The sequence below is a fragment of the Coptis chinensis genome, chromosome 6, assembly GCF_015680905.1.
Source record: "Coptis chinensis isolate HL-2020 chromosome 6, ASM1568090v1, whole genome shotgun sequence".
Lineage (NCBI taxonomy): Eukaryota > Viridiplantae > Streptophyta > Magnoliopsida > Ranunculales > Ranunculaceae > Coptis > Coptis chinensis.
Window position 1 is genome coordinate 30,398,901 of NC_141461.1, and position 72,089 is coordinate 30,470,989.

A 72,089-nucleotide genomic window follows, 5' to 3' on the forward strand; every position below is an offset into this window, starting at 1 on the left:
TATTGCCCATAAGCAAATTTGGAAGCGGACTAAATGGGGAAAAAAACATACTGCTAGACTGCAACTACATTTATAATCCATAAGGTAAGAAATTGTGTACTTGTGCACATATGGATATCGAAATGCGAGGTTTACAAGCAAACTATCTTAGGTTTGGAGATCATTTTGAAGTATATGTACTTAGGGGTGTGCAAAAATCCGTCGGAACCGACGGAACCAACCGACCCGACTCGAACCGTGTAAAACGAGTCGGTTATCCATTAAGTTCAGTTGGGATTAGTATAACCGAGTAGATCGGTTCGGTGCTCAATTTATATATATGAGAACCGAAAAAAACAGACCTGACCCGTCTATATTAATATGCAGAACATAACGTGTACTTGTGAATGAAATATCACGTACGTTTTTCTGAAATCACATGCTAATGGGAAGCATCTTTAGTTTTGTTACTTTGTGTTGGTTTTCCAGTGTTAATGGGAAGCATCTTTAAAGTTATAGATCTGTACTTTTTTTATTAAAAGTCTTTTTAGTGACATGTATTTCACTATTTCTTCCTTCTCTCATCTATGTTTTCCTTGTTTACAGCAAATAATATATAGAAATGATGAGAGAGAAAAAGATGAAACCACCCATACTTCATTGTTTTCCAAACTTGGTTGACCGACAACTCTTCAAAGAGGCAATCTAATAATCCTAGATCTACCAGCACGATGAAATGAGTTTCTTTGTTGTGAAAAATGCATGTCTAAAAATGAATAACAAGGTGTTGTTGCAGATCTAACTGCAACGAGTTTCTTTTCTTATCCCTCTCTCTCTAAATCTTTTTGGGAAGCTTTATATATTCTCTTTTGTAGAAATTGATCACTGAGTTTGTTCAAAAAAACTTTCTTGTTGGTATTTGAGTGCTTTGAATATGATTTCTTTGCTGAATTGAGCGAGTTTAGAACTTTTTGGTATAAAATTCGGATTTTTAGACAGTTAAACAGTCGGTTTGCATCGGCTATCGGTTTTGTGGGTAATTGGTCAGATCGGTTTCGGGTCGGGTAAGTCCAAGACTTCGGTTCGGATTGGTTACTATGACACATAAACCGACAGGGTCGGTTCGGTGATCGGTTTTAATCCAAACCCGACCCGAACCGACTCATGCACACCCCTACATGTACTTCACTGTTTAGTATTAGCTCCTTTGTATTTCCTTCACTTTATTTGTAATTTTTTTTAAAATTCAAGAGAAAATAGAATATCATTAGTGCCTTCCATTGCAAATGTAGTTGAATGAAATGAGATATTACTAGAGTATTATCTCTTAAGAAGTATTATATTCAGTATTATCTCTTAAGAAGTATTATATTCCTTCCTTTTTATGTTTTCCTCTTTTGGTAATAGTTCCTGAGTATTGTTTCTAAAAAAAAAATCCTTCAATGCAGGTCTCCCAAAGGATGTGCTGATTACACGAGTGCAATGCAAGGCTTTGTGGAGGCAGTTCAAGGCTTAAATTGTATATACAAAACATATGGTGCACACCACTTTTTTTGTTCGGAAAAAAAAAATGAAATGATAATCGTTTATTGAACATTTGATTCTCAATGGTACTTTCACTCTATAAATCAATTTCAAGGAGGAAGTAGATTTTCAGGTAGCAACGATAGTACCAGCCCCAACACCAACACTACTTCCAATGCTGATTCCAATACCTCCATCACCAAACTTGACGGCAATGTGAGAGGTGTAACAGTCCAGTGAATATATTTGATAATAGTATGCCAAAGTACCGAAGTCAGAACCAGCCACCACCAAAATCAAAATAGACAACTCCTAAACATACACAATAAATGCATCATTTTAGACTGTTAGATGAAAACAATATATGCACTAAGTAGTAGTCAAAGGTCTAAACATATATTAATTTATTAACTGTGCCTATATTCCTAGCATAACTATATTGAACTAACTTCAAAGAATAACTAACTGGAAATTAGAAAGTTAATGCAAATGCATTGAATTAACCTCGAATAATAATTAACGATAAATTCTTAATGTAACTGTATAGAACAAATCTCAAAAAATAATTAACGAGAAATCGGAAAATAAATGCAAATGTATCGAACTAATGTAAAATAATAATTAACAGGATTTGGAAACAGGATGCAAATGCAACAAACTAATCTCTAAGAATAATTAACGGGAAATCGAAAATTGGGTGCAACAACATCGAACTAACTTCAAAGAATAATTAACTGGAAATCGAAAACTGAATGCAAAAACATCGAACTAACCTCAAAGAATAATTAAGGGAAAATCAGCAGCTGGAAACAGATGCATTAAACTAACATCAATGAATAATTAACGGGGAATCGACAATTGGATGCAAATGCATCAAACTAGCCACAAAGAATAATTAATTAGAAATTGAAAACTGGGTGCAACTACATTGAACTAACATCAAAGAAATAAAGTGGGTTTGGGTCGGATTCTCACCATATCCGGATTCGGATATCCATACCCATTAGAAAACACCAAAAAATATATTATTTTAATAATTTTCATATATAAATGTAAGATATAAATTAATTTTTAAATTTCAAAATATGAATTTTATTAAAATTGGGTTTCTAGATGTTCGGGTCAGATAAATTGGATTCAGATATGGTCGATTCGGATTAAATGAATGCGAATATGGGTTTTGCCGCAATTTTTGTGTCATAGCATTTTGCTTGCAAAGCACTTAATTTGACATTGAAAATTCTTATATGCAGCCTTCCATCAGCCATTTGTCAATGAACAAGACTCTTATGCTATAAAAAGGTTTTGAAAGTAACCCGGCCTAAAACAGCAAGTGCAACAACAAATTCAAAACAATTAACAATATCTTTGACAAAAATAAGACATACTATTCTTTTTGCAAGCAGCCAACAAACTAATTCTAAAGCCTAATACACTTGATAATACACTTAAACCAATATATTTTTTTTTAAACATTTGTCATCAACTATTAATGTAGCAGAATAGCTATGCCGAGCTAATTAGGCTAGTATTCTATATTCTACTAAAGACTAATCCTCTTCGTTTATCACTTCCGCACTCTTCTTTTTGGCGCCAATGAAATTCTTAATTCAATTCGCACCTCCGGTTTTAGACAACTCTATTGATTTCCCCTGTCGATTTAACCTCTTCATTAGCAAGGTTTCAATCCCTCACTCTCTCCAATATTTTTCAAACTGAAAACATATATTCCTGCGCAACCGCCATTGGAAGAATTCATTTTCTCTTACAGTTTATAATTTCAAATTTATTACTTTTTTCTTCTTACAATTTCAGTAGTTTTGTTACTTCTGCTATTCACTCTTACTTTGATCTTTTCCACTATTTTCCAATTTTTTATGTTTACCTTCGTTCTTCCCAGTTTCACTTTTTATGGTTATACAAAATCGGTCACTGGTTTATAGTTTTCGGAATTAAATTGCAACCGAGATTGTGGTTTGTAGTTTATACACATGAAGTCTGTTACAACCTATTTTGTTCAGAAGGGATTCTCTTCCCCTTACCCACTACTCTCTCCTTGAACTTTCTTTTCTTTTCTTTCCTCTCCCTTTAGTTCCTCCCCCTCTCTACGTTCATGAATCCTCCCCTTCTCTCTCACCCACTATTCCTCTTTATACCTTTCTTTCCCTCCATCATGGCCCTCCACCTGTCCCTCCATCTCGCGGTCCTAATAGCTCCATGTGTAGGGTTTCCGTACCGCGACCCCATGCTTTCAGCCTGATCCATCTGGTGGATCGCGGACTCTGACTTCTGGCTTGCCGACCCAACTCCCTACTCCTATTCAGGTTGATATATACCTGTCACTACAGATGCCCCCTCTCGAGTCCAGCGGACGGTATGTTGGTCGGGAGTCGAGAGCCCCTCCATTAATCTTTTCTGTGGCCTTCCATCTACCTTTCACCGGCTGGATTCACGAGTTCCCATGTGACTCACCGCTGCCTTCGATTCTTGTGCATCCACGCGTCCTTCATTGGCTGGTTCTTTTTCGTGTCCCCTCGATTTCAGCTCCCTCAAATTACCTTTTACCCTCTCCTCTTATAAAAGCCCGCTCGATTCTTCTTCTCTCACTTTGCCTTTCTCTTGCCTTTCGGTTTCTTTCCACTTCCCCCCTTTTACCCCTCTCCTTATTTTTCAACCTGGTAGCTCTGATGGATCGCGTCGTTTCTCCGGTCTCCACTGTGGGAATTCTTACTCCGGCTGCTTTTCTCCTACCTCAGGTTGGTTTTCTCTTCTCTCTAGCTCCCTTTACTTGCTATATTGCGCATTTCTCCTTGGTTCTTGGCGTTAGAGTCTGTTCATTTCCCTTCCTTCTCTGCCTTGTTGTAACTGTGTGTCTTCCACTCCGACCGCGATGTCGACAGCGAGATCCGCCACCTCTTCCTCTTCCCAATCCCATAGCCGTGCTTCCCCCCCTCTCCCCGACCAGACCGAGGCTCCTTCCACCTCTGGTCAAGCCTTTGCACTCCCGCCGCCTCCGCCGCGCGGCCGTAGACCTAACCTAGAAGCTGTTAAAGCGGCTTATGGAATACCCGCTGACGTCATCCTAGAGCATGTGCCTGACCTAACTCACTTCCCACACCTAGTTCCCTATAGGCCGGGGTGCCTTGTGGCCACGGTAGGCCAAATCGTTGCCGGCCTGCGATTGCCCCTCACCCGCCTCGATGTCGAGATGTGTAATCATTTTAACATCCCCCCTTGTCAAGGCATCGGCAATTTCTGGAGGGTCATGTATGCCGCGAACTACTACAACCGTTCCGAAGTACCCAAGATAACGGTTCGCGACATGACCGCTCACTTTTTCATCAAAAAGAGCACCAAGGAGGTCGGTGTCGGCTATCACTATTTCTGCGTCCGTCCGGGGAAGCGCCACTTTATTCTTCGTATCACTTCCTCTGACAAACTGTGGCACCACTACCCTCTTTATATCTCAGGCAACTTTCTCTCCGCAGATCTTCCCTCTGAACTGAACCTTAACCACTTGGCTTTTCTTCCCAGTGGTGAGTCTCTCTCTTTATCTTCACCCCCTAGATGTATATCTTTTGTCTTATCGACTGACTTGGCAGCTCTCTTTTTCAGGTTGGCGCCCCGACTCAAAGTCGCGACCTTACCACAGCATTTCTTCCACCACCTTCCAGAAGCTCCGCGACTTGGGACCTGCTCAGGCCGTGATACTTGGGGTTGACCCTGCCACCGCCACCCTTTATTGGCTGATCCCGACTGCGATCCATTGGGAAATACTGCGCCCCCTTTTTCCGTCCCCCTCCTCCCAAAGAAAGAAAACCACGTATCAACCCACTCCCCAAGGGAAAACGCCGTACCACGAAACCCCCACTCCGCCCCAAATCTGCTCCTAAGAACCCTTCTCCCGCCGCCGCCCCTACTCCTTATCGATCCCTGACCACCTAGGAAGACCAATACTCATCCTCTCATTCCTTCCAAAGCACCTCTCAAGACTTCGGAGATATGGGTGCCCACAAACACAAGCTTTTTTGATAAATGACTTCGGATGGCGATGTCGTCCCCATTCTTGCCCCCTTGCTGCTGCTCCTCCTCTCCTTCCACCGCCCCCAAATGTTCCACGGCCCTCGGCTCACGAAGAGGGTCCCCACTACCCATGCCCCCTCCCTACCGCTGCTGCTTCCTCGGCAGGCGCCGAGGAAAGAAGCGGTAGCTTCGGTTGAAGGGTGCCGCAGGCCCGTTCCCCATACGTCCCCACTTTCAAACTCCATGAACCGCCACCTAACCATCAACGACTCGCCTTGGAAAATCCTGCGGTGGCCTCCTCCCCTATTCTTTGGGTCTCATCTCCCCAAAGACATGGCATCTGTTGACGGTGGCAACCGAGTCTCATCGGACCTCATTCTACGCGCTGGGGAAAAGGTGATCCTCTCTTTTCATTCTAGTGTCTCCCTTCTCCTTGAGTATTCTAACTTCTATTCTCTTCCCACGGATGAGTTTGGACATCTCCTACATGATCCAGCGTTTCCTCTTGGCCGGGCGCGGATTGATGAACCTGGACAAGGAGGTCGCCTATTGGAGAAGGATAAAGGCTGCCGCGGAGATGGACACACCGAGGGGCCGGGACGAGCTGAAAGGTGTAGAAACCGCCCACCTTGCTTACATGGACGGGTTAATGACGCTTGAGTAATCGGTAGAGAGACCTCCAAGCGACGCGGCGCCGCCGCTTTCTGGCTGCCCTCTCCTGAAGCATCAAGAGGAGGTGTCGGTTCTACGAATCAACACGGCCGATATGGGACGAGCTCGGGACGACTTTAGGGCCCAGGCCGAAAAGAGGGTGGCCAAGAAGGTCAAGGAGGAATTTGACCGGCTTACCCGAGAGGGCCGTCTCCTTCCTGAAGCCCCTGCCGCGGCTCCTCTACCCGATGTCTCCGTGCCCATCCCGGACTCCCCTCCTGCCATGTCTGATGTCGCCGCGCTGGTCTCTGAGGCGATAAATGAGGCTCGCGGATGTAGTCATAGCGAGGCCGCCGAAGTCCGTGGTGGTCAGAAAGCACCCTTGAAGGAAATTAGCTTGTTTTTGCCCCGGCTAGGCTTTCCTCGACGCTTATTTTGTAACACTCCTTTTGCTACAATTTTTTCGTCTTTCCATCCCTCTTTGTCGGGATGTTTATATTATGTTATGTTTGATTGCGGGGTGTTTCTTCTCGCTACTCTTACTCATGATTGAACAATAGCCAGGCCCTATTAGTGTACTTGACCCCACTGGTAGGGAATGTTTGATTTGCTTGCCCCACGCTCAGACCAGGCCTCCTCTACTTTCTCTAACTCTGGCGGGCTCCTCTGCTGCGGCGATGTGGAAGCCTCTTTGCTTCCCCGCCTTTGTCCCCTATAGGTCGGGCAACTCCTCTCACCCGACGCTGCGGGACTTCGTTTCAGCGAGGCACCTAATTGTGCCTCACTAACATTGGGACCTCTCGTCCTTGGAGGGCTCAACCCCTCCCTTCCCTTCACTCTGAGGGGCAAAGAGAACTCAAGCAACAATATTTAACTCAAAAAGTACTACGGTTTTATATATGTACAAATAGCTCAAACCATTCCCCATTACATCTACTCGTAAATTTTTTCAGCAACCTTACATTCGGCCTATCCACATCGTACCTCCACGGTTTGTAATCGTAAGTGTGTACCCCTACCTCGATCACCACATATGGCCCTTCCTGTGTCGGACCTAATTTTCCTCCATTTGGCCTTCTTGGTCTTTGGGTGTCACTTTCGCCTAAGCACCTTGTCTCCCACCACAAATTTCCCTCAATCTCAAGTTCTTGTTGTATTGCCTTTGCAAGCGGCGCTGATACTCTTCCAGCTTAACTCGAGCAGTGTCTCTCCTCTCTTCCGCTAGATTCATGTCTCTGGCCAGGATGCCCCAGTTTGATCCATCATTTACAGCCGCGGTCCTAGTTGTGGCTGCCACCATTTCCGTCGGTGTCACAGCCTCTACTCCATACGCCAACGCAAAAGGGGTCTCCTTGGTCGAGGTCCGCGGGGTTGTCCGATCACGCCCAAAGCACCCGATTTACCCGCCCGGGCCCCTTCTTGCCTTCCAGTTTTCTCTTAAGATTGTTGAGTATGGTTTTGTTAGAGGATTCCGCTTGCCCGTTTCCCTCGGGGTTGTAGGGGGCCGAGAACCCTTGTTTGATATGATACGTTTGCAGAAAATTCCTAACCCTTGATCCCGTGAACTGGGTTCCATTATCCGCAATGATAGTGTAGGGCACCCCAAAACGGCATATGATGTTTTCCCCACAAGAACTTGATCACTTGCACCTCTTTCACTGCTGCAACGGCACCGCCGATCTGCCGTAAAGTAATCCGTCGCGATCTACCGCCGACCTCCACGGTCCCTTCATGCAACTCACTTTGAGCACCTCGAGCCATTTCGCCCCAAGCATCTTAACAAAGGTCCACGAAGTTCCTCCGATACAATTCCCCTCCCACCGATGCGTATCTCACGAGAGATGCGATTTCGGCTTTTTCGTCTTTCTCTGGGGGCAAATCCCTCACCCCTGTCATCAAAACCATTTGATTGGCATTATCCACCCATCGTCACCCTCCGCGGTGTTCATCACTCCCCCATGCCTCCTCGAAACTTCGACTGTCCGCCTTCTTCACTTGGAGGGTCCTTTCCTCGGATCCGGCATGCCGCCGCCCACGCCCGGGCGCGTGATGCATGGCGATTCTCCCTCGATTCAAATGTGCGGCGGATTCACGGTGAACCTCGGCGCCCGCCTTCGCCAAGAGACTCCCAAATACCTCGCCATCCCCGGGCACCTCATTTGTGAACCCTCCATTCGCTGGCATACTACCAAATTAGAGTCGGATTATACAACGAGTTCCTTCACCCCCTGGCCCTCGGCCATTTCATGCCGGCGATTACGCCTCATACTCCGCCGTTGTTGGATCTTTGCGAAACCCAATTTCATTGTCGGCTCTAGCCTGTTGTTGTTATGCGGCGTGACCAATATCGCCAATCCGGCTGCCGCATCCGTCGCGGAGCCATCCATAAACACTCTCCAACCGTTTCGTTCATCCCATGGGTTAAAGCTATCCGGCTCCTCTTCCCTCTCGATTCGGAACCATCTCCTCCCCCATGCCGGATCCTCTGCGGGGAAACTCGCCAAGATCTCCGCCCTTGCCTAAGCGCTTCTCATTTGTTCTCACCGATATTGGATGTCATACGAACTTAGCATCACGTACCCATTTTAGCATTCTTCCCGACTTCTCTGCTCTCAAAGCGCTTCGGCGGCAAGTTCGTGACCCGCGATCACTGCGTGGGCTTCAAAGTAGGGCCGGACTTCGACGAGCTGAAAATACCAAAGGCGAGGTGTACTTCTCCCTCGGCGTATCTGGTTTTGCGTCCAACAGCGTCTTACTCGGAAGTATATCGGCCTTTCTATCTTATCCACTATTGAGCGAGGACCGGCTGATTGCATAATTGGAGACCCCCAGGTATAAATACAATTTTTCTCCCTCTTCGGGCCGCGACAACAGCGGCATACCTTCTAAATACCTTTTAAGATCCTGAAATGCTTGCTCACACTCCGCCGTCCATCTGAAATCTGTGGTGTTTCTCAACAATCTGTACAGCGGCCTACACTTGTCGGATGATTTTGATATGAACCTGTTGAGAGCCGCGACCCTTCCAGCCAACCGCTGCACCTCCTTCACTGTCTTGGGCGATGGCATCTCCACCAACGCTCTTATACGCTCGGGTTGGCCTCTATACCTCATTTGTGTCACAATATACCCCAGAAATTTCCCTATGGTGACTCAGCATTACACTTTCGGGGTTGAGTTTCAAATTGTCGCGTTGAATTATCGAAATGTCTCCTCCAACCCTTCCAAGTGCTCTGTTGGACATACTCTTCTCCACCATATCATCAATATATACCTCCGGGCCCTTTCGGATCTTGCCCTCAAACATCTTCTCCCCAATGCCTGGAAGGTGGCCCCGCATTTTTTTAACCCAAGCGGCATTACGGTATAGCGATGCGTGCCCCCCCTCCCTTCTGAAGGCATTTTTTTCTGGTCGGGGCCCATACATTGCCCACTGGTTGTACCCCATGGATGCATCCATAAGCGAAGAAGAAACTAAACCCGCCGTCTGTCTACACCAACTCATCCACTTTCGCGGCATTGGATAACTATCCCCGGACATTCGAATTCGTCCGTGAAGTCCACACACATCCATTACCTTTCCATTTTTCTTCGACACAGCGACTACATTAGACAACCAGTCTGTGAACTCCACCTCCCCTTATTATCCCCACCTTTTAGCCTCGCCACCTCTTCTCCAGTTCTACGCATATTTGGGCCTCATGCTTCTCATCTTACGTCTCCTTGGTTTTCGCATCCTCCCCTCATTGCAAGCGATGACGCAAATTCGGATCGACCCGGTGACATCCTCTATTCCCCACGCAAAGGCGTCTATTCCTTCTCAAGCATTGAACCAACCTATCCTTCCATTCTCTGTAAGACTTCGACCCTATCGATGTGAACTTTTCCTCTTCACCCTCTCCCAAGTTTACTATCTCTATCTCATCTAAAGTCTTGGGATACTCCTCCTCTCCCTCCCTCCTCCTCCGCGGACCCGCCTTGTAATTGCTATCTTTGGCCTCTTTCTAGAGCCGTCGACTCCTCTTCCGGTCCGCGGGCCATCCTCTTGATTATTGATACGATGAAATTTGTTCTTGGATGCCACGATCTCCGCGGACCTCATATATTCCGTTGGGGTGGGGAACCGGATAACTTGATAGTAGGTCGCACGCACCGCCCTCATCTCATGTATCCATCTCCTTCCCAAGATTGCGTTGTATTGAGGTGGAGTCGACTACCATGAACCTTGAGAATCATCAGCGCCCCGTTGTCACCCGGCGGCGAAGTTCTCCCATAGGCTCATCACACTCCCATTGAATCCATAAATTTTGTCGCGGAGGCCTAAGTTGCCCGGGTTGATCCCCATCTCCTCAAGAGCTCCACCGAATAACGGATCCACGGCCAGCTACCGCCGTCTATCGGGACCCTTTTGACCACATAATTGCCCATGCATGCTTTGTAATGACCAACGATCCTCGTGTGGCGATCCATCCCTTCGGAGGTGCGCCTTGGAGAGCGTGATTGCCTCCTCCCCGCCTCATTGAACCCGCTCAGTATCTCTGTCGCTATGGGTCTCGTTGACTGCTTTGGATACTTTCGCCGTCCTTCTAACCTTATCTCGGTGGGCATTGTGACTCGGTGGCTTCCCTTTGAAGATAACATTTATGGTCCCCAATATCCGTCCCTGTGCAGGGGCGGGCTCCGGTTTAGGTTTTCCCCCGAATTCCCTCAACATCCCTTCTCTACTAACCTCGGACCAACCATCTCGGGCATAACAATCATTGGTTTAAGTGATTGCACACTTGGTGATATTCGCGGTAAGGCTTGTTTGGCATCTCATTTGGAATTGTTCGCGACCGCTTCATATCCTGCACATTCTTAATCGGTAATATCTCACTCGATGGTTTCACCGGTGGGCGTGCTCACACCTCAGCGGTATGGCTTCGCTCCCTTTGCTCTCTCCGCGCTATCTCCGCTTCCTCTTTCGGCCGAGGGGTGTCGCGGTATCTGTCCCCGCCCGGCTATTTCCCGGCTTTTCGGCTCACCCCCTTTCTCTACCGCCGCATCTTGTTTGCTTTCTTCGACTCATCGCATGGTGTCTTCGTACCTTATATACTTCTCTACCCCGGATATAACTTCATGCGATTTGTCGCTATCTCGTTCTTTACTTCTGGTGGTGAAGCTGCCGTTGTGTCGCGACCCCTTTTCGAATGCTATTACCGCCGTCCTCTCATCCGGATTCTCTACCTTTAGGGTCTCGCGCTTGAAGCGGCCGGTATTATTCGATCTCTAACCGATTCAGCGGATCTAAATCGGCGTTGAATAGGCGCGATATCCACAACCCTCGCTTTTCGATGTATAAAGTGGTCCACAAACGCGCGCTTCTAACTCTTGGAAATTGGTTATGCTCTTGAAGGCAACCGGTAGTACCGGTCGGAAGCTCCACCCTTAAAGGCTGGCCGGGAACATCATGCATCGCGAGACCATCATACCTCGACTCTTGCCAAAGAGGCATCTGCTATCACGAAATGGTGGATGTGATCCGCGGGTCCCCGTTCCATCATATCTCGAATCTTGGTTTGGGTAAAAGCGTTTTGGTACCTCCGAAGCCCATATCGCATGATCTGCAAGTGGGTTCGCGGTTCGACCCGCCACCACTTGACGGCGGCGCTTTGTTTGGACCCTAGTCGATGAAGATTAAGCCACTTTCGGTCCTTTGTTGATCATTTGTTGCACTTGTTCAATTTGTTAACCCGGTCACCGGATTATCCACCAAGGTTGGTCCTTGTTCCCCGCCGTCCTCCACCTTTTCATTCCCTATTTCTTCCCTGTTTCTTCCTCTGTCCCCTCCTCCGGCCTCTCCTTCTCCCTTCTCAGCTCCTCATTTTCCTCCCTCAACCTTTCAATCTCTTCCCCGCATAAGCCGGCGTCTCCTCTTACGCTCTTCCCTCCTCCGATCCTTCTCCTTTCTTCTATCTCCGCTTTTCGGCATGCTCTCGGGACCCTTATCTTCGTGGCCTACCATTTGCCTTCTTTGGTGCCATTTCTTCTTTTCCCCACAGGCGAGCCAAATGTTACAACCTATTTTGTTGAAGGGATTCTCTTCCCCCTTACCCATTACTCTCTCCTTGAACTTTCTTTTCTTTTCTTTCCTCTCCCTTTAGTTCCTCCCCTCTCTACGTTCATGAATCCTCCCCTTCTCTCTCACCCACTATTCCTCTTTTATACCTTTCTTTCCCTCCATCATGGCCCTCCACTGTCCCCTCCATCTCGCGGTCCTAATAGCTCCATGTGTAGGGTTTAAATACCAGCGACCCATGCTTTCGGCTGATCGGTGGATCGCGGACTCTGACGCTTCTGTTGCCCAACTCCCTACTCCTATTCAGTTGATATATACTGTCACTACAAAGTCCTATCACAAGAATTAAATTAAATTGTGACAGAATGGATTGCTGGATGAACAAATGAGAGAACAAGCCCGTGAAAGATACAGTAAGAAAGCTTCGGGGAGTAACCTAGATTCTGGATTTAAAGTTGTTGTTTCCATTGTCACTACATTAATATCTCATTGATTTTAACTCGATTCTGAGCAATTTTTCTCTTATTGATTCACCCAGAAAACACAACGAGAAAAATGCAGAATGCAAGCATACCTAAGCGGTTTTATGTCTTGACTATGGACTCTGCCAATACCTATCAGAACATGTAAGTTCTCTTTTTATTCATCATCATTGTATCCAATCTTTCCCATGTCAGACTTCTCCTATTATTATTTTTTCAATAAGGTTACTCATTCCAGGCCATTTTTTCCTTTATTGGGGATGTTGTGTCTGTTATATGTCTCTTACTTTTCCCTGCATCTTTATATATACTTTTCACCAAGTCAATACGTACTTTGCTTAAAAACACTTCGAGGCATTGGAATGTTTCTCGTGAGTTTTAACGAGGAATGTTATGTAATTTAGTGTGTCAAATATAACACGTTGTCTTCGACGTTCACAATCACATACATGTAAAACAAGAATGATGTTTTTAAACTAATTAATTGCACAATCATCTATGTGTGGAACTTGAAAATTATGGTAGCCTTTGTTTATCTGCTCTCAGTCGGTGTAGCAGACCTGAGTATGGAAGTATGAATAGTTGTCTGGCTCACTGATGTTTGGTTATTAAAGCCCCTAAGTGTGTATAATGCTGATAAAAGTTTACAGCTTTAGTTGGACCTGATTACTAACCGATCAATTGCGCTGTAAGTAAACAAATGTTTTACTCATCGATCCATTACGTAATATACATCACTTAAATCTGAATTTTTAAAAGGTTATGTTACGTACACCTATTAATGTGGATTTTTTTTAACCAAAAGTTACTTCACATACTCTGCTTGCAGTTTGATTGTATGGTTCTCTTGGTAGAGGAAATATGTCTGACTAAACTAATGTTATGTGGCAGAGTGAATTAACATCAGGCATCCACTCAACTCCTCAATCATCATTGTTGGTGATTGAGTGGTACTATTTAAGCATGAAAACAAAACTCATCAGTTTTTTTAGGGTATCTAGCGTTTAAGTCGGTACTTCCATACTTCATTTTCTTAGTGTAGAATCTTGGTTTTTGGTGATAACATGGTGACATTTCTGCTTTTGATGACCTAGGTAACGACACTCAGACTGCAAGAGTTAATACCCTGCCTTCCACTACAGGAGTTTATTGTTTTAATTGTGCCAAATAGTTTACAAGTTGAATTAATTGATTGAGTTTTGTTAAGATGTTACTCTTCCCTCGGTGATCAGTGACATTTGACCTATCAACAGAAGACATCAAGGTTTTTTTTCTCTTCATGAATACATACTGTAAGCATAATGTAATGTCACAATTTACAATTGAAAAGATTTTGTTTGGCCTTTTATTTATAATATATGTTAGTTCATCTTCCTCTTTTGTATTTATTTTAAATACTTGATATCGTATATACATATATCTGTCACGTGACACTAAAGACCATGTTCTCTGGCCGAATGTCGCTCTATCTCACTCTTAAACGTTTCTCCCTGTTAATTATGACCACAAGACATGGGTTATCTGTGCATTGCCACTCTGAAGTTTGAACAGATTCCAAAAGACTCATCTATCTTGAATTAGTTATTTTCATATATATCTATATTCCCTAGCCAGTAAAAAAACGTCTTAACTGTTACTCTCTGTGCGCATCCTTTTTTTTTTTTTTACATCATATTTTTTTTTTCAATTACAACGTATCTCTTTGCAACAACAAATTTATTGCACGCAGTCTGTCTTTCTATGTACTTAAAAATTACTTCGTTTTGCAGGCGCATCGTGCGTGCAATTTTGCTAGTTATTAGAATGTCACACGATGTAATGTGTTCTAAGCAATCTTATCTCTCTGACCAGTGCAAACATCCACATGATTGTTACATTCTCCAGCATGATTACAATTATGGAAGGACTTAGAAATGCACAATCTATTACGTTGTCATCTGCCTCCATGTTTGTAAGTCTGTTTATACATTTACACCTATTCCGTATATATTATGTTTCGACTAGAAAAAATTCAATTATTTCATCAATTTTTCTTTTGAGATTCTCAGGCATCTACATTAACGAAAAAAGCATCAAACCTTCGCAAATGTTTTCAATTGCCTTTCAATAATCTGAAGCGGCTCAGGTTACCGACTAGGTATTCTGTTGATGAGATTCTTGTTATCAAAAATTTGCTAAAGTAGTCACCAATGATACAAACTCTTCTCCTGGAGAATTGCATGGTAATCGATTAGCACATAAAAATAAAAGTTGATTTTAATTACACTTTTACCAGATAATTTTATTATATTAATGTTCTAACATTTACTTATGTGGTCGTTGCAAAGAGGAAATATGTTCCAAGGACAAATGAAGAACATGATATAAAAGAACTGTGGTCCAACTGCAGCCTGCCTCACCTCAAGTTAGTCAGGATTAGACACTTTGGAGGACTTGAGAACGAAGTCAAATTTGTACAATTTCTGCTTAAGAGTGCATCAGTTTTGGAGAAAATGATTATCAATGTTGCTGCTTCTTCACCAGAGAATGTTTCTTCCATAGATAAAACAGAGGTTATGAAAATTGGGGAGATGCTACTAACATCTCCACGAGCTTCTTCGGGGGAGTCTTCGAGCGTGGGAATATTGTTCATGTAGGATGAGCTTGAACTTATAATAATTTACTGTCTGATGATAGTTTATACTTTGCTTTAGTACTTATTGTCTACTTCTTTTCTTTATGGATCACTGAAACATCTTGCATTTCCATATTACCTGCGATCCTATTAAGTATTACCTGCCATACAAATTCCCTACATACTAAATGACTAGTCACGGACTTATAATAACGCATAAGTTTCCGCATTGTAGCGTTCAGATCGATCACCTTATGTAATTATAACTTTACCCAAGTAGTCAAGTGGCCTAAAGATCTCAAACCGAATATATATATATATATATATTGAACTATATTCATCAGGAGTATGTAGAGAGTACGTAGAAAGTGATACAAACTTCAACGTCGATTTGCCATGAGTCCATCCAAGGAACTCTTATCAATCGAGATAATCTAATCTAAACACCTTTAAAAGAGCTTACCCGAGTTAGCCGATGTGGCTTGAGCCGCCAGCAGTGGCGGAGCCAGGAATGTAAGTGAGGGTGAGCCACCCAGAAACAAAGTATAAAAAAAAACAATACACTAATTTTGTTTTAACTAAAAATTCAAACCCGATCACAAAACAAGTATATTTCGAACATAAAAAAATCATATAAAATAATTGCAATAAGTGTAATATAAAAAAAAAAATAATAAATAATAAAAAAAATAAACAATAATTCAATCTAAACAAATACTTATTTATAGTTGTCCCCGGTGGCCTTCTTTTTTGTCATTTTTCTTCATCGTTTGGAAGCGTTGCAAGATCAACTCGGTATTAATGTTATCAAAAACTTCTTTTTCAATATATGTTATTAAACAATCATTCAACCATTCATCCGCAATCCGATTGTTGTTGTTTTGGTAGAAGAGTAGAAGACTTAAATTTTAATATAGAGTAATAGAGAGTGGAAGAGAGGAGAAGTAGAATATGTTAGGAGTTTTTTTTTTAATAGATACAAGATAATTTCTGTTTGGGCTTATATATGGATTGATAAATACGAGATAAATAGGAGCACAAATACTATTGGGTTTTCTATTAGCTGTTTTGGTACCGTTGTTTTTTTCGCATACCAGATAAACAAGTCAAATCTGTACATCAAGTACAACACCCATCACATGACATCTAACACATCCTTTTTGTTCCACTCAGCACATGCCACCTTTTTTTTTTTGCTCCGTTATCACTTGGTTTATCACTTCAGATAGCTCCTTTGTACAATTGCTTTTAGATTCTTCCTTGAGATTTCTAATTTGTGATGATTTCTCTTTGAAAAATCAAAGAGGAATCTGAGACTCTTCACAAGCAACTTCTTGAGAAGGAGATTGACCTGAATGTGTTTCTACAAAAGCACAAGAAGCTGCGAACGGCGTATCACAGGGAAGCACTCGTTCATCTTGCTGCGAAATCATCTTCTGGTTGAGGCTATCAAGTGTCAACTGTATGATATATGAAAAATACCCTTCTCAAACAGTAATTAACATTCTTGTCTCATCCATATCGCACCACCCAACTTCTTGACATTTGAGCTGATAAAATTAGAACAATTTACAGTTCTTTTTGTATTTTTTCTTTGTTGTTTATATATTTTTTTTGTCTTTTCATTTTTCACTCCGATTTGTTAGTCGTCATAAACCTGTTGCTTTATGCGCCCCTTGGAACTTCGGATGGTGGCGACTTTATGAATATATCGGATATATATATATATATATATATATATATATATATATATATATATATATATATATTTTTTTTGGGTGAAGTTGAGGGTACGCCAAGGTGTACCCTGGGCCCCCCTGGCTCCGCCACTGGCCGCCAGTACATAGAGGCTTGGGCGAGCTAGCCATGCACATCCCTTTTTCTCCTCAACCCATTCGTCATCTGTCCTTTTTAGCTGCCTAACTCTATCCGGCATCCATCCGGGTTTTTCCTCCAAACAGCATTCAACACCTACGTTCTCCTAGCTGCCTAACTCCGAGCCACCATCCTCAGCTTCCACCGCCTGCTTCACCCAATCAAAAGAAGACTCTGTCAAACAAATTCGTTCTTATCGAATGAAATCAATTCAATTAGTAGTTTTGTTTTCTCAACAGAAAAAATAAACCCCCCAATCATTTGCTTAACGTCTTCTTCCCATCCAACCAATTTCTCCTTTTTGAATTGCTAACAAGAAGAAGAAAAAAACAGTTAATAAGAGGTAAGAAGACTTCTTCTTTAATTACTTTTTTCTTATTTGATTGATTCTTTCATGTTTGTCAATTGGGATTGTCATTTTTTTTCGTGGATTTTTTTTTAATTGAGTTGGGGTTCGAAAATTGGATCAAACCAGTGTTTTGATTTTGTTAGCTAACTTGATGAATTTGGCAAAGAAACTGAACACCTTTACCCCCATGCCGGTCGACCAGTACATGTGGTACCCTCACTTTGCTTCCAATATACATCAACACATTAGTGTTGTATTAATGTTCAACAGATTGGTTGATGACTTCACGTGCAGAATATGTTCAGCATGCAAGGTAGGCAATTAGACATTCAAGAGAAACTGGGCCGAAGGCCGCCAGTTGGAGTGAAGAAGTTAAATGTAGATTTTTCTTAAATGAAGATTTTTGTCCCTTTCAATGAGTGTTCTAACTTCTCACCATTCATGCTTGAAAATTCTCATTCACAATGTAAGTCCTTCTAAAGAAAGAATTTGGGATTCTTATGTAAACCACAGAAAACCAGCAGTGGTTGGTTGGGCCAAGGCCGCAAGGAGTTTGTGAAAGTAGAAAGAACTTTCTTTGAGTCAGTCAATGAAGCAACGTAGTGGTGAAATAATAATGATACCAACTTTCTTTATTTCTAGAATTCTACTTTTGACTGTTCAAACATGTCAACTACTTTCTTCTTTCTTTTTCATTGGTGGCCATAAGAATTGAGACTCTACCATGATTATACCAAAGGGGCAAACTCTTTTTTTATTTATCAACTACCAATCTTCTTTGAGTAATGAGAAGTCTTTGTCTCTTTGATCATTGGTAAGTCCGTACCACTCCTATTCTTTTAGCTATTATCAATCATCCTGATTCCGAGCACAAAAATAAGCAATATTGTGTATTTTATAATACAAATAAATGATAAGTAGTCGGAATAGTGAGTAGGTTTCTCAATGTTGGCTACTTGGCATATACATTTTCTTCTGTCTAACCCCACATTTGTGAGAGGTTAGTGTATGAACACAAGTTCTAGCCTATAATGTCCTATGTCCTAATCCTCTCACTCCTCTCTCCTTTCTCTCTTTCTTTTTTCTTTTTCCCCCTTTTCTTCTACCCATACTATTCCTACTTATATCCCTCCCCCTCTTTTCTCATCCGTTGATCGCCCCTTATCCTCTGGTCCACACTGAGGCACCTGTCCTCTTAGGGTTCCGCGGCTTTGCTACTGTACCCCCGTCTCTTTTCTACTAAGTTGCCTCCTCTTTGACTCTGACCGTCCTTTTCATTATGCTCCTATGGCCTGTCCCCCTTTAGGGTGCCGCGGACATGATCTGGTGCTTCGCGCCTCCGCTCCCTTATCTTACTTTCGGCCCGCGAGCATGCCACCTCGGTCGTCCTAAATAGGCTAATACAGATGCCCCCTCTTGGCCCTTGGATCCGCGGGCTGAGATTCGCTAGCTGACTACTTGAGGTGTTGTCCCATCTAAGGTCCTATCGCTCACCTCTGAGGAATCATTGCATCTGACATCCCTGCTTCCATGCTTGCTTCGAGCCCTGTGTCACCGAACACGTGTCTCATAGCACGTGCCTCTCCTTGCACGCGCCACCGCCTTTGGTCCCTTGAGCTTCGTGTGGACACGCGTCTCACCCGGTGTGGTTCCCTTTTTTCCCTGTTTTTTCTTTTCCACTTCCAACCCTGCCTCTTCGAATCCCGCCTAAAACAAAACTTTTTGCTCCCCCTTTGTCTTCCTTACTTCCCACCTTTTCCTTTCCACTACTTGCGACTGCCTCACCTGTTCTCGATCTAGCCCCTACGCCATCCACCTCCCTCTTTCCTTCTCTTCCGACAAGCTGTACATCCTTCTTGCTCTTGTTTCACCGTATAGCATCATTAGGTTCAGCTTCTCCTTCATCAAGTTTGTGTTTTCACCTTCTTTCTTTTCATTTGTAAGTGCTCTCTTTCTTTTTTCATTTACTACACGCATTTATTTTCCTCCTCCTCTGTTCACTTCCTTCACCCTTGTGCGTTCTTTGTGATCCCAAACCCAACTCACCATTACCCACTGGTCACCCCCATGTCGGACTCTCATTCTGGGGGTTCCTCTGCTACCTGATCCGGCGGCTCTAGGGCTTCTCCCCCAAATATGCTGACTCCCGTACCCAATCTGAACCGTCTGTATCCACCGCGAACCGGTCGGAGTCCCCTACTCTCTCCTCCGCAGCCCCCCTCTACCTCGGGGAGACCCTCAACGCTACCTCCCCCGCCTTCTCATTACCGGAGGGCTAACTTGGCCATCGTCTAAGCCGCATATGGCATCCCGGGAGACGTGGTGTTAGAGCATGTACCAGGCGTCACCCACTTTCCCCACCTTGTTCCTCCACGGCCCGGATGCTTAGTGGCCGTGGGGCAAATCGCCACCGGGCTCTGCTTCCCCCTATCCTTACTGGACGTTGAAGTTTGCAATCACTTCAACATCCCGCCGTGCCAAGGCATTGGCAACTTCTGGCGCATCATGTATGCCGCCAACTATTACAATAGGATGAATACTCCGCAGATTGGCGTGCATGATATCATGGCTCATTACTTTATAAAAAAGAGCACTAAACTGGGGAGTGTAGGATATCAATCGTTCTGCGTGCGCTCGTAGAAGAAGTCCTTTGTTATTCGGGTCACCACCTCGGACAAGGTGTGGCACCACTACCCCCTCTTTGTGTCGGGAATTTCCTTTCCGCAGATCTCCTCCCAAGCTGTCCCTTAGACACTCCAATTTCATTGATCACAGTGAGTTTAGTTAGCTACTGAGTTTGCCCTCAATGTGATACCCTTCTTACCTAGTTTGTTTCTCTGTGTTTCAGGTTGGTCCCCGGACTCACAATCCCACGTGTACGCTGGCGTTAACTCCGAAGTTCTCAACAGACTCCGTGGCTTAGGCGAAGCCCAGTGTAACGTCCTCGGCATCGACCCAGACAAGGGCGGCCCGCTTCTGCTAGATCCTTCCCTTAAAGATATCAGGATATACTGCGGTCCTTTGTACCTTCTTCTACCGCCCAAGGAGAGGAGACCCAAACTCTCTCCCCCTAAAAGCCGGCGACGCAAGCGCCCGGTCTATCAGTCTTTTGGGTTTACCACCAAAATCTCCCACAATCAAGCCCTTGCCCAAAATGCCACGACTGCCATGACTCGGAAGGCCCCTGCTGGTTCCTTAGTGCCCATTCCTGCCCTGGTTCCTCGCTCCTACTCTTCCATAGCCAATTGGGAGGACGACTTTGCTCCTACTGCCAACATGGATGTCTCCAAACTAAAGCTCTGGGAGAGTGACTCCGAGGGCGAGGCTCCCTCTAACACCACAGCCAAAGGTCCTCCCTCTAAGAAGGCCAAGACAACCGCTTCCACCTCGAAGCCTGCTACTTCTCGGTCTGAGTCCCCGCGGCCAATAGCTCCCCTCCGCCATCCTAGGAAAGAGGTTGCTCCCATCGGTCCCCTGCCTCCAAGGCCAGTCGAACTCTGGCACCCTCAATTCAAGGCTAGGGACCGCGACATCACAACAAGGGACTCCGCGCTAGACAATCCTGCGGTAGCTGCCTCTCTATTCTTCAGCTCCCATCTCCCACGGGACCAGGCTTACGGGAACTCCGACTCCTTTGCCTCCCACCGAGTTGCAATTTATACTGGCTGGGAGAGGGTATGCCTCTGCGCCCCCCTTTTCTCCTTTATTATTCTCTACTACTTAAGCTCTTCCTAATTTTGTCCCCTTTTTTAGATGAGCCTTGATATAGGCTATGTTATCCGCGGTCTTACCAACACCTTGGATGCCATTGAGACGGTGAAGGCGGAAATCCACGGCCCGAGGGATGGAAGGCCAAATATGTTAAAATGGAAGCCGAGAGAGATGATGCCCGCCTTTCAGCCCTCAAACACCACAAGGAACTCTAGCGTGCAGAACAGGCGCATCAAGACTATGCGGCCGACATCACTTCCCAGTTGGAGCGGCAGAGGGAGTCGGATAGGGCCGCAGCTAAGAGGGACCTGGAACAATCATTGAAGGATGCCGCCGAACATTTCAAAACCTTGACCTCCAAAAGATCTCCGAGGGAGGCAGCAGACTAGAAGACCATTAACCACCGCCCGGGCGGCTCGCTTTCGACCAACCACCGCTCTTGCCCCTCGAATCCGTGGTCGCCTCTCCTGCTTTGGACCACCGGGCAGATGTCCCATTTGGTTTGTCGGCTGGCTTGTCATCCTCCCCTATAGATGTGGATGAAGTCACTGAGGCCGCGAAGGAGGATCGACTGCCAGTGGATGCCTCGAAGGACCCTAAGTGACGCTTGCTTGTATTCAGCTTTTAAATGTTTGTTTGTCTGGCCATGTACTTCTATGAACTCGATTTCTTTTTTTTTTGCAACTTGCGGGCTTGGATTTTAGGGTAGTCCCAACAAGCTGCGGATGAATGCGCCTCTAGCATAACACTTTGCCCCCACTTAACTGGGTGATAGACATGTCTCTTTTTGCGTATTGAACGCCCTTATTTCCGCACTTGTTGACTCATTTGCATTATATTGCAGCTTGCCTGACCTAGCCTTTTATCCAACGCTCCCCCTAGGCATTGGCGCCACTGACTGTGCCTAGTCCACTCGGAGAGCCCCAAATTGAGCTTGGAGATGTTGAGGGGGCATTTGAGTATGCCGGGCCACTCGGCGTGCCTTTATTTGGTTTAAAGGTGACCGTGGAGATGTTGGGGGGGACATGAGCCCAACATCACCAGATCCCCGGCCACTCGGCGTGGCCCCAAGTTGACTTTTGGAGATCTTTGAGGGCCACCTGAATATGCCGGGCAACTTCGGCATGCCCTATGAAATGCGTGGACAAGATCCCTCGCGGTTACCTGGTGGAGGTTCTGAGCCGCGACCTGATCACCCCTTATCTCGTACATTCCCCCATTCGTCGGAAAATGGATCACTTAGTAATAAGTAGAGGGGATTGCCATCATCTCATGAATCTACTTTCTCCCCAGGATTGCGTTATATTGCAAGTTAGTGTCCACTATCATGAACTTGGTGAAAACGGTCACCAGCCCCGCGGTCACTAGCAGTACTAGTTCCCCCAATGGCTCAGTCATACTGCCGTTGAACCCGAACAAATTAGTCCGTGGAGGCTTCATCTGCTCCCTTTCTATGCCTATTTCTTCCATCGCACCTCGAAACAGCAAATCCACTGAACTTCCGCAGTCTATCAGTACCCTCTTCACCATGTAATTCCCCATCGCTATGGTAATTACCGGCCACATCTTTATTGTGGCGAACTCGACTCGGATCTTTGGAGTGAACTCTATCCTGTCATTACCTTTGCTACCCCCTGGGACCGGTCGCGGGCTACTCACCACTTCGTTTATCTACCGTAGACTGGCTGTCTTCCTCACCTTATCCCTGTGGGTATTCCTTCCCAGCGTTTCTCCACTGAATATGACATTTATAGTGCCCAAGATTCTGGCCGAAACCGGAACCTTTTCGATTGGCTGAACTTCCTTGACATGTTCCTTCATCAATCCTCTCCCAATCATCCTCTCTACCAACCACTGTAAAGCAAAGCACTCATTGTTAGCATGGTTTCTGACCTGGTGTACGCACAAAATGGCTTTCCCTCTATCTCCTTGGGTGAACTCCGCGGTTCCTCGTAATGCCACTGTCCCTTGATCAGTGGCAGGATTTCCTCTAACGGCTTGTTCAGCGGAGTTACGCCCACTTCGCGGTAAGGCTTTCTCTCCCTGTATTCCCTTCGGATGTGTTCCCTGCCCTTTTCTGCTCTTTGTGCCTCCCCTCTGTAATTTCCTCTATCTCTGGCTGCGGCCCTGTCCTTGTCTCTATGTACCTCCGCAGCCACTACATGTACTGACCTTTCAAGTTTCTTGTGTTCCTTACTGTTTCTCCATAAAATGTCCTTATATCTTATGTATCTTTCTACCTTCAAGTACAAAGCATGCAGGGTGGTAACTGATAGGGTTATATACTAAAAGCATTACTTTTGTATTAACTCTAATTCTTCTTTTTGAATGAGAATCATATGGGCAAATGTTATGCATATTAGTTATATGCATGTGTCTAATACTTTATGTTGTAGATGATATGGTGTGAACACACAGAAGATCATATCATCAGTACCTTATAAAGTATAAGTTATCATTCACAACCTAGATGGATTTGGACAAACCATTGGTACGGTTTTAGTATAATCTGGTATTAGTCTATCTTGACTATAGGATTACACTAGTACACTTTGTGTGTATTGAACAGGACCAAGTGAGGTTGTTTTTTCTTTATACTGACTATATAAGAGAACAAACGCCTCTGTTATTATGGATGTTTGTCCTCCTAATCCGGATATAATAACGGGCACTTACATGCATTGTACATTGCTTTAAATCATCAATGAGTGAGATTCATTTGTGAATCAACAAACTCGATGGATTGGGTAATGACATTGTATGTAAGGTGTGTTGTTGATTATAGAAGGAATCCGTGCCACGCAAGAAGTCGGGTTGATGATGTCCCCTTGAGGAGCTCAAAAAGATTGTCATGTAAACCCTGCAGGTGAATTTATTCCAACATAACAATAAGGTTGAGTGGTACTACTCAAGGACATAAGAAGTTGATTAATGTAGTTGTCAGTAACTTGACTTAATCAACGGACATTCGATATCTTAAACACGGGGAGATCAACGAGCATATAATATGGAGCCCATAAATGCTGAAACGTAATTTGGGATTAGGGCGGTAGTGCAACAATGGCCTTTAGTGGAATAAGCCATTTGTTGACAGACTTGGGCCATGTGTTCTGGGCGAACATGGGAAGCCCAAGCCCGCCGGGAGGCCCAACCCTAATTTCTCCTCATGGTCCCTGTTGTAGCCTATAAATAGAATACTCTCTCTCTGGCCAAAATTAAGCTATTCATTGGATTAGAAAAATAGGCAAGGAAAGATAGATCCAAAATTGGATCTAGCTTTGTGAGAAAGAAGGGGATTGGTAGATCGTTGCCCACACAACGTCCAATCTGTTCTAAAGGAATACAACAGAAGATCAAGGGGTTGATTTTGGATTTGATAAAGCTTTGATTCTCAGAGATTACATCTAAGTCGATTCTCAAAAGGTATGTTCTCTATTCAAAATCGTGAGAACCCATTGATTCCGCTGCGCGTGGGTTCTCGCGGTTTGTAGCAATATTCATTCTGAAATAACGGTTCCTAAAGTAACCTCAATTTTAGACACTGACTCATGCACCCGGGTCCCCTATTTCAGCCCATGCTGGAATGCTATGACAGCGGTGTGCTCATCCAAACTCTCCACCCTCAGCGTCTCCTCCTTGAATCGGCATAGGAAATCTCTAAGTGTCTCTATGAACTTTTGCTTAACATTAAAGAGATCCGCTACGTCCACTACCCTCTTCTTCTGATGGATGAAGTGACCAATGAAAGCTTGCTCCAACTCCTCGAACCTTTGAATGCTCCGCGATGCCAACCGATAGTACCAGTCAGATACTCCCCCTTTCAGACTGGCATGAAACATCATGCAACGGAGGCCATCATACTTCTCCTCTTGCCACAGCGGCATCTGCTGTCGGAAGTGATGCAAATGGTCTGCCGGATCTCCTTTTCCGTCATACCTTTTGAAGCGTGGTTGTGTAAACCTCTTGGGTACCTCTGAATTCCAAACTGAGTCAGCAAGGGGATTCTGATTCAGGCTGTCCACCACCTTCTTGGACGCCCCGTGTTTCTCCTTTTCCATAGCGTGGTTAGCCTCTCTATCTCTTTCGATCATCGCCTGCACCATTTCCATAGTAATGCATCCTGCATGGTTCCCTCCGGTTTCCTGACAAAGGTCCTCACTCTGTACTCCCATTTCACTACCCGCAGGTACGGCAGTTTCCGCCTTTTCCTGAGTGCCTTCCCTTTCTCTCCTCAACTCCTCATTTTCTTCTCTAAGTCTACCTGCTTTCTCCTGGAGCAACGTAGTTGTCTCAGCCACTGAATCTTCGACTTCCTCTTCCCCCACCTCTATGTTTTCCACACTAGCTGTCTCGTTCTGTACGGCCTCCTCCCTCGCCAGCCTTCCTCTCCCTCGTCCTCTACCTCTTCCTAGACTTCTTCCCCTCTTAGCTGGGGCCATGCTTTACAACTTCCCAAATCGTGGACCTACTTCGTCCCCACAGACGGTGCCAAATGTATGAACACAAGTTCTAGCCTATAATGTCCTATGTCCTAATCCTCTCACTCCTCTCTCCTTTCTCTATTTCTTTTTTTCTTTTTCCCCCCTTTCTTCTACCCATACTGTTCCTACTTATATCCCTCCCCCTCTTTTCTCATCCGTTGATCGCCCCTTATCCTCTGGTCCACACTGAGGCACCTGTCCTCTTAGGGTTCCGCGGCCTTGCTGCTGTACCCCCATCTCTTTTCTACTAAGTTGCCTCCTCTTTGACTCTGACCATCCTTTTCCTTCTGCTCCTGTACGGCTTGTCCCCCTTTAGGGTGCCGCGGACATGATCTGGTGCTTCGTGCCTCCGCTCCCTTATCTTACTTTCAGCCCGCGAGCATGCCACCTCGGTCGTACTAAAATAGGCTAATACAGTTAGCTTATCAAAAGATTGATATAAAATGGTCGTACCATCATAGGTGTTGCATCTCAAAGGAGTATGGATGGACGGGGAATGGTTCTATCAACTTTTTTTATCATGAAGCAACCCAATTACTGTATCAACTACGGTTTAATGATCGCCATAAATCACGGTGTTGTTGTACAATTTTTTCACCGTCGAAACTATTAGCAAGTAGAACTAGAATCAATCTCGTGTAGAAGAGAGGACTCCATTTACAAGTCCACTTAACTGTCTGGGAATGCAGGAGCCACAACAATCTCCAAACTTTTTAAGTAGCGCATACAATTCTAAATGTTGTGTATTGGGTTCTTAATTCTTATTACCAGTTAGAGTAGTCATAGCACCACATCAGATTCAAAAAGTTGTGGGTTTTATATTTCTCTGTACACATCTTTCGATTCTTGACTGGCCTTGGGAACTTTAGATTTTGCAATAGGAATTTGACTAGGTGATTTCTCACCGGCCTAAATTCCAAGCATATGTTTATTAGTAGGCAGTTATACAATAATCCGATGTTTTCATTACTTAAATTGTTTATTAGTAAGTCTAAACATGCTATCAATGTTTGATAATGTCTCTGCGCCTTTATATAACTTGCGAATTTTATTAACATTGTAGTGGTTTGTTGTCTATAGTACTTGCAATTAGTTACTCATCAATTTCACTTCAATTTCACTTCATCTTTGTCCCCTGCATTTCGCCCATTTAGCTTTATTAAGATCACTAATAGCAGCTTAATGAAAATTCATGCGATGAATGACCTATTTTATAAATATGGGGTTATATTGACCTCCTCAACATCTACTTCATCTACAATGTATTCGTTTATAGTTCAGTCTTTACAATAGGATTCTATCTTACTAATGTACTCATATTTAACTCTTTTAGGTGGTTCCACATAAAGCCTACGATTGGTTATCCACTGTGATTGGGAGTTTCATAACAAAGTATGAAACACTGATCACGCTTTGCTAGTATTCCATAGGTATTTGTTTTTTTTAAAATGTTAATATATCTTAAATTATTTGTGCAATTAATTTTTGGTACATAGAAGAATTAAATCATTGTTACATTGTTAAGGTTGCCATAAGATTGGAAAAACTATTCGTGTTTTAAATCTGTATAACCTAATATTATCTATTTTTATATAGTTTAATACAGCTACAACAAGGGGTTATATTGACCTCCTCAACATCTTTTTCATCTACAATGTATTCGTTTATAGTTCAATCTTTACAATAAGATTCTATCTTACTAATGTACTCATATTTAACTCCTTTAGGTGGTTCCACATGAAGCCTACAATTGGTTATCCACTGTGATTGGGAGTTTTCTAACAAAGTACCAAACACTGATCACGCTTTGCTGGTATTCCATAGGTTTTTTTTTAAATGTTAATATATCATAAATTATTTGTGCAATTAATTTTTGGTACATAGAATAATTAAATCATTGTTATATCGTTAAGGTTGCCATAAGATTGGAAAAACTATTCGTGTTTTAAATCTGTATAACCTAATATTATCTATTTTTATATATATAGTTTAATACAGCTACAACAACCTACTCTCTCAAACCAACATAGATTAACCTTATTCTCAAACCAACATTGATTAACTATTCTTATTACCTTATAATGTCAGTTTGCCCCCCCTTTTATTTTTTTTTTATTGGTTTATTAACTATTCATAAGGCTATACCATGATCAATCTATTGATTTAAGTTATAGAATGACAATAATTTTGGATTGGCGTTGCAATTGTAAATATGTTATTCTGTATTTAATTTCAATGGGTAACCTACCTGTTAGCTTAGCACAAAATTCACTCCTTTGGACCTTTACTCCTAATCATATTAATATTTTTAAGAAAAATATATTGGTTGGAGTTAGATGCATTACATGGTAATTTCTTACTTCAACTTCTGTGGTGCTCTCTGTCTTGCTTCAATCTTAACTTCATAGTCTCTATAACTATTTTTTTTAATCAGTTAACAATAGGAGCTTCGTACATAGGCTGGATATGTCATAATTGTACTGATGGTATAGTATTGACTTTAACTATATTAGAAGATAGCTCATTATATCCTGTTAGGACAACAATAATTTCTTAAAGTTGGTCAACATGGTGATAAAGGAGAGGTGTTTGATGGTGATGGACGTGCTTTGGTGTTTACTGTTGTATTCTCCGGTTGTAATCATCTTTCTCTCATTAGCTCAAGTGTTACTTCCATCTGGTCTGATGATCATTACCTTCTCTATGTGTTTTCCCAAATGCTTATGTGCTTCATATTGAAGTGGTTATTGTCAATAAGTTTCAATTCATCCTTCATTCTCTATAATTTCTCCATTCCGATGGATTGATCGCCAATTGTTGTTTTTTGTGTTTAAGTTTTTTTGGTTCTATCTCTTGGTGAACTATAGCTAAGTAAAGTGTGTTTCTGCTATTTCAGTCTTTATTCGATTTCTTAAAACAAACGATTTTGAAAATGAACTCAGTTTATACTTTACAACTGGGATCATTTACTCTTTTATTGCCGACTGATTATCTATAAATGCCTTTAAAAGGTCCACCCGAGTTGACAAATTTAGCTTCAGCTGCTAGCACATAGAGGCGTGGACGAGCTAGTTGTGCACCGCGTTGTTATCCTAACCCCATCCCCCATCTGTCCTTTTTAGCTTGGTAAGCCTATCCGGCGTACGTCAGGGCTTTTTCTACAACCACGATGCAACACCTACGTTCGCTGAACATCAAGAGCTTCTAGAACTTCTAGCTGATGAAAAACACTCCTGCCCTATATTAACTCAATTTCTCCTAAACCCTAAACCATATACCCTGAACCCTAAACAACCCTAAACTCTAACCCCTCAACCAAACATCTTGCACAACCTCACCATCTACACAACACACATCTCTGTCATATCGTCAAAGGAAGGATTATGGCATTCTGCACTGAGACTTTATGCTCCATCTCTGTGTTTAGGGTTTAGGGTTTAGGGTTACCTTTTTTTCCCCCTCACTCATCGCATTTAAGTCCGATACATAACCAAATTCTCTCAGAGTTAAAACTTAGTGAGTTCAAGCTAACATATGAACCCTCTTATTGAAGCGTTAATGAACCTGTGAGTGAATACCTATTGTGTTTCATTTTGATCCATCTATTTAGTAATTTAAGTGGTGGATTTACATAAACACTATACATTCTGCAAGGTGTTAAGTACATAAACCTATCTAAACAAATTCTACATATCACCTCAAGTCACTTTACCAGAAGTTGCTAAGAACTCATGTGGTGTGCCTTAGTGTTCTATCAATTGTTGTGTGTAGGGTATGATGTGTGAACCAATAATATAGAATGAAATTGTCTAATTTAATTGTGCTCAGTCTAATATAATATTATTCCAACTTTCTTGATCTCTCTCTCATGTTCGTTTATATCGTTTTGAATATGTGGTGCCAAAGTGCATGTTAAGGACTTAGTGTTGTGCCTATATCTATCAATTGTTCTGTCCAAGGTCTAAAGTAGTGTGTGTGACAAGCACATCCTCAAATTCTATGAACTACTATAGCTATAAGTTACCTTTCAGATATAGATCCCATTTATTTTGTTCCATTCCATCACCTCTGGTTACTTTGATTAGTTCTTCCCTTTGACTTAGTTCAACATCTTTAAAGGAAGTGAACTCGAGGGAGAGTTAATACTCCATTTCAAACTAAAGTGACCTTCGAATATAACCGGAAGCCACCATGTTGCAGTACTTGCAATGTTTTTGGGCATACCAACCAAACATGGCTGAAGGAACCTAAGTTAGAGAGGGGGGTTAAAAAAGTTTGGTTGAAAAGAGAAACTATAACTGAAGAGGTCAATGTTCCTATAAAGTATCTTCTCTTTTGTAATAAGGTGAATGGTTTACTAATATTTAAGGGAAAACAAGTAATGGTTTCCGCTGCCTAAACTTAGTTTTGTTGTCAAAGTTCATTAAAATATTTGAGACTCAATTCTCCTCTAAATGGCGGAAATTTGGTTATTGAAGAAAACAAATGATTCAACTATAGTCATAGGCCCATAAACGGAGAATAATGAGTACCTAATCATGGCTTAGCATTTAGTCAATACGAATGGTAGTAGCCTAGAATTTAAGGAGAACATCGGGCTGGTGTTTTATTTGTTCAATGTAGGGGCAGATAAGTAATGGGGTTCTTTGTTTGCTATATGATCCCGTAGGTTGCTTTTTCAAGTTGTAGTAATCTTAGAATGTATTATTACTCATTTGATAATAAATTTGGAATTTTTGTGGTAGTGTTTGCAAGGTCACAATTAATTTAGTTTTCATGTTTGTAGACAATACCAAACTGATATTCAAGGAATCAATGCTTATATGATCGTCATACGAAGTTCTTGAATCATACGGTAAGATCACGGTCCCGTTCAATGTGTTCCCTTAATCGCCACTTTAATATCATTAAATTGCTACATTGCTTCACATGTTTATGTAGGTTGGATTTTCTTTTTTGGATATAGAAATTAATACTTATTGCTTTCTAGATGATTTTGCTAATAATTTTGTACTATGGTATACTGGTATTCTAACTCAATCTCGATCTATATAGAAATAAGTAGATGTTATGTGCTTATGACCATTGGAGCCAGTACAGGGGAATCAAGTTTGTGTAGTGTCTTTTTTAGATAGCACTCACCTACAGATTACATGAAGGTTAAATGCCCGTGCCTTATGTGAAAATTTCAATCAGTAGAGAGACAAATTAAGTCATCATTGTCAATTTGAAATGTGAACTTCATTGAATTTGCCCAGTTTTGTTGTCTATTACGTTAGATAACCGAAAGGTTTAAAAGTTCAAAGTAGGGACTTACTTTCAGACTAATAACCTAGGATAGCCACTTGACTATCTTCTGCTCCCAAGATCACGAGTACTGATAGATATTGGGTCTACCAAATGGCCTTCTCTCATAAACCACTCAATCAATCCACTTTCATATTGATTTTCATTGACGGACTGAGAAGAACGCTACAAGAGAATTCTATTTACTTATATTGTACACCTTAAGGAGAAGCTTCTTAAAGAAATCTCGCTTGACTGGGCAGCAAAGTAGGCGCTTGCTTTCAGCCTAATAAGCTAGGATAACCACTTGGTTCTTTTCTGCTAAATTGAAACCTATTTTTAAAGCGAGCCTGACATGCACTACCCTTACTCAACTACCAGTAGTTACATTAGAGTTTCTGCATTCTATGACACCCATAATTTGTATCCTCCGGAGTTTCTGCATTCTATGTCTCCTGGTGAATTACCACCCCATGAATTAACTTTGAGGTTGGGGTCTTCAATAATACTCCTCAGAAACCTTGATTCGAAAAATGGATTATGCAACGACACAAGGATGTTGTGTCGTAGATTCTATCAAAATCTTATTTATGCATAAATTATCACTGGAAGTTTCTCTGGCACGACTGCATTATTAAATAGGATTCCCCTCAAATCTTCTGATGATGTTAGGGTCCTATTTTTGGTTATCAAAAAATAGTTTCTGGTAAAATTAAGTTTTGCACTTACTACAAACAAATCACAGGGCCAGACCTTACCTCACGTCGGTGTATACTTGCTGGATCATGTCTTCAACCATGGACAACTATATGTTGCGCTGTTTCAAGGGAAACAACAAGGATTTTAGTAAAAAACGGTTCTCTCAATGATCACTCGGGTGTTCATACAAGGAACATGGTATATAAAGAAGTACTACAAGTATCTTGCTGAAAATCACTATGTTTGTTTTTATATGTAAATGGTAATCTCTAAGTCCTACCTATTGCTGTTATTATTAAAAAAAAAAAATTACCACCTGATTGATGTCTTATTCTCTGTTCAGCAGCTAATCTTTCTTGGGTCAAATTGCTCATTATATTCAAGTATTTCGGAATATCTACTGCATACAAGTCTCCCAAACATCAACTACAAAATTGGTAGTCCTCTATTCTCTGACTTCAGCAGGTAAACTCATCTGTATTCTATGTAATCAGTTTTGGCACTTTGCAAGATTTGAATGTATAATTCCATATATGTTGTTGAAAGCTAAAAATAATATATTTAGTAACATTAATTTCCCAATAGAAGATGATATTTGTACTGTCAATCTGTTTCTATATCCGAGTCTACCCAAAATGTTTGGTATGTTGCCTGTAATAAGGTTATCTGCAACACCAAAATATTTCAAACCTATGAGGTTGCCTGAATATTGTATTATTTTCTATGTCAATATTTTCAACTGTAGAGAAAAACATTCCCATGGACTTGGGTATTGAACCTCTAGGAACATTTCCTCATAAACTTAAGACTTCTAAGTTGATACAGTTACTCAATTAAGATAGAAATTCCATATTACTTCCAGCTCTACTTCCCAATCTATTAGAACCAGCACGTATTCAGTAAGGGTGTTGCAGCCTTCCTAAATCTTCAGGCACTGGTCCACTTAACTAGGTACCTGAAACTAACATAGTAGTGAGTGTAATATCTAATAAAGCAAAACAGAAATAAGATCATATTACAAACTTATCACTTAGGATTGTGCTTGGCACAATTTCCTTAAGACGAAAAACGCCGCCGGTAAGTTAGTGCGCGGACTTCAGCGTCGCCTCGAGGATACAATGAGTGGAAGAGTCGGTCGTGACAAATGACAAACTCTCTAGAACTCTCAGTACTCCAGACATGGTTTTCCTTATTTTTTGGAAGAGAAAGAATCGGATCTCCTTTGAAACAAGAAAATGTTTTGTTTTATAGAAGCTCGAAGTCGCAACTGAAAGCAAGAATCACGCTTCGATCCTAGGGCAAGAAAGGCGTGATTTTGTTTTCTGGAAACAGCTATTTTGAAACCAACCAAAAGAGAAAGAGATTTTTTATTTGTAAAAACAAGCCCAGTACTCGCACCCATGCGAAGCCCAAATGGGTGGATTTGCAACGCGCAACGTGTGTGGGCACACGCGCATTAAAGTTTTCTGGAGCTCCGACCTCTCGAGAGCCCCCAAACCAAGGCAGCCTTGTGTGCGCACGAGCACCTTCTTATATCTCTCTACACTATCCCTCCATAAGGACACAAAGCAATATAAACTTAAAAGACTTAAGTTTAGTAACCAATATGGGACTAAAGCCCCCCACATTAGAGAGTAGTAGAGACATAAGGTCATGGGTTCAAACCCATGAGGACACAATTTCATTCAAAATTCCAACAATCCCCCACATGAATGAAATTATAAAGAAACAGAAGAAAAAACAAGAATGTCTGGAGTATGAAGAAGTTATGAATGGGCTGAAAGTGTCATTCGACTTGAACCTTCGCTTGGTGTTTGTCTGTCGGGATTACTAGTTGACCAGTGACCTTAGTCTTGAACTGTTCAACATATATGTAAGCCAAGTCAACAGGTAACACACATAACTTCAAAAATCATCATAGAGTTCCCTCAGATGTGCTCCTATAGCCATGAGCTTCCCAGGTTTCATGAGTGCTCTAGAGAACAAGCCTATAAGTTCTCATATAGGAAGCGGCTTTACTTCCTTACTCATATAGGTGCCTCTATCAAGAGTGTATTGTATCTTACACCCCACTAGAAAAACCAGCTATAGGAAGCATTAAGAGTATTCACTCATCCTTGAAAAGATACAGAAGGTACTACTACATCATAGGGATGGGTACAGAGTTTTCACTCTAGGTGTAGTACCCCCACAAATCACGTAGATAACTTGTTTCCCCATTGAACCTTGATCCTGGGATCTCCATTCACAAAGGTTGGGTGTCAGTTATCGATGATTTATATAAATAGGCTTAGTCTTTAATAGACTTTAGCCCAATCCCCCTCGATGTACTAAAAACCAGCTCTCTAGCCAGGCCTTTAGTTAAAGGATCAGCTAAATTTTCTTTTGACCTCACAAAATCAATAGCTATGATCCCATCTCTTAACAACTGTCACACAGTGTTCTGTCTTTGACGAATATGTCGAGATTTCCCATTATAGGAAGTATTTTTGGCCCTCAAAATAGCAGCTTGGCTATCACAGTGAATAGAGACAGGTGGAATAGGTTTAGACCAAAGCGGGATATCCATCAAAAAATTCCTGATATACTCTGCTTCCTCACTAGCTTTATCTAAAGCTATAAACTCAAATTCCATAGTGGAACGGGCAATGCAAGTTTTCTTAGAAGATTTCCAAGACACTGCACCCCCTACCATAGTGAACACGTACATAGCCACTAGTGGATTTAGATTCATGAGAATTAGCAATCCAATTGGCATCACTATACCCCTCAAGCACAGCTTGATATCTGCCATAATGAACACCATAATTTGAAGTATATTTCAAATATCTCAATACTCTGATAAGAGCATCCCAATGCTCATTGCTGGGATTAATGGTGTATCTGCTTAGTTTGCTTACGGCGTAAGCAATGTCTGGTCTAGTATAGTTCATAAGATACATGAGACTGCTTATAACTCTAGAAAACTCTAAAGGAGATACACTGATCCAATATTTTTTGTCAAATGTATACTAGGATCATATGGTGTTAAGTAGGTACGATCAAATTGATTAAATCTTTTAAGCATTTTCTCTACATAATGGGATTGAGTCAAAGTAATTCCATCAGAATTATACACAATCTTAATGCCTAGAATGACATCAGCAATACCCAAATCTTTCATGTCAAAATGCTTACTCAAAAAAGATTTAGTCTTATTGACCGTCTCTAAACTGATTCCGATGATCAACATGTCATCCACATATAAACAGATAATTATACCAGACTGTTTCTCAAATTTACAATAAATGCATTTATCTGCCTTATTAATATTAAAACTGTTAGAGATTAGCACACTGTCAAATTTCTCATGCCACTATTTCGGAGCTTGTTTGAGACCGTAAAGAGATTTCTTTAGTCTACAAACTTTTCTCTCAAGGCCTTCTAATACAAAACCTTTTGGTTGATCCATATATATCTCATCTCATAATTCACCATTTAGAAATGTCATTTTAACATCCATTTGGTGAATTACGAGATTATGAGTAGAAGCAAAAGCTATTAACATTATGATAAATGTGATCCTTGTCATAGGAGAGTAGGTATCAAAGAAATCAAACCCTTCTCTCTATTTATAGCCTTTTGCTACTAATCTCACTTTATATTTATCAATGGATCCATCTGCCTTAAGTTTCTTTCTAAATAACCATTTATTTCCAATAGTTTTACAACTAGGGGGCAACTCAACCAGCTCCCAAGTGTTATTGGTTATAATGGACTCATATTCACTTAGAATGGCCTCCCTCCAAAAAATAGCATCAGAAGATGACATGGCCTCTGAATAGGTCTGAGGATCATCCTCTACCAAGAAGGTAAGAAAATCAGGTCCAAAATAGGTGTTAGTCCTAGGTCTCTTGCTCCTCCTGAGTTCAATTTCATCTTCAGTAAAAGAATCTTCTCAAACTCTAGGAGCAAGTCTTGGAGAACTTGGAGTCCCTCCAGATCTCTCAATAAATGGGAATTTATCCTCAAAAAAGACAGCATCCCTAGACTCAATAATGATATTATCACCAACAAATTAATTTTTAGATTTGAAAACTAAAAACCTGTAGGCGCTACTATTTTGTGCATACCCAATAAAGACACAATCTACAGTTTTAGGGCCAAGTTTAGTCCTCTTGGGTGTCGGTATAGACACCTTAGCCAAACACCCCCATACTTTAAAGAATTTATAAGACGGTGTCCTATTTTTCCACATCTCATATAGAGTTTTATCTGTGTCTTTAAAAGGTATCTTATTCAAAATATAACAGGTCGTTAGCAAGGCCTCCCCCCATAGGTTCATAGAAGCCCCAGAGCTATTGATCATTGAATTGATCATATCTTTGAGAGTCCTATTTTTCCTCTCTGCTATATCACATTGGATTGGGGAGCATAAGGGGCAGTGGTCTCATGTACAATACCATTATCTTCACAAAATTTATTGAAAGGACCAGAATATTCACCTCCTCTATCAGACCTAACTATTTTTATTTTCTTGTCTAACTGGTTCTCAACTTCAGTTTTAAAGGAAATAAATCTAGCTGTGCTATCATCCTTACTCTTAAGAAAATAAACATGGCAGAAACGTAAAGCATCATCAATGAATGTAACAAAATATTTATTACCTCCTCTAGTCATGTAACATTTAAGATTACATAAGTCAGTGTGAATCAATACCAACAACTCAGTGTTTCTTTCTACCTTTTTAAAAGGTTTCCTAGCATATTTAGATTCTACACATACTTCACATCTCTTGTTTTCAGAAATAGTATTCTTGGATATGTTACCTAGATTCATCAGTTTTTTAATCAAAACATTATTAATGTGCCCAAGTCTACTATGCCACAGATCAAACGACTCAACCATATAAGAAGAAGTAAATGCTTTATTAAATTCAAAATCAATTACATTGAGCTTAAACAAGCCTTCATCTAAATAACCTTTACCCACAAAGGTTCCCCCCTTAGTCAGAACATATTTGTCTGACACAAAGACACTGAACCCCTTCTTACTTAAAAGGGAACCAGAAACCAGATTTTTCCTAATATCAGGAACATAAAGAACATCCTTCAAATTAAGTAGAAGTGAACTTCAAATTAACAATCCCTTTTCCTTCAACTCTAGAAGCGGATGAGTTACCCATGAACAGACTTTCTCCTTCTCCCAGAGGAGTGAAGGACGCAAATGCACTTTTAGTGCCACAGATGTGTTTGGTAGCCCCAGTGTCTACCCACCAGTCAGTCATGTTACTCACCAAGTTAACCTCAGTAACCACAGCAGAAAAGTTACCATCCTGAACTACATTTGCTTGTGCCTTGTCTTTCTTCCCATCATTTGGACCTTTTTTGAATTTACAGTCCGGGGCTATATGACCTCGTGATCCGCACACATAGCAATGAATTTCAGGATTGTAAGGTTTCTTTTTGAAGTGAGGTTGGGACTGTTTATTTTTGTTCACATATGGTTTCTTTTTGGCTTGGAATTTAGATGATTTAGACTTAGAAGAACTAGCAGTGTTACCTTCAACCAGGTTAGCCTTAGCCTTCATTTCTAAAGTCTCCACATTGAGTTCAGTCTTCCTGTTATCCTCCTCGATCCGAAGGTTGACGATCAGATCTTCTAGGGCCATCTCTTTCTTCTTATGTTTCAGACTGTTTTTGTACTCCTTCCACGAAGAAGGGAGTTTCTCAATGATAGAAGCAACCTGGAAACCTTTACAAATTTTATAGCCTTCTTGCATAATCTCATGAATAATGATTTGCAACTCCTCCACTTGAGAAACAACAGATTTCCCATCTTCCATCTTGAATTCCATAAACTTTCCTACAAGAAATTTTTTCGAACCTACATCTTCAGTAGCATACTTTTTATCAAGTAAATTCCACAACTCTGCCGCAGTCGTACACACAGCATAGACATCATATAATTCAAGAGAAAGACAGTCAAGTATGTAATTTCTACATAAATAATCTTTCTTTTCCCATCTTTCCACTCCACCAGAACGACCAGGTTTTTCTTCATTGTCATTTGAAATGGGTTTCTCAGTAGAAATCCATTCAACCAGTTTCAGAGTAGTAAGATAAAAATGCATTTTCATCTGCCACCACTTGAAATTCTTGCCATAAAAAATCTCAGGTTTGACAAACTTACCACTGGGTTTCTCCATTTCAGCAGTATAAACAATTAAAAGAGCACAAATTGCGATACTAAATAAAAGATCAGAAAGTAAAAAATTTTCATCTTAAGATTGTAATATCTAATAAAGCAAAATAGAATATACTAAATAAAATATCAGAAAGTAAATTTTTTCGTCTTAAGATTGTAATATCTAATAAAGCAAAACAGAAATAAGATTGTATTAGAAACTTATCACTGAGGATTGTGCTCGGCACAATTTCCTTAAGATGAAAAACATCGCTGGTAAGTTAGCTTCGAAACCTCAAAGCGCATCGCCTCGAGGGGGATACAACGATTGGAAGAGTCGGTCGGTGACAAATGACAAACTCTCTGGAACTCTCAGTACTCCAAACATGGTTTTCTTATTTTTTGGAAGATAAAGAATCGGATCTCCTTTAAAACGTTTTGTTTTATAGAAACTCGAAGTCGCAACTGAAGGCAAGAATCACGCTCGATCCTAGGGCAAGAAAGGCATGATTTTGTTTCAGCTGTAACCAAAAGCAAAAGAGAAAGAGATTTGCAAAAACAAGCCCAGTACCCAAATGGGTGGATTTGCACCCCCTCCCCCTACGCACGACGTGTGTGGGCACACGCTCACTAAGGTTTTCTGGAGCTCCCAAACCAAGGCGGCCTTGTGTGCGCGCGAGCACCTCCTTATATTTCTCTACACTATCCCTCCATAAGGACACAAAGCAATATAAACTTAAAAGACTTAAGTTTATAACCAATGTGGGACTAAAGTCCCCCACATTAGAGAGTAGTAGAGACATAAGGTCATGGGTTCAAACCCATGAAGACACATACAATTTCATTCAAGATTCCAACAGTAAGTTAGTCCCTTCTTCAGATGTTTTATGACCTCTGTTCTACTGAGTTTTTTATCCTCTTGGGACTATTTATATTTCTATAATATAAAGGGAGAGGAGTTATGAAATGGAGACATAAGGCCATTATAGACTGGGGGTGAGATTTAAAGCTTTCTTTTGCATTTGCTACATTTTCTCTTCTCTGTGTTTCACTTAAATTTTAGAAGACTCTCAGGTGAAATTGTCATATGTTCTGTATAGGCTGCTATCAGTAAGGATATAAGAAAATATTTGTTAGAAAGATTTTATTGGATTTTAAATATTTGTTGTCATAACGTCAAAGTAAGAGTTTTGATTCTATGACGACCAAATAGAGTTGCAATTAGTCGATACATTGCTTATCATTACCAGCATGTCATCTCATGTTCCATGATAACTATAGTATATACCGAACCCTAAAACAAATAAAAATAAAAATAAAAAAAAAAATAAAAGCTTTAGTCTATTGCCAAGCATGGAGAAATTAATCATGTCTTGATAGTAAGCATCAAACTTGGTCTGGGAATTAAAGCTTTGACAGCATGTCAATAGGGTCATATTGTCGTTAATTGTCACAAAAATCCACTAGTTTAGCAATCAAATCTTTCAATAAATCAAATTTGGCTTATATGTTAATGCATCTCATTCATCCGTACGTTACGTTCTTTTAGGAAATTTTTTGTTTATAAATGTAATATTTATACTAACTTTATTGGATTGTTGCAATAGAACGGATGTAGCTATATTAAGGGTTCTAATACTGCAGACAAATGATGGGTGAGAAGGTACTTTTGAAACTGAATACCTAAGAGGCTAGGTGCAGATATAGTTGTAGTTCTTTTGAAAATTTGCAGCTAGACAAAGTAATTATCATGTGAGATAACTTGGAAGTGATAAGAAAGCTAAAAAATAAAGGCAAGGAGCTGGATTGGTGACAAGAAAATAGAGTCCATATCATTGGACCTCCCTTATCAAATTTTTGTTCAGAGTTATATATTTAATAAGTTTTTGGAGTAACCTTGGCGGCAACCTCGGAGTCTCAATACAACAAGACTTGGGTCAATACTATGTGACTGTTTTGTATCTGTAAATGTATGTGCATAGACTTTAGTCTTTTCTTAGACGTTCTTTTCTGACTTTTGTCTCTCTAACTTAATAACTTCTGTATTATGGTTCAAAAGTTCAATACAATTCTGCTATGATGGAGATGTACAGTTCTAAGAATACTCACTGTCTTATACAAATAGTTTAGCATAAAAACACATGCGTATGCACGTGCATCTTACTAGTTAGCTTAATGTAAATAATCATTCTAGACAAGTAACATTTATCTGTGCTTGATTTGCCTTATCTACCTCCTATCGCAGATATTAGACTATCAAACAAAGTTCAGTTAGGAGAATGATGTTTGCTGCATTAAGGGGTGCCTTTCTCACAAATCATCCTGTCGCGACCCATTACCGCGACATCTCAATTTACTCGTATTTCCGCTCTCTTTTGGATCGGCTGCACCAATTTGGTTGCCTACGCACCCATCACGGGATCAAGCCACCATAGTTCACCTCTCTCTCCTCACCCCTCTATGCCTCCATCGTTAGCCCCCACTCCTCTTCCCTCTTATATCCCTCCCTTAGGTTTACCTCATGGGGCCTATCTCTTGGCTCAATACATATTGTGGTCTGGGCCTTATCTCTTGGCCCAGTACCTACGTGATACCTCCCTGAATATGGCTACTACATTTGCCCCCTCTCGGGTTCGGCGGTGATAACGACGGCGGACCCAAGAAGTCCTCAAACTTCCTTGTCTCTCTCTTTGAACTCTAGATATCCACAGTATCCTGTGACTGTACATAGTCTTCTTCTCCTCAGGACATTTCATATCCATGTACTCTGCTACTAGACCGTATGTCTGTGAAGTACTCAATCCATCGGTTCTCGTTCATATACCCCATTAACGTATCCACGAAGGATCTCATCCCCTTTGCTCTCTCCCTTCAACTCAATTCAATGCCCACGATGTGTCTCAACCCAGCCAGCACCTCTCACATAGAACTCACTACCATGTCAGTGGAACGCCTCCCCCAGCCACCTGCTCTCCTTCTCGAAACTCACTGCCCTGTCCGCAGAGTATATCACCTCAGCCATCATCTCTCCCTCAGAGAACTCACCACTATGTCCGCAGTGTGTCTCAGCCCAGCCGTAAGCTCTCCTTCATAGAACTCACTACTATGTCCGCGGAGTGTCTCACCTCAGCCCACATCTCTCATTCCGAAAACTTGTCACTATGTCCGCAGAGTGTCTCAGCCCCGTCATAAGCTCTCATTCACATAACTCACTACTATATCCGCAGCGTGTCTCACCCTTTCATTTCCCTTTCGTAGAACTCAACTGTCTCATCCCCTTTGCTCTCTCTCTTCAACTCAATACAATCCCCACGATGTGTCTCAACCCAGCCAACACCTCTCACATAGAACTCACTACCATATCAGCAGAACGCCTCCCCCAGCCACCTGCTCTCCTTCTCGGAACTCACTACCCTATCTGCGGAGTGTATCCCCTCAGCCAACATCTCTCCTTCAGAGAACTCACCACTATGTCCGCGGAGTGTCTCACCCTTTCATTTCCCTTTTGTATAACTCAACCTTATCTCCGCCAAAGGTCTCATCCCCTTTGCACTTACTCATGGAACTCGATATCCCGTCCGTAAAGGGCCTTGTCCCCTCTAATTCTCTTTTGTCGAACTTAATAGTATTGTTTCTTCTGGATATGATGTTTGCTCCCAATTGCAATTTGGAACTCCGGCTCGCCAAAGGCTCATCCCCCCTGCTGTCTCTGCTCAGGAATGGAGTCTGATGAGGGACAACTTAGCTTACCCCCAAGCTTGATTCGAATCTCATGTCCGTGGAAGGCTCATCCCCCCGCTGTCTCTTCTCAGGAGTCGGATCTCATCTCTACGGAAGGCTCATTCCCCCCCGCTGTCTCTGCTCTGGAGTGGAGTTTGATGAGGGGCAACTCAGCTTACCCCCATGTTTGATTCGGATCTCATCTCTGCGGAGGACTCATCCCCCGTTGTCTTTACTCAGGAATGGAGTCTGATGAGGGGCAACTCAGCTTGCCCCCTTGTTTGATTCGGATCTAATCTCTGCGGAGGATTCATCCCACCCGCCGTCTCTGCTCAGGAATGGAGCCTGATGAGGGGCAACTCAACTTGCCCCCTTGTTTGATTCGGATCTCATCTCTGCGGAGGACTCATCCCACCCGCCGTCTCTGCTCAGGAGTGGAGTCTGATGAGGGGCAACTCCGCTTGTCCCCAGGCTCGACTCGGATCTCATGTCCGCATTTCCTATCCCGCTTGAGGCTTCGGACACGAGGGTCCGGGACAGCTCTGCTTGCCCCACACGCGATGTTTGGACACGAGGGTCCGCGGATCCTATCCCGCTCGAGGCTTCGGACACGCCGGTCCGGGACAGCTCTGCCTGCCCCACACGCGCTATTTGGGCATAAGGGTCCGCAGAGGGCTCATCCCCCCCGCACTCATTCGGATAGCCCCACGACATATCCGCGAAGGGTCTTCTCGAACCCCTCCGCTCTCCTTCGGAATGCTTATCCTAGAATAGCTCAGCCTGCCCCATGTTTGATTTGGACACGAGGGTCCGCGGAGGGCTTATCCCCCCCGCACTCATTCGGATAGCCCCACGACCTATCCGCGAAGGGTCTTCTCAAACCCCTCCGCTCTCCTTTGGAATGCACACCCAGGAACAGCTCCGCCTGCCCCATGTATCTCTAGCATTTCGGATCCGTGGAGGGCTCATCCCACTCCGCGGGCTCAACCAGGCTTTAGGGGCCACTCTCCTTGCCCCATGTATCTTTAGCATCTCTAACCCGTGGAGGGCTCATCCCACTCCGTAGGCTCGATCGGGCTCTCACCTGTTGGGGATCTCTCATTGCCTCATGTATCTCTTGCATCTTGGATTCGTGGAGGGCTCATCCCACTCCGCGGGCTCAACCAGGCTTTGGGGCCACTCTCCTTACCGCATGTAGCACTAGCATCTTTGATCCGCGGAGGGCTCATCCCACTCCGCGGGCTTGATCGGGCTCCTGCTTGTTGGGGCTCTCTCATAGCCCCATGTATCACTAGCATCTCTGATCCGCGGAGGACTCATCCCACTCCGTGGGCTCGATCGGGCTCCCGCCTGTTGGGGCTCTCTCATTGACCCCCCATGTATCTCTTGCATCTTGGATCCATGGAGGGCTTATCCCACTCCGCGGGCTCAACCAGGCTTTGGGGCCACTCTCCTTGCCCCATATATATCAAGAAATCATCTCGATCCGGGGGCTCATCCCCTCTCGGCCGGGCTCGATCGGGCTCCCGAACCTATTGGGGCACTCTCATTGCCCCATGTATCTCGTGCGTCTTGGGTCTGCGGAGGGCTCATCCCACTCCACGGGCTCGACCAGGCCTTGGGGCCACTCTCTTCGACCCGCTTGTCTCTTGCATTTCTGATCCTCAAAGGGCTCTCCCAGCTGTTTTGTCAAACACTTATTGTTCCCATCTTGCTAATCGCGAGAACCCCCTTTTGAATACTCTGCAAAAATTATCTTGCTGAAAAGAAGTGGATTATGTTATTGACCCACTCCATTCCTCGGACTCGAGGTATGACAGTCCAACCCATTTCTCAATCTACACAACAGCCATATCATACAGTGACAAGCCAAAATACTACAATGAGAGCACACAACGGCTAGAAACTGCTAAATCTTCTGATGTAGCCTATTCGACGTTGTCTCTAAGCTAGCGGCATAATTACAAGACAAGCACATCAAAGTGAAAACAAAACAGGCCTAAATGGACTAAGAAGAAGTCCTCGAAAACCGGAATGGGCAAGAAGATCTGATCGATGCATGACTCACTGAAAACATAACCTCGAATGGCGTTGGGATCTTTTTCTGCGGTTGGCGATAATGTAAGGATCTGCATCAGCGAGCATCTTGACAACATCCCGCATATTAGGACGCAGAGATGGAAGCTTAGTGGTGCAGACCACCATCAAAACCATACTCATGTTTACTGGTAGTCTGATCTTGAGTTCTCAATTTAGCGTTTTTAGATAGCGCTTCTTCATCATTATAAGAAACCAGCGGTTCATGCTCAATCACTTGCTGGGGTTAATTCCTTTCTCCTGGTATCAAATTGTTGTCATTTTCCTCCAGCAACACTCCATAGACATAAAATTCAGGCAGTCGAGCATAGCCCTTCAAACGGTAGAAAGCCAACAGTTGAGCCTGAGCTATCTTAAGTTCCAGTCTATCACTTCCTTTGCATGGCTTTGGAGCTAATGCTTTGATATATTCGAGAAGCTTACCAGACTCAAAAGCCGTCACACATTGATAGTTGTTCAGACCATCCCTTACTCTTGCCTGTTCCCTAATCCCGGCATTTTCAATGCGCTGAGACTCTACCTTCGCATAAGCTGCTTTTGGTGTGCACGAGCAAACCATCCCCAGTTCTACTCTTCTACAGAACTCGTCTAAAGCATAATTAACAGCAGTATGGAAAGATTCTGAATTGCTTTGCTTCTCCATTAGGGAGAAATGTGTTCGGAAGTGCTTCAGTGATGATGCTTCATTCCATGCAAAAGTTTGGTCCCCAAGATAAGCTACCAAAAAGTTGTCTTTCTTTCTATACTTCATTGCCTGTTTCGATGCATCTGGAGAGTCAAAAATCTGTCTAGGACACCAAGGATGGCTCTTGACTTTACCCTAGACTAAATCAGAAACTGAAAATTCGCCTTCTTTCTCTGCACACATGGTGTAATTAGCTGCACGCTCAATTCCATGGGATGTTTCGGGCTTCAAGGTATCTACATATACTGACTGTTCTTCTAAACTATTCGGCGAGTAATTTCTCTGACCCTTTTATGATATATGAACATTTTGCCTTATCTCGTAATCATACTCTCTAACATTTAATGCGCTAATGAATCATCCAACAAACAAGACTTCACAGAATCACCCATCTCTTTAACCTCATCTCCATTATTTCGTTTGCCATCTGCTTAAAGGAAATTTATCTAAACTTTCAACAACTTTGGGTTCGACAACCCATCTACAATATCTGTTTCACCTCCGCATCACTAGTCCGATTCCACTCTTCACTAGTATAAATTTCAGATAAATGAGTGCCTATGTTCTGGTCCTCATGTAGAACATTTACCAAAGGCACAGAAGATTCAGTAGCTTGACCAAAAACAGTCTCAACCTCACCACATTGAAATGCACATGCATCGGTAGCTTGAGATTTATTGATGACCTTAACAGATGAGTTTGAATCTGCAATAACACAAACTCTCCCATTCATATTATCTGCAACGAGTTGAGAGTCCATTGTCTCATTCCCCACTACCTCATTAAGAACTTCCTCAGTTGATTCAGCAACCATCGGTTGCTCTCTATTTTGAGCAGAAATTTCGTCTTTGTGACTAAGAATCTCATTTGAAAGAGATTCAGGGAAGCCACTCACTGCCTCGGGTTCTAAGATTTGCTCTTCTTCGACATAAGACGGTTTCTCATCCCCGGCATCAATCCCCTCTTCAACCTTTTCCTTCATTCCAAATCCATTTCCCACGACAACTTGGAGTTGCTCAACCAACACTTCATGAGTAACCACTACATGCCCCACCTTTACGACTTCAACACCACAGAGGTCAGAGATCGGTGGGGTAAAGTGAGATGAAAAGTAAGAACTGGGCATCGGAGTCAAAGAGACCACAAACAATTTTCATACAGATATAGAGTTACTCAATCTGAAGGACCGATGCAGAGTTCAAAATTACACTTGTGGGCGTCGTGCGTTGTAACAACAGTCGACACCGATATCGATATCAACCAATAACGTTTAGAACCAACAATAACCCATTTTCCATTCCTCCTTGATCTAAATCTCCAGTTCACTTCACTAAATTAAAGATAATACCTGAAGCTCAAAGTTAAGATGGAGATTTTCTTCAAATATCCACTGCCCAACAAAATGTTACCCGAACTGAATCAATCTCTCTCCGATGGTGTTCTGATGTCAGCTTGCAGTTTGAAGACTTAGAAGATTCCATTACTCCAAATCTTGAGTTTGATGAATATGCAAACCTCCAGCTCTCCTTTCCGCGATCCATAGCTCCACTTTTAATAACCAAACTTTTAATCAGATCTGACGGCATACAATTTTACTAATTGTCCCCACAAACGGCGCCATTTGTCGCGACCCATTACCCAACATCTCAATTTACTCGTATTTCCGCTCTCTTTTGGATCGGCTGCACCAATTCGGTTGCCTACGTACCCATCACGGGATCAAGCCAGCCGTAGTTCACCTCTCTCTCCTCACCCCTCTATGCCTCCATCGTTAGCCCCCACTCCTCTTCCCTCTTATATCCCTCCCTTAGGTTTACCTCATGGGGCCTAGTATCTCTTGGGCCTATCTCTTGGCTCAATACATACTGTGGTCTGGGCTTTATCTCTTGGCCCAGTACCTATGTGATATCTCCCTGAATATGGCTACTACACATCCCCTGCTAGCTACATCTATTTGCTTATTTGCTGAGTCGATGATATTCATCTTCTTTGTACACAACTTTTGTTTTTACAAGCAAAAACTGAGGTATACTCAATTTTAATGCTGACAAAGTGCTTCAATATATCCTCTGGTCATTTTAACTAATATTTGCAATGTAAAACCTTATTTTAGATAAAGTAATGAAAAGCAAAATACAGATTTAAATTTGCAGATCGAACAAACAAACAAACAGAATAACTTCTTCAGAATGTTATGCAGCATGAGTGATCACTCCTCTCACATTATTTTAATTAGATGATATGATGTTTTTGGGATAAGCTGACCCGTGTTCATTTTCTGAACTCTATAATCCAATAATTGAAAGCATAACAACCAACATCAACAGAAGAGAATCCTGCTTCCTTTGCCAACGCTTCAAACTCTTGTTCTGTTCTTTCCTTTGAATCACCAAAATTTATCATCATAACAAGGTCACAAAGAAAGAAGCATTTGGCAGCATCACTGACTTCATTAGTTGTAGGACTAATCAACTCTATTACTATCACCTTTCCATGCTTGGGCAATGCTTTATAACAATTTTTCAATAACCTCAAGCAGCATTCATCGTTCCAGTTATGCAACACCCACTACATGTTAAATTGTTAATATATATGAGATTTTCAAAATACTATATAGACCACCAAAATGAACATTAGCTTCAAAATAAACCTTGATAAATTAATGAATTCAGACTCACTTTCAGCAATATAGCTTCACTTTTTGGAATGCTTTCAAACATATCTCCTCCAACATGTTGAACGCCTGCACACGATATGAGCATCACTGTTGAAGTTCATAAGTACAAAAATAGAATTGAGTAGAATTAAGTGTATATGTGTGCTATACACACGTTTTACTATGGTAGTTGGAGCATTATCTTTAACTTCTAATTAGTAACCTATAACTGGAGGAAGTGTTTGCTTAATCAAAATCAGATGGAGCATAAGAATTGGAATAAGCTAGGATTGATGACGGGCCAACATGCAACCCTTACAACGCGCCTTTAGGCTTGGGCTGCTTGCCTGCCAGACACTCACCTACATATTGAGGCACGTCGGGCTGGGTCACCACGAAAGAAGCCAAGTTTATAAAAGTTGAGGATCAGGTTGAAGGGCCCGGCCAGATGAGGGGTATATTGTTTTTTACAAACTTGTCCAAAAGTACGATACACGCATTTATTCAAACAAGTACACTAGGTTGGAGTCCATGTACTAATTCATATATCATTATGGGAAATTTCTTGAAAAATGCATGATAATGTCAATTTGTTCTCAATTTAGAAATTGTCAGCAACTTAGTGCAAACAATTGCTGACATAACCCACTAGTTGATGATGAAGTGCAGTGTGGTGCTGACAGAGATCTAATTGGGAACAAATTAGCATTATCATGCCTTGTTCAAGAAATTTCCTTATCGTTATACTACGGAAGTAGAATATGTTGTTTAGTTGCATATATATATATATACACACTACCATGAGGCTTACCTTTAACCCTCTATGGTTATATAAATGGGAGGCTTCAACTAGTACCTACTTTAGATTTCACTAAGGGGAGGAGGCCTACCTACTAGGGTTGCAAGCACACTTCATCATTGTACTAAGCCTAGATTTTTGCATTTTCTTTATGTTTCTTTTATATTTTTTTTTGTAAGAGGGCGACTATACTTCAGAAAATTCACAGCTCACTTGGCAAAAAATATATATATATATATATAATCACAAGTTTAACTTTGTCCAGCTTGTAAAATGGGTGAGACTAACTTCCAATGAGATATAGTGAACAATAACAAGATTTATAGAAGTTGAACTGCGAGGGTACGTACCATGATAGGGTGGTGCATGTTCGATGACATGGGGCAAGTCAAAATTAATACCCTTTACAGAAGGATACTTTGAAGTAATGATGCTAAGTGAAGCACCAGTTCCACCACCGACATCAGTTACTTCTTTAAAAAATTTGAAACCCTTATATTTACTGAGAAGATCCTTCATCATTAGAGATGTAAGGTGAAAAAATGCTTCGTTGAAGACATGATTGAACCTGGGGTTTACTTTTGCATACTGGAATGGGGTCATGCCATGTGCCTTGTTAAATACAATACCACCATCAAGAACAGCATCTTTCAAGTGGTTCCTATATAAAACATATTTAACGTTGAATTACAAATAACAACATGAAAATATCTGAATGAAAAATGCACATTCTATGTACTCTCTTTTGTATAACCTTGTGTCGCCTTTTCCAAAATTGACTCATATATAAGTGGCATTATGCATCTGATGAAATTTTGCCTTTTATGGACTAGACTAACATGCAGCTCACTTAGTGTCTTCCTATTTATCCCAAAAATTGGATCCAAATTTACTGCCATGTTCGTTTCCTAAACAAATAAATAAAAAAGATGTATAAGACCACAAACCAGGTTTCGTGGTAAATGTCATAATTCATCATCATGAAAGGAGAAATTGATATTCCATCTTGGTCCTTCACAAAGTACTTGCTTATAGGTGCCAAACCGTACAACCATTCAACCTGGCCATTTTCAAGTGTGGTTGTGGTGCATGTTAGCATAGAGTAGCTAGCAAGAAGGCGCAATATACGATCCAACATCATAGAGGTCATTGTTGGGTTCTTAGTGGGAAGTTTAGAAGAAATCTGCGATGGTGAAAGTTGTGCATTTGAACCAGCTTTTGATATGATTTCCAACAAATCCAACTCAATCACTGTTCTCAACACCATGGGAAAAATTGACATAGTTGCTAAAGAAAAGGCGGATGAACCAACATCGTCTTCCATTTTCACTGTTTTCTGCACGATGACCAAATAGAAGAATCCTTGAAGGGTGTTTGTTAAAACTTAAACAAAGAGCAAAAGTATTAGGGGGTGTTTGGATCCTATTTATTTATTGCCAAAAAGTGTTTATTAGTGAAAAAATATTTTTTGAAAAAATAAATGTGTTTGGTTTCTATTTAAAAAAAAAATAGTTTTTATCCAAAAAACTTTTTGGTCCCAAAAACTTGTTTTATGATAATTAGATAAAACTTGTTTTTCAAGGTAAAAAACTATTTTTCTTTGAAGGAAACACTTTGGGTGCTAAAGGCAAATGAACTTCCCGGATGTTTTAGACTTTATTGATTTATGCCACAATATGCCAAAATATATCGAGAAATATAATGTGAAATCTGATTTTATAAAATAGCTTTTAAGAAAAATCACAGTCAAACATGTTTATTGAAAAACTGTTTTTAGAATAAATACTTTTTCATAAAAATGTTTTTTAAGAAAAAAATTAATTTTTTGAAAAAATGAGAACCAAACGCCCACTTAAGTTTAAGAGTTTAAGATTTTGATCGTGTTAATTAGTTTGATATATAGATAACCCGGCCACCAACGAACGTAAGTTGCTGCAATTAACAATAACCTAAAATTAGATAGAGAAATTTATGAGTATGGTGACATTATTTGGAGCGTTCACTATATTTATTGACGTGGATGAACTTTAATTATTCGGATTGTTTCCTAAGCATTTCAATCAATATTGTTGTTCGATCGATCAATGTCGAAAAAGTGGTATTACAGTTGTTCTTGATATGATGTTACTTGTAGGCTTGTAGCTTAATCAATGATCAACTATATGAAAAGGGCTTAGAGTAGAGTGGAGCTCATCAGTCCGTTGAAATGCGCGCGAGAAATGAGAGGAATTGAAATAGGTCTGTTGCAGTGTGTAAAGAAGACTTCTATTGAATCTTGCTTACTCACAGATGGTAGCTAATATCATCATGGGTACTGAAGAGAGTCGTTGGTATATATGGTTTGAGCATCACTGCCTCCATTAGGAATCTTTTAGGATTGTATATCCTCCTGGTCATATTTTTATTGTAGAAATTTATGTATTGTAATTAATATTTGCAATGTAAAAACTTAATTGAGATAAAGTAATGAAAAGTAGAGTTAAATAAACTTGCAGGTAGAACAAACAAATCTTTATATATATATATTATAGCTCTCCCCTTATCAATTGAGGGAGAGTTTTGAGAGTGTCCACGTGTTCATAAGTAATTACGATAAAATAGGAACCAAAGCTAATTACGACTTACGAAAATACAGGCCAAAATTTAGGAAATTATACCGACAAACAGGTATGCTAATTATAGCTCTCCCCTCATCAATTGAGGGAGAGTTTTGAGAGTCCACGTGTCTATAAGTAATTATGATAAAATAGGGAACCAGAGCTAATTACGACTTATGAAAATACAGGCCAAAATTTAGGAAATTATACCGACAAAACAGGTATGCTAATTCGATTGTAGTGTCCACGTGTCATTACTAATTACGAGAAAAAAGGAGACAAAAAAGGAAAGCTACCTATAGGCTCTTCAATTCAAATTCAAGTAGGAAATAAAATCTTAAGGGTGCTATTACGGTGGACATAAAATAAAAGATTCTCTTGACGGCTTAATCCAACAATCGTTTCATCTTCAACCAAAACCCGCCAAACCCCTTTCTGTTCAATCACTCTCTCTCCATTCTCCATTGCCCTTTTTTGATGCCTTGCGAAAATCTATCTAGCCATCCTGCATATTCGATATCTGCTCAAGTCAATATATTTCACTTTCCATTGAAAAATAATGGGTATGTTTTTTAATTGGAATAATTTCTTGGTTTTGTATATTCGTTCACTTAACTTACTTCAGTTATGAATTTGTATATATTTTAAAGTTCTAAATTTTTTTGTTCCACCTAATTGATTTGATTTGATTTGTTGCATGTTTGATTCTTTGAGAAACTATTAATTCTACTAAGCAATGATTAATAGGTTCAAATGATGTTTTACTATCTATGTGTGCAAATATTTCATTGAATTAGTATATATAAATAAGGTAATGGGGATAGTGAACTATGACTGGTAGAATCTTTTTCACTTAAAGTAAATTGATTGAGTCTTAGACTTGGCATTAGGTGAAGCTTTTTTAATTTTTGTAGAATTGAAGTATTTTTTAAGCCATTTTGTTTATAACTCATGTTGCGTCAAATGGATCTTCAAAGAGAACTTGGTGAATCAGTTGGCCAATGTAGAAGCTTCAGCAGGAATGAGTACTGCAATATTTGGCCAACGTGAGCTACTAATTTATCAAACTTAAATATTAATTTTATGCTTTATTGTGTAATGCCTTGGCCCATATTATTTGATCATCCAAGCTATTAATAGAGTTTGAATTATAACATTGGCTTATTGATTTTGCTTTTAACAAGTCACGTATTTGAACATGCTCATTGTTGTCCGTGTCTAATGTATCTGCTGGAGGAATTCCATTGTTAACGCTTGGTTGTGGTACTAAGACGAAGTTGGAATATCAATATTACTCTTCTTCTTAGGCATGTGCTCACGGAGAAGAAAATAATACGAAGCAAGAAGGCATATTTTGAATAGAAAATTGATTTTTTGTCTTAAGGGAAGTGTTTCTATTGGGTTTGCATAACCAGGACCGAGTAAAAGTTTCCAATATATTTGATCAACATAACAACTCTCTTTTATTTGGAGCCCTTTTTTTTTGGTTATCCCTTAAGTGAGTTGCTTTCTCATTTCAGAAGGCAACGTCATAGTTTAATTGGTTGAGAGTTTTTAATCTTAAATATGTGTGAACCATAAGAAATCTTGCCTAGCTTTTGGAAAATGATAAATATTCAGGCCATCCTATTAAGCTATGCTCATAGTTTGAGGTTATAATTGCATCTTATTGTATTAATGGTGTGCATGTACAAAATTGTGGTGATGTACGAAACTAAGGCTAACCAAAAGGGTTGTTCTTACAAAATAAGACACAAAGATAAGAACAATTTTTAATTATTTGAGCATATGATGAAAACTTAATTAATATATTATTGTAAGTGTCACACCCCAAATTTCCAAACAATATTTAAAACAATTATATTCAATTATCTGGAAACCCGGGGTGAAACAAAACCCAAAACCCAGTTATCAAACACGATATATACAAAACTGAAATCAAAAGAAAACTAAAAGGAACAATCCTTAAATCACATTATTAAACTACAAAGAAACTAACCAACTCTATTACATATGTCTCAAAACAAAACCGTACCCTTCAGAAAATCTTAAACCAAAAGACTCCAAGAGCAACTCCAAATCACTTGTCCTTATCCACTGCACTCCACCATCTATGTTTCCAAGAACACACCCACGTTGCAAAACAAAGCAAACATGGGTCAGTAAATTGAATTTGTTGGTATGAGTAGATTAACAACAAAATATATATAATAATCTTTCAAATTAATAAATATAACATTTCCAACCATTTCAACTTGGAAGACAATATAGTTCCGTTTTTTCAAAACGACGTGTAGTTTCTTCCCAAGTAAGATTTCACCCCCAATATACCAATTTCCAAGAATCTCATATAACAGTACTCATCATTCCCCACTTTCCAAAATAATTCACAACATAAATACCACTTACATTCTATTTATTAAATGCACATATGATATCCTAATTAAATATGAGTTTGGTATACCTTATCTTTATGCCAACACGTCGTCTTAGGGTGGGATATTTATGTCCCTGCAGAAAAGATTAATAGATCCTACCCTCCTGCAAAACAGAGTTAGAAATCACAATAAAATGATTTATCTCAGTCAATCAAAGTTCCATTTATAACCAAACCTCATTTAAGACATTTAAGTCTAATTGATATAACCTAGTTCATCCCGCATATTCGGGGAATACCACTTATCATAATACCTATATCAAGGGTAGTAATTCATATGACATCATTACTTCATAAAGTTTCTGCGTGCATAACCATAGATCTCAGACTATCACAAGTCATTAATATTTTCGTAATAACATACCAAGTTATAGTCATTTCGCAGTCACATAGAAATCACAATCATTTACTAATATTATTCACAGTCACACTTCACATCCATAACATCACACAATTCATATACTTTTACTTAAAACCCACTCGTCTACTTATGAGAATGGGGAAGTATCATAACCAAGGAGTACATTCATCCCTTGTGAGTATCAACTCATACAAACCACGTATATATTTCTCATAAGAAATCATATACATCATAATATATAAATATTCATATGCAATAACTCCATCACACGAAAAAATCAATATTTTTACTTTGCTTATTACTTATCTTGTTGACTCATTTATTAAAAGACACATCCCAACCTTTAGTTCCTACTCCACGATTTGCACTACACACATTTGCCAAATCACACATATCCGTGTGCCTCACTCACACCGAGTACCACTACAAGACATATGTCCCAAGCAGAATATCGCCTCTAGGAAACATACTTTCATCTTGTAAACTCGTAATTTGTGAGTCACAGCCATCTTTGGGCTTTCCATACACATAATCATAAAGCCTCTTTGGGCATTCAATATATCAGGTCATTCATGGCACATTCAATGAATACCTTGGGTCATTCCCGCCACATTCAATGAATACCCATCATAACATTAACGGGCCATTCATGACACATTCAATGAATGTTTTGAGTCATTCCCGCCACATTCAAGAAATACCCAAACCTACATTCCCATACATTCAAGGAATACGACTAACCCGCAAGGTGAATACTTTAGTTCCTCTCTAGAGCAGTCTAAATAATCTGGTCATTCATGGCACATTCAATGAATACCCGGGTTATTCATGGCACAGTCAATGAATACCCATATATAACGCTAACGGGCCATTTATGACACATTCAATAAATGCCTACCTAGCATATAAGATCATCAGTCATAATATCTCATTACCAAATCCTGAGGCGTGAAGAGTTCTAAAGATGTGGGCGACACATTAAAATATTATTATCACTTATAATTATACTAGCATTACTCATGTCAAAACAGACCACACATGCAGAGAGTCATTTTCACGCGTCAAGGCAAATCAAGCACTTAAATATCATTGAATGTAAACAGACTTATAATCAAACAAATACAATTTACATAACCACACTCATATATACAATATCGTAAACAAATAGTTCATTAATCCAAATTCAAGTCCACACACACTAATGTCCAAAACAGATCCACATATACTAAAGTCTATATTCATATACAACTTCTATCTCATACATATATATTTATGTAGTCTCAAAACAACAGTAATTTTTAACACAATCATATAGTTATCACACAAACTAATATATATACATTATAGATATAGTGGCTGCACTTTTGTTCAAAGTTGCCTACGTATCCAAATCTTTCAGGATTGGAATCAAGCCTTCGTAGTTCTTATTAGCCACATAGTCAATGCTGTAGTTTTTCCTACATTCATCCAAATGGCATGTAACTTAATTATTTAGAAACTAAGGTATGTAGATATAATTTTTCATGTAGAACTCAAAGTCCCAACCTCAGCCCATCTAGAAGAAAACTTAGGTCGAAAACGGTAAAAATCCTAATATTCAGCAAATTAGATTTCTGACGGACTATCTTCCGAACGACACAACGCTTTACACAGGTGTCCAAATGCATCGAGGCTTTTTGTGTTGAAAAGCTGACACAGAACTTACTTTCTTATGTTTTACAAACATACTCAATCTCATTCTAATAGTGCCAAAACTAGGCTCGAACACAGTGCGAAGAAACTGATTTCTGACGCACTGTTTTCTGCTAGTCAAACTTCCAAACGTCATAATTAATTCCACAGGCCTTCGAATGCGATGAGGCCAATTGGAATAGAAAGCAGACTTCCAGATCTTACTCTTTTATGTTTTATAAAAATTCTAACTCTCACCCTAACTATTTTAAAACTGTACTTGAACACAGTGCGGAGAAATTGATTTCTGACGCACTGTTTTATGTCAACCAAACTTCCCGACATCATAGCTGTCTCTACAGACCTCGGAATGCGTCGAGGCCATTTGGGTTGGAAAGAAGACTCAGAAAACTCTTTTTTTTTTATGTTTTGGCGAGAGTTTGTATCTGACCCTAACTATGTGAAAACATGGTTCCAAAACTGGGATAGAACTTGATTTTTGACGGGTCAGCTTCTCGACAGAGTCACCAAAATTTTATTCCTAACAAAACCAAAGTTTCCAATGTATATATATATATATAAAGTGCTTCCTAACAATCCATGTCTTGCAGACCACCTGATAACTATTGACATGAACAAATTTTCTGAATCTTTCAATCGTGTTAATCATCAAAACTAATTTCTTGAAAAAAAAATATCCATTACTGAAAACACTGGAGTACATATGTAATGATAAGACCATCATTAGACTTGTGAAATTCTAGTACTTTAAAATGTCAAAATCTTTGTTCTAAATTCCGAGGGTTTTTGTTTTGTTATATTCAAAGATTTTTCAACTTCTAAAAGAAGATACATTGTCATTGAAAAGAAAGTGCTGAAGGTGGAATAACCAATTGTTACTTTCCACACACTGAAGGTGGAAGGTGTCGGAGGCACAAAAAGTAAAGACTCGTAACTGAAGGCGTGCTAAATCGACCGCTAGAACATACAAAGTTGAGGAGAGTGCCAATGGTATGGGATTTCACTACTACAACACAATGTGCATCTCCCCAGAACTGGTCAAATGACCATACAAACATACCCATATATTCAAAGTGTAGAGAGCATTCATGTGAGACCACAAATTAATCTATATTCGCCATGTAATCTCTACCATAGATCTATACCGACACACTTATACTTGGCTTTTATGACTGTTTTGTGCTGAATCCATATTATGGCAGTCCATTTATGCAAGAGAGTATTTAGTCTATATCCAAAATCAGTGACTCAACCAAAAAGAAATTGAATCGGTTCATAAAACTTTCAAGTCAGTGACTCAATACAACAAAAGTGATCAATTCTAGATTATCACGTTGGAGTTGTTGTCCACTATCACGAATATTCCGATCAACTCCGATAGTGCAACTCTGCTGATGTCTGAGTATCCAAACACTATGGAATTAATGTTCGACATGATACTCGAGGGAGAATATAACGATGGCTCTAGATGTGTGTACCAACATTCCCTCCAACGGAACCAACTGGCAGTCACTCAATGGTTGGCCTACAATGTGATTGGTACATCAAAAATGTTTGACGTCAACAAGACGTTCTTGCATTTGCTGTGGATCCTCTACGAGAAGAAGGATACTTTTTGTATGGTCCATTTCCTTGGCCATGTCCTTACGACTACTTCCGACAGGTCAGTCCCTCTTGCTGTACTTGTTACACAGATTATGATTAATTTAGGGTTCCAGTCTGCTACCCATTAATCCAAACTAGGTCCTTCGAAAATTTTGGAATTTTCGAGACTTGTGTCATGGACCACTGGGAACCTATAGCAAGAGATAATGTTGAGCATGATAATGTGCCTCCTCCTCCTCCTTCACCACCCCCAATTGTTTTAATGAGGATACCATGCGTCGAATCAGTACTCCCATGGAAGCTTTGAGACAAATGAACACATGTTTATTCACCAGGAATAGATGAAAAATTCCATGGTTGAATTTCAGCAAGAGATGCATAATCGTCAGGGCCGTTTCCAGTGCATGATGTTGGCTAATCAGCAGCAATTCCAAGACCAAATGGTTCATTTTTTAGGCAACATACATGACCAGTCATCTCACTCAGGAGTTCGTAGTGCCCGTCGTCATCGGAACCTTGGTTTATCTTCAGCTAACCCTGAAGATTCACAGTAACAGTTTCTTTCTTTTAGTTTGAAAATGATTATGTCATTTCTTTCCCTTATGTATTGCATTTTATTTTTCTAGTAATGTAAAACGGTATACCGCGCGATTAATTTCTCATAATTTTGTATCTCCAGACGGATTAAATGAGAAATTATTGTATTCCAACTATAAATATATTAGTTATTCCTTTATGCATTGGACCTAATCTTTAGGCCCAACGGACTGATTCAAATAGTAACTCCATCACATTGATTCACTAGGCACAACGGTCAGAAATCACAACAGTCAGATATCCATAAACGGTAGATTTTCGCCTATAAAATCCGACACTCCTCATCCAACTTCAATCATCCCATTCTCTCACTCTCCACAACTTAATCTTCATATATTTTCATCTTCTTCAACGTAATAGATCCAATCGAGAAATTCAACAAGGAGCAACGTGATGGGGCATTCACAGTGGTCCTGATAACAGTATTTATCGTGGTGATACTGTTAATCATGCATAACATCCTTCAGAATATCTAGATCTATGTAACCTACATCTCTTTTTCCCTCTGTCAATTTGTATATTACTATGGTGTGTTAAAGATTTCTCAAAACATTTGTACGGTTTACGTATTAAATGGAGAAGTCCTCTATTTAATATTTGTGTGTATTAATTATATTTTTACTTTATCATAAACATAAAAAAAATTATCAAATCCATAACAAAGAAGCAAACTCAATAACTCACGAAAATAATTCAATCTCAACTTATTGTGTTCATAGAAGATCGCGCACACTATACGGTACACTTAAAAAATTGTCGCGCACTCAGCTCGATTATTCTATCCATTTTCTATTATTGAGGTATGATCATCAATTCAGAAATTACTTGTAGGTCTAACTGCCCTGTGAAACCTTCCTCCATATTTTCTATCATTTTAATACCTCATTAATTGTTTTTGGAAATCTGACATGAAAAGACATACTATGGATACCCATAGTTGCTGTTACATAATTATGTGTACCAACACTGTATGGTTCACTTGTGTTTTCACATATTAATTCTAGATCTAACTGCACTTGGCATCCTGATTCGTACGAGATCATATATTGGCTATAAATCTCTTCTTTTTAGCCATTTTTATTTCATGGATTCTTCACTATCATTCCCTCACTTACACTTTCAAATGCATCAACCAAGAAAGATAGTGCCCGAGAAAAACTACCTGAATTTTTTTGATGACAGTAGGTTTTCTCCGTATTTTGACACAGAAATTGTATGTCGAGGATGGATACCTCTTCTATATCATTCAGAAGCTGCTTATTCCAGAGAATTGGTTTTGATGTTCTACCAATTTAGCGGACCTGAAAATGGCAAATTCTATTTCCATGCCTATGGACAAAGATTTAAATTGACTAAGGAAATTCTCTCCGACATACTTCAAATTCCAATGATTAACCCGGAGTTCCATCTTCCAGGGTCAACATTTGATTCCGTCAAAAATTTACTACGGGCCACCGCATCTCATGGCGAAGTCAGAAATAGACATCATGTTGTTCTTCAATGCTCTTTGAAACATAATCAACTAGCTGTGCTCCACTGGTTGGGACACAATGTGGTAGGTACATCACAACAATCTGAAGTGACAAAACCTCAACTCCACCTACTCTGGATTATGCAGAATCAAAGGGATGATTTTTGCATAATCCAACAACTCTGGAACGCGATCACTAGGCCTAAAAAAAGGCTAGCACCTCTGCCTACTTTAGTCACGAAAATTATGATGCGTTGGGGTTATCCAGCAGTTTCTCGAGAAATACCTCTTCATAGAACAACCATTACTGTACTTCACACAGACTATGCCCCTAGTTTTTGGACTCCAGATACTCTGACAGATGAACAGGATGACCAAAGCTCAAACTCTGAACATTTCTTTGATGAAAATGCCATACAGAACATTTTTAATCCCATGGAAGGCATTCATTTTCTTCATCAAGGCATGCATGAACTACACGCACGTCAGGAAATCATCATCAAAAGTCTTATGGATTTCCAAGAACGGCAAGCAATGCACGATGTTAAACAGGAGGCAATCTTGGAAACTCACTCTCAGTCCTTGGAAAATCACACTCTCCTAATAGAGAATCAAACCATGCTCTCTGCCAACCAGGGGGCCATTCAACTTCAACTCAGTCAACAAATTGATAAACTGAACAGTGTTGTCCATGATCTGCATTCCTATCAATATCCTCATCATCATCGTGATCCATGATTTTCTTCCTAGCTTACTATAACACCCCTATTTTTATTCTCCTTTTTAATTAAATATATATTAAGTTAAATAATAATAATAATAATAGACAAAAAAAAAAAAAAAAAAAAAAAGGATAAAGATTATAAAGAAATAGGGTAAAGTGGATAAACCCCATTCCCTATTTTTCGGGGTGGTTTTAAAACACGGGAGTTTACACAGAGAGTTTTAAAACAGAGAGAGAGAGAGGGAGTTTTATACAGAGTGGAAAAAAAAAAGAATGGAGAAGATTATTGGGATTGCTTTTTGACGATTGTTATGTGGTGTTTTTCGTTCTCAAGTTTTTATTCCTTCACGCCGCTCGTAAACACAGAGGTGAGAAGATTAAACCTTTCTCTTTATTATAATTGATTGATTATTATGGTTTATATTAGTTTTTCTATTTATTCTAGATTTTGGAACTAGAATTTTGGCCTAGTTTATGGAATTGGGATTTATATTAGTTTTTGGCCTAGATTATTATGGTTTATATTAGTTTTTCTATTTATTCTAGACTGGTTACATGAGACATATTACTGGGATTTTGTTGTTCATAGTGGGAGTCATGTTGTCAAGCTTAGAAACCATCATTACTTCTCTATCATTACCTCATTTATTTATTTTTCGATGAATTCACTACCTCATTTAGATGGACGATTATCTATGTTATTTGTTTGGTTTTAGTTTGTGTGTTGTGAATTTTGTTGTTGGCTTGATATATATTGTAATTAATCTTGATGCCATGGGAAAGTCTATAGAGCGGATAATGGAAATTGTGACGTAACGTTAGAGGCAGGTTAAAACACAGGTGCAAATTGAGCTTTGAAATATCACCAACCATAGTGCCTTTGGCCTTAGAATTACACTTAATTTTTCAAGTGATAAGCACCTAAAACTGTAATATTAAACCCTGAGAGACATAACATTTTGGTCGATTATGTGTTTAATAATCATGTAATAATTATATTTTCGTACTTTTGCAGGTTTCCATATTTAAAATGAATATAATGATAAAACATGAATCGAAGTACGGAAATACTGGAATATTTGAAGTTTCCCACTCAACCCCAGTGAAGCCCAACAGAGCCTGACTAGAGCCGAAGTTCCAAAAAAAAAAAAACAAAACGGTCTGTAAGCGGGTCCACATATAAAGAAGCAGCAAACTTCCAAAGCTCAAATCTGATAAATCTGGGTGTCGACGTTAGCTAGTGAACTGCCAGAGCAACCAGAGCGACAAACTCTATGCAAAGACAGAAAGTTGTAAAAACGCCAAAATCGGCGTCGCCACTGGACATACTAAGTGGACCCACTCTGCAGGCCCAAAAGGCATGACGAGTCAGCATAGGCAGGTGGCAAGTGATGGCTTTAATTTGGTATCACCTCGCAATATAGAAGACACGTACCAATTCAAACCAGGTGGTTTGAATTGAAATTGGCTAAAGGACGAAACCTTAATAAGGTAAAAGACAAAATTTAAAACAGATAAAAACAAAACTGGCGTTTCAATTAGCTAACAAACAAAAGCCAATTAAATCCTTCACGAGACATCAGCCTATATATATGAGGGGGTCGCCTTTGATATTCTTCCTTCAGCATTTTCATGCTCTAGCATCCGCTTAGCAATTAGTTAGTTTTATTTCAGCACTTACATTCTGTCATTTTTATTCCAGCAGCTTAAATAATGTAAGTTAATTTACCCTTAATAACAGTCATTTCTTTTCTAGTGTAATTCCTGTCTTGCATTTATTTACTTAATGTATACAACAACTTTTATTATTCCCTCAATGACCATGAGCTAATCCCCCCCCCCTCCCTCAGGGGGAGGGTTATGCTGCTCGTGTGAGAATCCAGATTGACTCTTTAATATTCTAGAATCACTACTTAGGAATTAGGCATAGATAAGACATCCGATCCCAAAATGACTGAGACTGTACAAATTTGGAGTGTTGTTGATGCTCAGAGCGGTCTCGTCAGAACCTAAAAATGTCTCGCACGCGACTCTATGGTGTCAGACAGCTCTCCAATTTGTCCAGCTGATGTGGAATCGAGCCAGGAGCTGAAATGATATTCCAGAGATGAAATATTAGTTCAAATCCTTATGCTAGTGCGATGCGGCTCAGAGATGTGGGCATGCGCTAGGGATCAATACTTGACGTCGTCTCCGAACACGAGACGAATTAGAGATGTAGTGATGTGGTAATATAAACTGTTGAAAAATGATTCTTGCATGAGTATGACTAACTCTCTCCCTGTTTCTCTATCTTGTTTACCTGCATATAAATCACCGTAGTAATTTACATTACTTGCATTACCGTTAATTTAATTAAAACCAACTAAGAAACCTAAAATCCTACTCACCAAAAGTTGTAATTCCATTTGTGAACCTTTCCGAGCCCTAAAGTTTGGACGATCCCTTACTCGACCTATCTTACCAAACCCACGTGAGTAAGGTAACTTGACTAAAACGGACGACTATACGGACTTTGGACTTTGGTCTTCGGACTTCGGACTTCAGACTGTGGACCTCGGACTTAATCAAGAAAACCAATAAACGTACAATTAAACGCATTTTATCAAATGGCGTCGCTACACGAAGGACTTTATACTTAACGTAATAATTGGAACACATCACGTAAAACCCCCCTCCCCTACCTCTTCATTTTTTTTAATTTCCAATTCTTTTGCAATACTAACGTATTATGTATCTGTTTGCCCCAACTTTTTCTACTAACAGATATCTGTGAACCAGATCTTGTTTATTTCTATTAGCACAGTTTAAGTATTCCGTAAGAACTTGAAGTACTGAACTGACAAAAGAGTCTCGGATGAGACTAAATTAGTAACGCGCGAGACTAACCTGGAGTATCAACACTCTGGTTTTTAGGTACATGCCACTTTCCTTTTCAGTACTCTTTTGGACTCTCTTGTCCAGTTTATCAAGTAAGTTCACAAGCTCGGGAGTTAGTTCGATCGTGGACGAGGAATCGCTGGACACCAGGTTTCAAATCCTTAAACTCCTCAAACTTTATCGAGGATATTATTTGGTTGTTACTATAACCTGTTTTACCATGCATGTTTGTGTGTGGCATAAGAACTTTTTGCATATAAATGTGGTTTGTCATTACATATTCACGTTAACACGATCAATATGATTCGAATATATTTGGATGTATGTGTAGTTTCAAACCACCTGCTTAGAATATTTTTGTATGTGTATGTTACATCAATTCACGTATGCGGTATTCATTTGTATGAGTTCATTCTCGACATTCCCCTAGCTCACATATAACTTACATATAGTTGCACATATAAGTAATATAGATTTGCATGTGTAGACTTTCTGCGTAAACTAGTATATGTTAATTAGTTTCTATTTTGACATCTATCGTTTTTAATTGCATATTTCGTAATCACGTCTCCATAATACATTAATATGTAAACTAAAAAAAAAAATAATAATAAAAAAATCATAGTAATTAAAAATTTCATCTAAATCATCTTAATAACACCCCGCATAATACACCATCATAAATCATCATCCTATTCCATCAGTGCCTAGGAAACTTGAAAAAAATTGAGGTTGCTTAATTAAGGAACGTGCTAGCATGAACAACCTCCCTCAATTCTCTCAGGTGACCTGGCTGCTGGAATATTCACACGTTATCCTAGCTTACCTGCTCAAGTTAGCAACAGCTCAGGAAGACGTGCTTCACCTCCCTCTTTCCTTAATTCTAAAACATCCAGTCATAATTCGTTCCTTATGAGCCTTAAATTAAAATTTATATTTGTATGAGACTACGGTCTGGTAAACATAAGGAATTAGAACTTACATATCGTCGCCGAAAATATAATAAACAACTGCTTATGCTATCTCCTAGACATAGTTCCTCCTTCGTAAACCAACCTCGTCAAATATCTCCATTGCCGTCATCTCCCTTAATTATGGCCCAGGAAAATCCCACAGTTGAGAAACCCCTTTCGGATTTCTATACTGCCTTACAAGAAGGACCTGCTTCTTGCATTAAACTCGATGCTATTATAGGTGATTTTCGAATTCCGCCAAACATTTTCGGTTTGTTACCTGTTTACCATGGCCTAGACCATGAAAAACCGTACAATCACCTTCGTCAGATGCAACAAGTAGTCACCACTTTCCGCCATCGATGTTACCAATGAACAAGTTTTGCTTAGGTTGTTTCCCTTCACCTTTAGCCGATAAAGCTTCGTTTGGCTCTGCGGTCGAAGCGCCGCAATCCATTGACACATGGGCCAAACTTCGTGCAAGCATTCATGATAAAGTTCTATACTTTAAGAAAACTACAAAAATGCTTCAAAAGATTCAATTTTTCGCCAAGACCCCCGGGAATCCTTTTCCGGAAGCCCGGAGCAAATTTCTTCGATCCGCTTTCGAATGTCCCCATCATCAACTCGACACCATTTGTATTAGTCCGTTCATTCTTTAATGGTCTCTCGACCATCAAAAGGAAACCTTAGATATCATGAAGCGGCGATTGTTTCATGGACGCCATCTTGGAAGCATACACTTTTCTTGAGAAACAAGCTTCACGAAGCACCCATTGGGGAAACACTGATTCTTCCAGATCTTCTAAAGACACTCCTACCAAAGTTACGTCTATGTTCGAGGTCAAACCCGATCCGGAATTAAAAACTCTAATCGAGTCCCTAAACAAAAAGGTCGATGCTCTTTCGGTACAAGTAAATGATCAAAAACCCAAACAGGTCATGGTTGCCAATTACGCTTCCCCATGTCCTCTTTGCTTAAGTCCTGAGCATGCCGATTCTTATTGTCCTTTGGTATACGATTGCCCTCCCCAACCTTCTGAAGAGGCTTGTGCTTTCAACATCCCTAATACACCTTGGCGACAACATCCGAATTTAGCTTGGACACCCCCTGCCCAACAACAAGCTCCTCCGGGTGTCAACAATGTTCCTCTACGACCACCCGCGAACTACAATTCCTAAAATCCTCCGCAATTCCAGCAAGGGCAAAGTAATTTTCCCAACAATGCAAATATAGGGTACCAAAACAACCGCAACCTTGTTCCCGCTAATCAAGGATATGGCTACCAAAATCAACCGTAAATAATAACCGTGAACTAGTTCCTCATTGTTCCATTTGGTACAATCCCAATGTAGATAAAACGGTGAAACTTTTTCGACATACATGAATCAACAGAATCAAATCCTAGCTTCTATCCAACAGATCTCTTCACCGTTAGCTCGGGATAAAAGTCAAAGGCGTGTTCCCGGCCAAGCGGTTCAAACCCTAAGCCTACAAACACTGCTTTGAACTCAACAATGCACTAGGATCTAGTAATCCAAGCCGGGTGAGGTAAATGCCATTACCACTCTTCGTTACGGCGAACCATCGACAATAAAATACGATTATGCGGACGAGGAATCGGCGAAACCACGGCTGATGTCCTTCCAACTCCTACCTCGTAACCTATAATGGGCCGAAGTTATACCTTCCAAATCTACACCCACCCTAGGGAAAGACGCTTAATCGATCCTTTGCGCTGATTTCGCCCAAAAGCTCCGTTTTCCGCCCGTTTGGTAAAAACAAAGCGTGGACGAACATTTATTTGAGATCCGTGAAACCTTCAAAAATTTGACCATAAACTTACCTTTCTTAGATGCACTTAAGCATTTACCCAAGCATGCCAAGTTTTTGAAGGACATGTACACCACAAAACGACATACGAATGTTCCTCAACAAGCATTCCTCCTTTGGCGGTCTCCTCGATTACCACTACCAATGGTGTGGTAAAGTACAAGGACCAGTGTCGATTAACCGTACCATGCACGGCGACAAATATACCGCTACCGCGACTTTTAGACCTAGGTGCCGGTGTTAACCTACTTCCCTACTACTTATTTAAGCGGTTAGGTCTTCATGAATTAAAACCTACCAATATGACTCGCAACTTGCGGATCTCTCCATCAAGTACCCAAAGGGCATAGTAGAAAACGCGTCATAGTCAAGGTCCAAGATTTTTACTACCCGGTTGATTTTGTCATTTTAGATCTTTGAAATGGCACGTGACTCCATTCCTATCATCTTGGGGCGTCCTTTTCTTGCAAGCGCTAACGCTCTCATCAATTGTCGGGGACGGTTCAATGACATTGTCTTTTCGGGAACCTTTCTCCGAACTCAATGTATTCAAATTAATGAAACAATTTCCGATCCTATAATGGAGGCGAGATTAGTTTGGTTGATAGTCCGGAACATGATTATTTCACAAACTCTTTCCCCAGGGACGAGATACACCAATTTCTTTCTTTTGATAATCCTGAGTTTGATGATGACTCATACATAAAAGATGTCCACGCCTTATTAGAGTCAGTACCACTATTTTATCCATCACTGCGTTGCAAAACTGATTGAAGAACCGGATTAAGCTCTTTTCCATTGAAGAGATGATCCCCACGAATCCTTGATCCCCAATCCTCCAACTCGGATTTAAAACCTCTACCCCCTCGATTTGAAGTACATGCATCTCGATCTTGATGGTAGTCACCCTATAATAATTTATGCTCACTTGACTACCGACGAAGAGGCACGTTTGATTCATGTCATTCGTGAACACCGCTCCGCTATCGGATGGTCCTTAGATGATATCAAGGGAATAGACCCTAGCATATGCATGCATCGCATACATCTCGATGACGGCACAAAGACATCGCGAGAACCACAACACCGCCTTAATCCCTCCATGAAGGAAGTGGTGAGAGAGGAAGTTTTACGTTTACTTGATGCGGGTATCATATACCCTATCTCTGATAGTGATTGGGTTAGTCCTGTCCACGTTGTTCCCAAAAAGTTTGGTATTCAAGTTGTACAAAATGAAAATAGTGAGTGCATATCCACTCGCATTCCATTAAAATGGAGAATTTGCATTGACTATCGCAAACTTAATGCCAAAATACGTAAAGATCACCTCCCTCTCCTATTCATTGACTAAATGCTAGAACGTTTAGCCGGTCATGCTTACTACTGTTTTCTTGATGGCTATTCCGGATACTTTCAAATTGTCATCGCCGATCAAGAAAAGACAACTTTCATGTGTCCCTTCGGAACCTTTGCATAAACGAATGCCTTTTGGTCTTTGTAATGCCCCGGGCACCTTCCAACTTTGCATGCTTCACATTTTTTAGTGATATGGTGGAACGTTATATGAAAGTCTTCATGGACGATTTTTCCATCTACGGAAATTCCTTTGACGTCTGCCTATCCAACCTTTCTAAAGTATTAATGCGTTGTGAAGAGAAAAATCTGGTACTCAATTGGGAGAAGTATTTTTTCATGGTTACCAAAGGACTTGTTCTAGGTCATATTGTTTCAAAAGACGGGATAGAGGTTGATAAAGCTAAAATTGTTAAAATTGCTTCGCTATCTTTCCCACGTCGGTTAAGTGATATCGTGCCTTTTAGGCCCTTATTTTTTCTGAGGAGATTCATTTTGGATTTTTCTAAAGTTGCTCGACCTTTAACCAATCTCCTGCTTAAGGATGCAGTATTCGACTTCAATTGCAATTGCAAACAAGCTTTTGATACTCTAAAAACCGCTCTGACTACCGCTCCTATCATTCAACCCCCGATTGGTCTCAACCATTCGAACTAATGTGTGACGCTTAGCGACTTTGCTATTGGCCGTACTTTAGGCCAACGACGTGATGACAAACCCGTTGTCATTTACTACGCTAATAAAACTCTTAATGGCGCTCAGCGTAATTACACAACAACCGAGAAAGAGTTCCTAGCTGTTGTCTATACCTTGGATAAGTTTAAGCCCCTTACCTAGTTGGAACATCCACCGTCGTATATCTCGACCATGCCGCGCCGGTACTTACTTGAAAAAGGACTTAAAACAACGATTGTTCATTTGTATCCTTCTCTTGCAAGAATTCACCACGGAAATCAAAGACAAGAAAGGAACCGAAAATGTCGTGGCCCGACCATTTATCAAAGGCTGGTTGGTGACATTGATAGTGATTCTCGAAGCCATCGTGATTCCTTCCCTGACGAATATTTGTACTCTATTTTATCATCTCCATGAATGCAGCGGATATCGTTAACTACCTAGTTCTTGAGGAAGTTCCTTCCTCTTGGTCATGTCCTGATCATAAAAAGTTCTTATCCACTGTAAAATATTATTTTTGGGATGACCCCTACCTCTTTAAGTATTGTTCCGACCAACTCATTCGTCGCTGCATTCCTGACTGGGAGCACACCAACGTATTATCCTTTTTCCATGAACAATCTTGCGGAGGTCATTTCAGTGGAAAAAAAACTGCGGCTAAGGTATTACAATGTGGTTTTTACTGGCCTACCCTTTTTCGCGATACACATGAACATTGCATAGCTTGCATTCGTTGTCAGCACCTATGTCGAATTACCAAACAAAATATGATGCCCCTAAATCCTATCTTGATTGTGGAAATTTTTGATGTTTGGGGCATTGATTTTATGGGACCCTTCCCTATTTCTCAAGGTTTTCTATACATTTTAGTCGCTGTAGACTATATGTCCAAATGGATTGAGGCACTCGCATGTCACTCAAATGACCATAAGACTGTCGTGAAATTTGTTAAAGAAAACATTTTCTCTCGTTTTGGTGTCCCCAAAGCTATTATCACTGATGGGGGTGCACATTTTTGTAATAAAATTTTTGGGTTTTTAATGAAAAAATATGGAGTTACTCACAAGGTTGCTACTCCATATCACCCACAAACAAGTGGCCAAGTGGAAGTCTCAATGAGAGATAAAGTCTATTACGGAGAAAACTGTCAACCCATCAAAGAAAGGGTGGTCTCGCTTATCGGATGCCTTGTGGGCATACCGAATAGCATTTAAGACACCTATAGGGATGTCTCCTTACCGCATTGTTTTTGGAAAACCTTGTCATCTGCCAGTTGAACTTGAGCATCGTGCCCTTTGGGCCATTAAAAGCCTCAATTACAATATCATCGAGGCAAGCGAGAAGTGAAAACTGCAATTAAATGAGCTTGAGGATATTCAGAGTGATGCTTATGATCTCTCGAAATCCTACAAAGCTAACATGAAAAGAGTGCACGACAAACACATTTTGCATAAGGATTTTAAAATTGGCCAAAAGGTTTTACTGTACAACTCCATATTACACATTTTTCCTGGTAAATTGAAAACACGATGGTCTGGTCCTTTCATTGTGTCAGCTATGAAACATTATGGGGCAATCTCTTTACTTAATCCACAAGATAACAGCGAATTTCAAGTCAATGGACAACGCTTAAAACATTACCACGAATTACGCTCACTAGATGTTGAACAGACTCTTCTTTAGGATCCGATCTACACATACTAGATGTTTCGTTTGATGTACTTAATTTTGTTTCTATAGAGAGTACGCCATTTTGGTAGCCGGGCCATCTTTTATCTTATGATCTCCATAGTTCTTTGAAGTGTGTGGTTACAATGCTGGAACCTTAGTCCACGAAAACTCTATTTGAGCCGAGTATAAATGTCTTACGCAACACGAGCAAGCGTGCTTTTCGATAAGCGATGGGTACCTAAAATTTCACCTCCTTCCTTCTCTTCCCTTTTCTACTCTCTACCTCGCGAACTTCAGCTAATCATTTGGTGTAAAGTCTCACTCATCCGCGAATAGAGAATGGTCGTAGTACTTTTGCTCGTAAAGCGGCGTCTTGCGAAGGATGGGCTGGTGTATGCATTGTCAAACACCCTTCTATCTAGGCCTTGACTTCCTATCCGATACTAGCCAGTTTAAGGTATACTTTTGTCTGACACCAGCTGTGCAGGATAATCTTCATCGCCGCACCGTTTCTCCCACAGGTTAGGATTCGTCTTGAGAATCTAACGTTAAAAGACTCGATTTGTCTTGAGGATCTGACGTTAAAAGACTCACCTTGTAGATATGTTTATATTGTTGCCTTTTCCCTTTGCATTAAGTTTTGCACATGAGATTCGTGTCCAACCTCGGATGTCGCATACTTGGAATACAAACGGGCAATGGATTCCACCAGACCAACCCTAGAATTGGTTACTTTGAGTTCCCCTTGGGGCGGTTTGAGGATAGCCGTATGTAATAAGGGTAATTTAATTAGATTGTAGCGCGCACGGTCCAGGATGGTACCGTCCTGCCCCTAACCCCATAATACATAGAGTAAAACCCGCGGTCGGCTGGATTGGGTTAAGCTCGAGGTGACATGACGGGTTGTCTATGAATTAGATGGTGACTCTTCTGGACATCCAGTGTTCTTCATGTATATCTCCCTTGTATATAAATAAAACCTTTATTTATAAATAAAACACTCTCCTTCTTTTCAAAAAAAAAAACTCTTGTGACCTTTGAATGACTCATACAATTGGATAGCATTTTTCGTGCCGATCATTTTGATATCTCATTCATCCAATTCGGAGTCCAAACAAGTCGTGGGTAAGTGTTTAGTTTTTTAGGCTTAAATCGGGTTTTTGGCTTGATTTGGGCTACGGAAATTTTTTGGCCCAACCAAAATATCGAAATCTCGGGCCCTTTAAACCCAACAAACCCGACCACACACATCACCATCGCTCATTTCTTCTTCCCTAAATTCCGGATCTTGCCCCCTCTCGTTTAAGTCTTGCACGAGATAGGCCCACACTAAATCTAGGTCTCGCGCGAGACTGTTACGACTCCGACCACAATTCCCTTCCGTCAGCAAGTCCCATTTCTTCCCCTCATTATTAATCAATATCCAGCCTCTCCCTAAGACCAGTGATGGCCGTTAACATGCGTATTTGTGTGGAGAAAAATTTTGGAAATTTATTTGAAAACGGGATGTTTGCTCCATTCTTTGATAATGAAATCCACTCTAGAAGATGGGAGTACTTGTTATATGCTAATGGAGGGCTTTATTCCAAGGATTTGGTGATGAAATTCTACGATAATGTGAGCTTTAATGGCAACCATTTTGGGTTACCGTCGAGGGTGTGCGCCACGAAGTCACACCTATTTTGCTCTTTGGGATCACGGGCATTCTTCTGGTCGACCACGTGCTGACTTAGCAGCAGTTCGTGTACCCACGAACTTACGACCTAATGCTCGACACGCTAATCGAGGGAGAGTACAACATAGACGAAAAATGTCCGTATCAATGTTCAGTGCGACGGAACCAATTGGCTGTGACTCAATGGCTGGGACTGAACGTCATTGGCACCTCGAAGCCCTCAGACATCAACAAGACCTTCCTCCACCTTCTCTAGATCCTCCAGGAGTGAAAGGGTAACTTCTGCATCGTTACCTTTCTTTTTGATATTATTACACATGCCACTCTTAGATTAGCCCCTCTTTGGCATTGCGGTAAGCATAAGTTATGATTACCTTGGGTTTTCTGTCCGCCACCCCGCTACTCCCTATACCACAATATGAGAATATGCTTGTCTTTAAGAAATGCATACTGGACCCTTGGGAACCCACAGCACCAAGGGCTGCCGAGCACGCTAGCGTAGGCTCATCTCACCCACCCTACTTTGATGAAACTGCCATGAGTAAGATCACCCACCCCATAGATGCCTTACGTGTTGTGAACAGTGGTTTGAGAAACATGTACACTCGTCAGGTATCGATGAGACGTACCTTGGGCGAGTTAAGGACAGATATGACCACTCACCACGAGTCGATGACAGACAGCATGGGCGAATTCCAGCAGGAAATGAGAGCTTCCATGACTGCATTTCAGGACCATATGCTTACTCGCTAGAACCAGTTCCAGCGAATGTTCATGGCGAACTAGCATCAGTTTCAGGCTCAGGTGATGGATACTCTTGGTGATATCCAAGAGCAGTTAGCCTCCACGGGAGGTAAATCTTTGACGCGGCGTCGCGGAGGACTCGATTTCTTCTTCTGCGGGCCAGGATTTTTCTTCGCAGCTCTTGAGGATCATCAGTAGCTAGTTTATTTTTCCAGTCTTGTATAATATTTATGTCAGATATTTGATTTACGTGTTTGCATTTCTAGCTTAATAGTAGGATATTTCCTAAAAATTTCTGCCTAGGATATATTAGTTATATCCAATATTATATTGGTAGGAACATATATAATATTATTAGTAATAATAATATATAAATATATATACATATATATTTTAGATGTCACACTTAACAACAAACTTTACCGTAAACTAACGTTTTATTAAACGGTCAGAAACGGTCATGAAAACGCACAAAAAACGGTCAGAAAACGGTGATGAAAGCGCACAAAAAACGGTCAGAAAACGACAATTTTCTTTCTATAAATAAGTTCAACACTTCCTCCACATTCACTCATTTCATATTATTCCCTCTACACTTCTTATTCAAAAAAAATTGTTTTTAGTCCGCTCAAAATTTCAAGCTTCATGGATGCACTAGAAAAGTTTGAGCAGCGACAAATTGAATATGCTAATCAAGTCTTCATGCTTGTTTGTTTCATTATAGTAATGTTGTTAATATGGCATATAGTTCTATCTAATATTTAGGTTTGTATTTCAGTATCATTATGTTTGTTTCCATACCGTTTATGCGTTCTTACATCTTATTGTGATAGTATATCTACATTTTCCTTGTCCTTCTACTTACGCTATTTACGGGAAAAAAAAAATAAAAAAAATAATGAGGAGGGGGGGGGGGGCACTCCTTATCACATGCCTCATTCTTCTCATCCACACTACATCCACTTT

The 72,089-nt window shown here is 40.7% G+C and overlaps 1 protein-coding gene and 3 long non-coding RNA genes across 4 annotated transcripts; 3 read left to right on the forward strand and 1 right to left on the reverse strand.

Moving 5' to 3' along the window:
- Nucleotides 1-407: 407 nt before the first annotated feature.
- LOC147492535 (uncharacterized) lies at nucleotides 408-1,620 on the forward strand. The gene is made up of 2 exons (XR_015198891.1): nucleotides 408-1,159; nucleotides 1,428-1,620. It is a non-coding gene; the product is annotated as an uncharacterized LOC147492535 (long non-coding RNA).
- A 10,949-nt stretch (nucleotides 1,621-12,569) lies between these two features.
- Nucleotides 12,570-15,174, forward strand: LOC147492536 (uncharacterized). The gene is made up of 4 exons (XR_015198873.1): nucleotides 12,570-12,861; nucleotides 13,812-14,668; nucleotides 14,766-14,854; nucleotides 15,045-15,174. It is a non-coding gene; the product is annotated as an uncharacterized LOC147492536 (long non-coding RNA).
- An 11,905-nt stretch (nucleotides 15,175-27,079) lies between these two features.
- On the forward strand, nucleotides 27,080-32,649 carry LOC147492537 (uncharacterized). The gene is made up of 4 exons (XR_015200230.1): nucleotides 27,080-27,177; nucleotides 27,475-27,560; nucleotides 30,534-30,602; nucleotides 32,079-32,649. It is a non-coding gene; the product is annotated as an uncharacterized LOC147492537 (long non-coding RNA).
- Nucleotides 32,650-46,521: 13,872 nt separating this feature from the next.
- On the reverse strand, nucleotides 46,522-49,264 carry LOC147492538 (caffeic acid 3-O-methyltransferase 1-like). Its single transcript, XM_086566140.1, has 4 exons — nucleotides 48,802-49,264; nucleotides 48,205-48,515; nucleotides 47,078-47,142; nucleotides 46,522-46,967 (listed from the first exon to the last, which is right to left on the reverse strand). Exons 1-4 carry the CDS (start codon nucleotides 49,176-49,178, stop codon nucleotides 46,671-46,673), a joined length of 1,050 nt encoding a protein of 349 aa, XP_086422266.1. The 5' UTR covers nucleotides 49,179-49,264; the 3' UTR covers nucleotides 46,522-46,670.
- Nucleotides 49,265-72,089: the final 22,825 nt, after the last annotated feature.

What these genes read in the sequence shown, in the direction of transcription:
- LOC147492538 (XM_086566140.1), bottom strand. Translation starts at nt 49,178, where the DNA reads ATGGAAGACGATGTTGGTTCATCCGCCTTTTCTTTAGCAACTATGTCA. An exon ending in GACATTTACCACGAAACCTG is followed by an intron (nt 48,516 to 48,801) that starts GTTTGTGGTCTT and finishes TGTTTTATATAG; the next exon opens with GAACCACTTGAAAGATGCTG. An exon ending in GTGAAGCTATATTGCTGAAA is followed by an intron (nt 46,968 to 47,077) that starts GTGAGTCTGAAT and finishes TTTAACATGTAG; the next exon opens with TGGGTGTTGCATAACTGGAA.